Source organism: Danaus plexippus, chromosome 17, assembly GCF_018135715.1.
Source record: "Danaus plexippus chromosome 17, MEX_DaPlex, whole genome shotgun sequence".
Lineage (NCBI taxonomy): Eukaryota > Metazoa > Arthropoda > Insecta > Lepidoptera > Nymphalidae > Danaus > Danaus plexippus.
In genome coordinates, this window is record NC_083548.1 from 437,384 (window position 1) to 493,822 (window position 56,439).

The 56,439-nt window shown below is 40.4% G+C and overlaps 6 protein-coding genes across 12 annotated transcripts; 3 read left to right on the forward strand and 3 right to left on the reverse strand.

Moving 5' to 3' along the window:
* Positions 1–276: 276 nt before the first annotated feature.
* On the reverse strand, positions 277–13,059 carry LOC116771087 (protein transport protein Sec31A). Of its 4 annotated transcripts, none has more exons than XM_061523091.1 (26): positions 12,936–13,059; positions 12,519–12,748; positions 12,081–12,217; positions 10,463–10,632; positions 9,148–9,230; positions 8,949–9,065; positions 8,373–8,517; positions 8,136–8,288; positions 7,568–7,726; positions 6,929–7,003; positions 6,747–6,847; positions 6,159–6,271; positions 5,805–5,893; positions 5,520–5,576; positions 5,229–5,313; positions 4,930–5,040; positions 4,556–4,753; positions 3,882–4,246; positions 3,408–3,549; positions 3,229–3,291; positions 2,786–3,144; positions 2,073–2,153; positions 1,587–1,862; positions 1,269–1,406; positions 1,116–1,187; positions 277–1,036 (listed from the first exon to the last, which is right to left on the reverse strand). In XM_061523091.1, the coding sequence occupies exons 2-26, from the start codon at positions 12,719–12,721 to the stop codon at positions 860–862; spliced, it is 3,669 nt and encodes a 1,222-aa protein (XP_061379075.1). In that variant the 5' UTR covers positions 12,722–12,748; positions 12,936–13,059; the 3' UTR covers positions 277–859. The 4 variants fall into 4 exon arrangements, with proteins under 4 accessions (XP_061379075.1, XP_061379074.1, XP_061379076.1 ...); XM_061523090.1 differs by having other exon boundaries at positions 1,269–1,418; XM_061523092.1 differs by lacking the exon at positions 5,520–5,576 and having other exon boundaries at positions 1,269–1,418.
* Positions 13,060–13,088: 29 nt separating this feature from the next.
* Positions 13,089–18,056, forward strand: LOC116771468 (trichohyalin-like). Its single transcript, XM_061523093.1, has 13 exons — positions 13,089–13,339; positions 13,776–13,936; positions 14,527–14,702; positions 14,779–14,982; positions 15,149–15,269; positions 15,412–15,582; positions 15,676–15,797; positions 15,871–16,014; positions 16,092–16,191; positions 16,252–16,428; positions 16,599–16,769; positions 17,266–17,367; positions 17,536–18,056. Exons 2-13 carry the CDS (start codon positions 13,781–13,783, stop codon positions 17,563–17,565), a joined length of 1,674 nt encoding a protein of 557 aa, XP_061379077.1. The 5' UTR covers positions 13,089–13,339; positions 13,776–13,780; the 3' UTR covers positions 17,566–18,056.
* On the reverse strand, positions 17,604–50,723 carry LOC116771093 (pericentrin-like). Of its 4 annotated transcripts, none has more exons than XM_061523089.1 (36): positions 50,565–50,723; positions 49,323–50,330; positions 47,996–48,648; positions 47,645–47,780; positions 47,195–47,338; positions 46,836–46,928; positions 46,288–46,332; positions 41,836–41,922; positions 35,115–35,224; positions 34,730–34,867; positions 34,262–34,512; positions 34,096–34,190; positions 33,871–34,004; positions 33,684–33,786; positions 33,212–33,379; positions 32,790–32,840; positions 32,163–32,513; positions 31,801–32,079; positions 26,271–26,435; positions 26,083–26,197; positions 25,713–25,892; positions 23,859–25,540; positions 23,496–23,680; positions 23,313–23,423; positions 23,099–23,207; positions 22,969–23,030; positions 22,750–22,890; positions 22,388–22,676; positions 22,124–22,308; positions 21,921–22,041; positions 21,670–21,849; positions 20,107–20,255; positions 19,869–19,961; positions 19,552–19,649; positions 19,134–19,200; positions 17,604–19,033 (listed from the first exon to the last, which is right to left on the reverse strand). In XM_061523089.1, the coding sequence occupies exons 1-36, from the start codon at positions 50,607–50,609 to the stop codon at positions 18,943–18,945; spliced, it is 7,914 nt and encodes a 2,637-aa protein (XP_061379073.1). In that variant the 5' UTR covers positions 50,610–50,723; the 3' UTR covers positions 17,604–18,942. The 4 variants fall into 4 exon arrangements, with proteins under 4 accessions (XP_061379073.1, XP_061379070.1, XP_061379071.1 ...); XM_061523086.1 differs by having other exon boundaries at positions 47,996–48,717; XM_061523087.1 differs by lacking the exon at positions 46,288–46,332 and having other exon boundaries at positions 47,996–48,717.
* LOC116771094 (uncharacterized) lies at positions 20,362–21,636 on the forward strand. Its single transcript, XM_032662797.2, has 5 exons — positions 20,362–20,546; positions 20,639–20,759; positions 20,828–20,909; positions 20,989–21,109; positions 21,187–21,636. Exons 1-5 carry the CDS (start codon positions 20,494–20,496, stop codon positions 21,455–21,457), a joined length of 648 nt encoding a protein of 215 aa, XP_032518688.2. The 5' UTR covers positions 20,362–20,493; the 3' UTR covers positions 21,458–21,636.
* Positions 50,724–51,371: 648 nt separating the features above from the next.
* LOC116771095 (protein phosphatase inhibitor 2-like) lies at positions 51,372–54,479 on the reverse strand. Its single transcript, XM_032662799.2, has 3 exons — positions 53,951–54,479; positions 53,500–53,616; positions 51,372–53,224 (listed from the first exon to the last, which is right to left on the reverse strand). The coding sequence occupies exons 1-2, from the start codon at positions 54,347–54,349 to the stop codon at positions 53,539–53,541; spliced, it is 477 nt and encodes a 158-aa protein (XP_032518690.1). The 5' UTR covers positions 54,350–54,479; the 3' UTR covers positions 51,372–53,224; positions 53,500–53,538.
* Positions 54,480–54,734: 255 nt separating this feature from the next.
* Positions 54,735–55,684, forward strand: LOC116771096 (protein aveugle). Its single transcript, XM_032662800.2, has 3 exons — positions 54,735–54,912; positions 55,066–55,179; positions 55,271–55,684. The coding sequence occupies exons 1-3, from the start codon at positions 54,874–54,876 to the stop codon at positions 55,451–55,453; spliced, it is 336 nt and encodes a 111-aa protein (XP_032518691.2). The 5' UTR covers positions 54,735–54,873; the 3' UTR covers positions 55,454–55,684.
* The last annotated feature ends 755 nt before the right edge of the window (positions 55,685–56,439 follow it).

A 56,439-nucleotide genomic window follows, 5' to 3' on the forward strand; every position in this document is an offset into this window, starting at 1 on the left:
AAGACTGTCCACCACTATAAACTGAGCCATATCAATTCCGTTTCATCGCCAATTCATTCGAGCCTGTCTCTCTGCTACTGTGAGATAACTTTGAAACTTGTCGTCGCATGTTTCATTATTTAACCGAGTTACTTTCAGGTATTGTATTTTTTTTCTCAGGAATCTTTCATTTTTCTATTCCGACACATTATTAATGTTGCCAGTGTAAACTATTCATGAATACAACTAGCAACCCTGAAACGAAATCGACGAGGAGACAACGGTAAATAAAAAACATTGTATAAGTACGTTTCGTATATTTGTTTATTCATATAAATGTTAATAAAACTCTAATTATTCTAAATAACTCGATAGTATTATAATATAATACAAGTATGAGGAATATTGTTATTCATATTATATAAAGAGAAATAATATTACTGAAACTTACAGCGTCTACAATAAAAACATTTATATATTAATTTAAATAAAATTTAACGAACGGCCTCGCTGTGTAATTTTATATAAAATATTGATTGTCGAGAAATAGTTAATAGATCACACATGAAGCATGTACACGAGCGTACGAACACAATGAAATAAAGTCATTAAAGATTAAAATTAATAAAGATAACGATCAGTAAATGTAAAGAATTTGATCCGCCGCTACGGCGAGGAACTCAGAGATACGCAACGGTATGCGTCGGCCGAGGCTTTGGAGTCTACTGGACACGGGCACGGCCGACAAACGTGAGGAATACAGTCGGAAAGATACTCATGAGAAAATCATCTGTTGCAGCGATCATATGCTACTTTATATAACATATAATACACTGACTGACGGGTGACGGATGGTTCAGCGGGGTGGGCTGGAGTGTGACTACCGCAGCTGGTCCGCCAGGAGGAACAACATCTTCAGTCCGGGGAGGAAGGACGCGGCCGCGGCGAAGTCACTGCCGGCCGCCAGCTCCGAGCACGCCTGCAGCGCGCTGGACGCCTCCCCGCGACCGGCCAGCGCTGCGCTCGTGTGAAGCGCCGACAGCGCTGACGGGGACAGCTGTCGGGAATGAGAACCATGGGTTAAATAGTGTTCGGGCTGTAGTCGACCTTGACTCCTGGATAGTTAGCACGCGTACCTTGTTCTCGCGTAATATATCGTAGAGCGTCTCCAGCCGCCGCTGCACGTCCTCCAGCTTCCTCTTGATTTGCTGAAAATAATATTCATATAAATGTGAGACGAGGGCTGGCTGTGGCAGAGATTATTATACGAAGGGTGAGTCACTACTCACTGTGTTGTGTGCTCGCTCGAGACACACGCGGTGGAGTTCGTCGAAGGCGGTCTGTATGGGGGCGAGGTCGGCCGACAGCGGGGGCTTGGGCACCGGGGCTGGGGGCGCCGGGGGACCCGAGGCCGGGGGGGCGGCGGCCTGAGGAGGCAGCTGCAGATAAGTGGACTTTACATATACGGTTATACGAGACATTGAACTGTATGGACAAGACATTGAACAATGATCCAGTGACATGAAAGCTCAGAAATATATTTTTTTTTCAACTATGATGGTACAATCCTGATCTTCATATTTTATAGACTTCGAGTACACACGCACCTGCTGCACGTAGTTCTGTTGATATCCGCCAGGGTACTGCGGCTGGTACTGGTCAGGAGGTTGTTGTCCCGAGAACTGGTCCTGCTGTCCCGGGAAGTGAGCCGGTTGCCCTTGATACTGTCCTTGGAACTGTCCGGGGTACTGGGCCGGAGGGAACTGGTTCTGTGGCTGGTAATGATTCTGTCCCGGGGCCGGCACCAGAGGCACGTGCTGCGGAGGCTCCACTCCGAACAACGGATGTGTTATGGGCGCCTGCTGCTGAACTTCTTGCTTTGGCTGGAGGAATATGACATGCCGATTAGATTATGCCATGGAAGCCATCTCGTACTTTAGATGTGGAACAAAATCACAAAAAACCGTTATTAGTACAAATTCCCCACACTCATCACGTTTTGTTTGTATGTCATTAGAATGACACGTCACACACACACTCTATGTATAATGTAGCATGCACGATGACGTCACCACCCTCCCCCTCCCCTATACCTCATCCGACCGTCTACTCTGTAGGAGCTGTGTCCAGTGCCTGGTGCCGGCGTGGGAGGCCGACATGTCGCCGACATCGAACTAACAACCAATCATTATAATGCTGTACTCTTATATAACAACACGTTCTAGGGTCAACGAGTCGATTTAACTCTAATGTACAACTGCCAGTGTTTTGTAGTTCATGCACTATGTCGATCACCTCCTGGGGCATATGAACGGCGAGACGAGAGAGGACATGAATAGTTTTAGTGCCCTGACGCACATGAGATATTTGAGAACAAATAAATCTCCAGATGACTACATGTGGTGGATAAATCATGAGACATTATAATATATATTTTTCAGGCTAATCGAATATAAATATATATATTTATATACAGTATTAAACTAAAATTTCTAACACTATTTATTAATTTATTTTTACTGTTCTTGTCGCCTTTTCATCTGTTTAAAAATACATGTATTATACATTAAAAAAAAATATTTTACGTGTCAGTGTCGGAGCCATCTTAGGATATTTATATCGTGTACATTAAGGACAATTGAACCGGAACCACTGAATCGTATAACCGTGGCGGTGGTCGACGGCAAATTGCATTGTACAGAGCCATGTTCGCCTCGCTCAGCTGGTCGGTCACACACCTCAGGAGGCGACACTCGTCAGGTGAGGACTGCAGCTGAATGATAGGAACTTATAATGAATGAGTTACCTTATGCGTGTTGGTGACCATCGGGGGGTCGTTCCAGCCGGGGGCGGCGGGCCGGGGGGGAGCGTACTGAGACATGGACATGGGCTCAGGCTGAGGCTGGCTGAGCGGGGCTGGGTTTAGTGGGGCTGGGTTTAGTGGAGCTGGGTTTAGTGGAGCCGGGTTTAACGGGACCGGGTTAGGTCTGTTGATGGGAGCGAAGTTATTGACGGGCGCGGCGGACCCGTACTGTTCCGGCAGAGGACTGTTATAGCCGTATGACGGCTGCGGGGGAGCGGGGTTGTTGAAGCTATACTGGTTGTAGAGAGGAGCCGCCTGCACTGACGGATCCACTTTGTATTTAGATCTCCCGGATATTCCACCTGCAGTTGGTGACACGTTTAGAGTTAATAAAAGTACACGGAGACGGCAAAAAACTTGCAAATTAATTAATGACAAAATCTTACCAGGCTGTGGAGTGGCACTGAGTGGTCGAGGCGGAGCAGACCATGAGGGCGGCTCGGCCGGATCTGCGGGACGGGGAGGGGGGGAGGTCAGTTATAAATTAATTCCGTTTACATTATTGTATATAAGTACATGATGGTATTATGAATAGTTGCATAAAAACTACGACGTGTCATCTTACGTTGGTTGTAGGCGTGGCTGTCGTTGTGTGTGTATGTGTGTGTGTACTGTCCGCGCGGCTGTGTGTGCGTGTGTCCGCTGACGGTCCGGGAGCGAGGGCCGGTCTGCTGGGAGCCGGACGGCTGCTGACGATTGTGATATTGCTGAGGAAAATTAACTTCGCTTTAATAAATACCATCTATTAATATAGAGGAGGAATTAGAAATTCATCATTTAATTCTAACACAACAGTCAATCTGTATAAACCCGTACCCGTCCCCGTCTGCTCGTAATCTGTCTGTAAAACGCACCAGTTCTTTTGAACGAGTCGTTGAGTTGGAAGTCAATAAAAATAATCTCTAAAATGACAGACATGAGACAGACAGACAGACATAGTAGGTAAATTAATTAATTCTCTGTTTCTTAGGTTACTATTTATGTACAGATGTACATTTCTATATTAATATGTAAGTTTTCGGTGTGGTCAGAATCTCACATTCTTCATCCTTAGAGCCACCTCCAGTCTATCATTGAGCGTAGTGTTGGCTCCCTGCAGTGCGGCCAGGGCGCTCCTCAGGCAGCCCTGAGCCGCGAGCCTCGCTGCGTACTCCTCCAGCAACACGTCCACGGCGGAGGACCCCCCGGGCACCGCGGACCCGCCGGCCGCGGAACCGTTGACCGCGGCTGCCCGACGCAACAACAGCGCTCGCTCCGCGGCGGCCGCCAGGTCTGCGGGGCTCCGGCTGGATCGTAGCGCTCGTCTACACAGCGGCTCCCCGCACGCACAACACGTGTAACACAGTACGGCCGCCTCCCGAAGACTCGCCTCGGATGACGATGATAGCTTGTCACCCAACATCTCTGAAGAGAGAAATATCGGTTAATTAGATGTGGTCAACGAGAAAAAATTATTGTAAATAAAGACATTTCTCCTTTGGACAACGTTCCAGACGAATTAAATAACTTTTTTGGTTCAATATAAAACTTCATCACCAGTTTGAATATCAAAAGGAATATTTTCACTTCTGCTATCAAACAGGTCTCGGCTCGTTTGATAGATTGGTTAATTTTCTTCAAATGTATTTATCATAAATGTATCACACACCATCACCCGAGACACAGTCATCTGCCATTTAATATGTTATGGTAGTGAGGGTAGCGTCGGCTCACCGCAGTAGTGTTGCAAGCTCTCTCCGTGGCAGTGTGTGAGGAGGGCGGCCAGCACGTCCCTCCAGGACGAGGGAGAGGCGCCCGCCACCAGCGCCGCCCACCGCCCGCCTAGCAGACCGCCCGCCACCAGCGACACGGGCGAGTTACACGTGCGATACAGATGGTACCGCTGGACCTTGTACAACAACTCCTGGCTTCCTGAGAAACGAAACACGTAACATTCTTCACGCAGTTATTAAACAATATATAATATAGTTCCCCGGTGAGGTCACGGCTCGTCTTTCGTTAAATCCGTCATATTTCTAAGCCGATATATTTTATGTCTCCAAGGCACCCTGAGGACATCGATCCCCGTCGGTGGTCGTGTTCCGTACCGAGCGAGGCGATGACGAGTGCGTCGGCGACCCGCTCGTCCTCCAGACACAGCTCCACCGCCTCCTCCAGCTGACCCATCACCAGCGAGCGACAGATCTCACTCGTGAGGTCTGGAACAAGGCACGGGAGCTCATTGGTATAGACGTCATTGACATTCTCAGTTCTAGTGGATTTCTTATATTTCTAATAATCATATAAGTATCATTGTGTTATGTCGGTATCGCGCGCCGTCACTGTGTGGACGTCGTGATTCTTAACAGTCATTGTACAAGTAGTGATGGTCATGTTACATTCTCACCGTCTCCGTTGGGGATGACCACGTCCCGCACGCTCGGCTCCAGCTCCACACTAGACAGCTTCCTCTCTATCAAGGTCTGCGCGTCCTGGACATTACAAGAGTTATTATGGCCATCGTGCGCTCGCTACTCCGAATATTATGAAGCAAAATATTGAACCAAAATAAGTTAGATATCTATGTTGATATTAGAGGAGCGGCGGAGACGCTAGGAAGTTAAGCTTTATGTATCAAACGAGTACAACACGCATGCGTCCACATTGTCTGGGTGTGTGTGTGTTTGTGTCTACTCACGGACAGGTCTGTGCTGGTGTCGGTGGACAGCTCCGCCTCAGTCTCCGTGCTGCCCGTCTGTGGGGGAGGGGGAGGCGAAGGGAGGAGTATTGAGAGTTACAGTAGTAGTAGTAGTAGTAGTAGTAGTAGTAGTAGTAGTAGTAGTAGTAGTAGTAGTAGTAGTAGAAGTGTTACACGATGCCAGCAATATTATTGTATTAAAGATAACAGGTCATCAGTTTAACATGTTAGCGAGTTAGCGGACTGCCTTCAAGATAAACATCGCCATATATATTCTCTACTCACCCTGCTGAGTCCCTGGGCGTCCGCTGCTCGGCCCTCGTTGTTAACGGCTAGGCCTTTGAACCTCGACGATATCTCGTCCTGTTTGAACCCTGTCAACATGAACATATACTATTATATTCAACTCATTTTGTCCGATTTCACCTGCATGTTGGTTCTTATTTGACGAGAAAGTCTCGTCCTTTGATGTTACATAGATTTTTATTAATATAAGAACCCACCATAAGAACGTTAACTATAGTAAAAAAAGAAAAACACGTTTCTCTGCAGAGTTATTTAAAATAAAATATATCTGTCCTTGTGATCTCAGGAATAACTTTTATGTTGTTGATAATAAGTTCTATAATAGCTTGTCACCTAACAGATTCAGCAGTTCCGTCCGGTACGATGGCAGGAAGTTCGCTCGTAGGAAGAACCACTCGTAGCGCTCGCTCTGCTCCACGGCCGCGTCTCCCTTCTCACGGCAATATCTATAAGTAATGATTTGTTAGAATTTAAGAGATTAAAATTGAATTATGTGGAACGAAATAATGTTTAAAATGTATGGAGACGTCATAAAACTGTATATTTTTGGCCAATACATCTAGTAGGTCACCAGCAAGCGACGCTCCCAACAGTCTCAGTATGTCTGAACATTGTTGTAACTTTTTAATCTGTGTTAATATCAACGTCTCTAACCATGACTAGTAACCCTCATGGTACATGTACATGAGATACAGTAATTTTTTTCCGCTACTTCATCGACGCGGACTTTTTATTTAGACAAATTAAATAAAGCGAGGAACTACACGGTATTTCGGGATAAGTCGTAGCCTCTATATTATGCTTTAATGCGAGCTATAACATAGTAAAGTTTCAGCAAAATCCCTTCAGTAGTTTTAGCGTGAAAGACAAACAAACAGCATCATGAAAGCGAGTGTGTATGAGTAGCGTGGGGGTCCGCACTCGGCCAGCCGGTGTGTCGCGTCGGGTTCCTGGCTGAGCGTGAGGCCGATGACCTTGTCCAGCTCCATCGCCTTCTCCACGATCTCCGGCTCGCTCACCACCTGCACGAGACACGCGATACACACACCAACTACACGAGATACTGATAGTGTCGTCCGGTCAGGGTGGGCGTCATATCGAACCTGACTGATGTAGACCGTCTCCTGCGCGCCCGCCTCGCGCCGACAACGCTCGAACGACACCAACTTACCACCGAACTGCAACAACATAGCGACATCAAACAAAGCTCTCGAGACTACTTCGTCTCATTATCTACAGATATAAAAATGAATCCTTATTTCTCTTCGTCGAGCCGTCACGAGTGAGCGGCTGAACTGATTTCCTCTATATTTTTTGTTGTGCTTGTTATTGTCAGGAGAGGGATCGTATGACAGAAAGATATTGAAAATTGTGCGGAAGATCTGAAAATTTAAGAATTTACAATCACTTTTATTACAAACTTTATTAATATACGTTTTGCTAAACATACTTTAGATAAGCAACTGACAGTTGTCTTTTAGTTGTTCATATAGATCCCACACCTTCATATCGTTTCCGAAACTCTCGTAATTCTAAAGTAACGTATAAAATTGTATTATGTTTTGCTTTGATTAGTCTTACATTAGTCGGTAACAAGGACTCTCTATTGAAATCTTGGTTTTCATAACGAACTATATTTCAAACTCAGCTCGCTGGTCTGAAGCATATGGCCGCGGCCTGTCAAGTCGACTAGTTTTAAAAAATAAATATAAAGCATATATGAGAGTAGCGGTTATATTTACCGCGAACCTGGCCCGGACGGGTCGCTTCAACCATCTGGGTGGTCTGTGAGCCTGCGGGGCGGGGGCGGGCGGCGGGGCGGACGGACTCACCACCGGCAGGGACAGGAACGACTCCGCCCCACCGAAAGAATCCATTATGTCGCTCTGACCCTGAGCGCTCTGAAATGGACCAGGAAAATTGGAGTGTTCGTTGATTGAACTACTATTATTTGGAAAGTCGACCCGGTGATGGAATTACTCATGACTTACTTTCCTTTTACAAACCTTTTATTTTAAAATATGCCAATTACATCAATGGTTCCGGGTTGACGTAACACTGTGACGGGATAGACTCTAGTTTAAGTCAGTAGGAATGTATTGCACTGATGTATACACACATAACACTTGTAGAACATAATCCTTTCAGTACTCTCTGAGGTTGTTATAATGTAGGCAGGTCGCTGTTTGTGTAATACGTGATAAACTCTACTGTTCCTAATACACTACGTGTTTGTGTGTGCGTGTGTGTGTGTGTGTGTTTGTGTGTGTGTTCGTGCGTGTGTCTGTGTGTGTGTGTGAGTCTACTAACGATCGCGGCGGGTTGTGCCACGTGATGCATGGTGTGCAATGACAGGGTCTGGTCGAAGGAGGCGGCGGCGAGGAGGCCGGGCGTCCGCGGCGACCACGACACGTCCAGCACCCAGCCCGACTGACGGCACACCTCCAGCACCATCTCCCCTCCCTACACACACAGACGTACAATCACTAACTATATGAGAAACGAGGAGCATTCACGTCAGCATATAATTTGTGTGTGTGTGTGGACCGGCTTGGTGTTGGCAGGGTTCCAGACGCGCACGCTCCCGTCCTTGCCGGCGGACAGCAGCAGGTCCTCGTCGTGTTTGCTCCAGCTCAAGGACAGCACGCCCTTCTCGTGGCCCTCCATCGTCACCAGCGGAGACGCCGCCAACCTGCACGTTGAATCGACTCACTCTACATATACATGTATAGTATTTATATTTACTTTATCAACAATTAATAAGTCCGTCTGAACAGCTCTTTACCACCACCACACATATTCATCGCCCATCTATTTGAACTCGAGCTCGGCGATAGTTGTAGCCAATGGCATATCTTTCAGGACTCACCGCTGCCTCATTCACCTCTGTCTTCTGATAGTAACATTCTAATAGCTTAATTTAAATCGACTTATACCAAATCTCTCATCTACTCGTGTTACAATGAAGTGCAGCAGTGGATTTTTTTAACATAGCATATACACATACATGTGTGACATCGCTATACTCAAAAAATAGGTTTTATTCTATTACAACTATACAACAAATCAAAAAGCGGTCCTGGTCCTATACGAGACTACATTTGACAAATTGATATAATGTACCTGAGATCCCACAGCTGTAAGACAGGCGCGTGGTCGTGGTCGGACGCCACGCACAGCTGAGTGGCGACCTGAGGGTGCCAGGCCAGGGCGCGCCAACGACTACCGGACTGGGAGTCGCTGATCATAGAACATGATATCGTTATGATATGATATGATAACGTTGAAATAACTGTAGCTGGTCATCATAAACACATTATACCTGAGTTTCATTATCGGTTCATTCTTCCTCAAATCCCAAACGAGACATCGTGTTGCGAAAGTCGAACCCAGAATGTGCTGGACCTGCGAGGACAGTTACGAAAATATAGAAACCAGGAGAGAAACGACGAACTAGGGTAAAGGAAAATAAAATAACAAGAATAAGTATAGCAACCCAGAATGTTTTCTACCTTCACCCTCTGACAGGTCAAGGCAGACTACGAGAAAGTATAAAAAAATCGATATATTGTTAATATTCTTTTGGACGATATATCTATAGTTCGATATTGAAATATGAACATCGACGGTGGATATTTTTTAAATAAGTTTTCATTTTTCATTTTTTCTCACCAATTATTGAAATTATAACAACATATATAAACTTAATCTACTGTACTTTATTTGGACCATATTATGTCTTTCCTCTCTTAGTTTATTTATTTGCATGTTATCTTAAAACGAATTGTTATTTTGTTTCAAAAAAAACTATAATCTAAAACGTATTATTTACTTTACTCACTGTTTTTACTTATCACCTTACTTAACCTGTCAGCGTTAATAGCTTTAGCATGATACGAGACGGAACTTTGAACCGGCGTACAATTGTCGGCAACATTTTAAATTACTTTTGTTAGTAAGTGAATAATGATAACATTAGGACGTAACAAGGCCAACTAACCACAAACGCAGAGCTTTCAACTAAAAATAAACAACAGTGAATTAATTAATTATTACAAAAACAATAATGTTTAAAAATTAAATTACACTCTTTCAAGACTATGGTCACTGTTTGTTCCTTAGTGATGTTGCAATATAACAAGGCAATTAAGCTTATATCTGTATAAACTTATTGTATTAAATTTATATATATTTTTTTAACATCGTGTTAGATATATAGCTCCCATCAAAATAAAGTATACATTGAATTGATTAAATATGCATACAGTTATTACGTTACTATATAGTGATAATGTTGTTGAGTGTACATCACTATTCGCGACGAATTGACAGTTGTCAGAAACGCAAACTCTGAGCGGCCGGACTGTAACCGTCACATCTGGACAGAGCCGACATCTGTTACATTTATTTAAGAAATATTGTAACGATGTCACCACAGATATTAAAATACATTGTTAAGATTAATCCTTCCGTTTAAATAAGCACATTGTGCGTAAATTATCATTGTCTAAATATTAATTTGAAGGCAATTTGATTTATTCAGAATACTTATGAAATGTTGCCATACAATCGTCCCAACACGAGTTAAGAGTAAAATTACGAAGTAGTTTATTATTGACAGCAATGTGATTGTATACCTGTTGGTTCCACGCTACACCCTGAACATGATCGTGTGGCGCGCTCCTCGCGCCCGGCGCCATGGGCTGGCTGGTGTTGTTGAGGTCCCAGATGAAGATCTCACTGTCAGAGGCTCCGGAAGCCAACAGGTTCTTCTGGTAGGGGTTAATATCCAGCGCCGACACTTGGCCTTAGAACAAGGCATTGAAAGCAAAGTAATAAAACTATATTACAGCTATTGATAAGGAAATTACTACGATATCTCGCGGCCAAAAAATAATGTACCATCAGTTTTAGTCAGAGGAGGAAGTGAGGACTTACAGAAGTTGCATCGACCGCTTTCTCTATGGACCAGAAGGCCTTTATACCGGAAGGTTGAGTGTGGAGTGCAACGCCATCATAATACGAACGATACAAGCCTCCTTTGATGCCCTTTGACAGGACTTGGTACCTTATACCTTCCTTTTTTGGAAATTACATCCGCAGTTTTGCGGGTTGGTGTTTTTCGACCTAACCACATTTTTCGGGGAATCATGGACAAGCTATGCCCAATAGGAACTATGTTGGAGAAAACGAAGTATTTAATATCCCACAACGTATTACACTAGTAATGGCGTCCGCGCATCACGACGGATCTCCAGTAGTTCAGCAAACCTGCCGTCAGGGATAAGATGCGAAAAATGTCGCAACTCATCCCAATCTGCTGTCTGGTACCGCCACATTCCCGTTACATTGTGAAACTCGTGATTGAGCGGAAGATATGTCGGAACAAACTTAACTAGATAGTGTTCAGAGGTTTTCAACGAGGACGAGACCTTCGACGGAGTATCTGTCTTGAGCTGTTGTAAGCAGAATATCCAGATAATCAGCTGTGTGGTGCATCCCTTACCAGGTGGGAAAGACTATATAAAGTGAAATTAAAATCTACACCTGAAGCTCCCAACATTGAATGGAAACAGCCAGTCTTGATGGTGAGAAATAAAGCTTCTTAAAAGACAAGTTCTGCTCCAGTGTATTAAAGTAAAGGAATCAGCAGCCTCACTGAGATATTCAAATAAGGTGTTGTTTTCTGGTCACCGCTGTGTGCTAGGTGGGCACCGGTATAAACTATTTTGTCCATACCTGTGTTCACAAAGGGTCAACAGAGGGTAGAAAATTGAGGGTCCTTATGTGGCAGAGATCATGACATCAAATATCATTGAGGATATACTCACATACCCCAGCATGCTGGAGAAAGTTATATTTAATGGTATAACCTTGGTATGCAACTTAGGAAGACTGAAGGACAAAGAATCTTTGTCTACATTACAAAACACAAGTGCAGTTTGCTCGTCTCTTGGTGGTAGCGGACTGGCAGACATTACAGCGGAGACCGCTAATGTTAGTTACACTTTCAACGACAAAGTGTATCTAGCTTGTATGAACTTTTATTTTTAGTTTCTTAACTTTAACTTTTTGCTAGAGTAAATAGTATATATGGAGGATGAAAGTTGAATGAGACCTCTCATCAAGTCGTAACTTTTAAATGTACAAATATTTACATAAACAATCTTGAATTATTACTTATACAGCTTAGAATGTAGAGACACATTAAAATCAAACTTACTTATTTTCATAATACTAACATTGTTCACTTACCTGTATGTTTAGTACTGCTACCAACAAAGGCTTCTGAGGAGTTCTTGAGAAGTTTCTCCGCATTATAAAACTCCAACAGTCCACCATCACATCCACCAACAATCACTCCAGCGCCCGACCACACTAATTTCTGAAATCTATATATAATTTTATAGTAGACATCTAACTACTTGTTTAAGAAACCATTGTGACTATGCACTACTAATTAATGTAAAGAAGTTAAAAACTATATTTTATACAATTTTTTGCCAACAACTTTATCTACTGTGTAGCTGATCTGGAACTGTTTTAGCTTAAAATTGGGTACATAAATTACAATAAAGGTAGTTAATTTCATATAACTTTGTACTCTTTCGTTTCTATTTAATTATAAATTTTCAGTTCCACATAATTCAATCAGTTTATCCATGTCAACAAGATATTTAACTAGAAACTTACTTATGTTCTGTTTGCATACTAGATTTAAGTTCCAAATCATAGGTAGGGTCACCAAGATTAAGAGAATATAACTCTAAGCTAGCATTAGAGCTGAAGGAAGCGTCAACTTGCTGTGCCGCAGAGCCGGTAACCAACATAGAGGGATAGAGCTCCGCTGGCGACCAGCTCATGTTCACCGTCCGTTTTAACTCTTTGATCTTCATTTTGGTGCACTGAACTCACTAAAACAACTGATAAACGCCTTAAAACACAGTACCGATAGGAATAACAAAATTATGTCACGGGTTTATTGTCGCCAGAAATGAATGTTGTAAATGTATCTTAAAGAAATAATGGTTTTATGTTATTCAGATTCTTATCAAAATTTCTTCTTAATTTAAAAACTGAGGGAGAACACTTAATTACTATTTTATTTACCATAAAAACACCGTGTTGGCACTTCCAACGTGGCTGACGTAAATATTCCTGATTTGACAATATTATGTACCACAAATGACATAAGTGTAAAGTGACATCCGATTGTAGAAAGAATTTTCAGACAAATGACGTACTGACACAAACATTTCCACTTTTATTTCTACATCGGCAATTTTTAACATATTTTTATTTAATCCAGATTCTTATCTTTCATTAAATCTCTTTGACACTAATTCTTCCATTTTTATTATTTATGTAAAGGAAATTAGCGAGAGCAGAAGAAAGTTCTTTTGAATTGAGAATTTAAAGGTCTACTGTCATTTTTGATAGAAGAAAAATATTAAATCTTTGATAGCTACTTTATATTTTAATAATAAGAAAGCAAAAGCTTTTCCCATTTTAAAGTAAGTAAGGAAACCTTCCATAATAGAAAAAAATATTCAATATAAAAATGTTTAAAATGAAACCTTTTAGTACTTTAATAAATATCCTATTTTCATCTTTGTTTCATTCTTATTTGTATTCTGTTATTCTTTCACTTTTTATCGGTCGTCATCGTGACGACAATTTAAATAGTTGTTTATTGTTTCATAAAATTCTTTGTATGGCACAATAGTTTTTTCACTACAGGTATTATAAGACATAACAAAAGTATTCCTATTTATGTCTCTCACTGATTTTGATCTCTTTCAGAAATATGTCTTTAACTCGACAGTTAAGTTTAACTTCAGGTGTCACACCATTTATTAAATCGATAAATTCATAATAGATCGAAGTAACTAGATTGCATGATACATTAGAGCCCTCAGGGGATATATAGATCAATTATTTGAATTGCAGTAACAATGCCGATAGCAATGACAAAAGAGGAGTGGTCGCGCATCAAGCGCTGGACGGACCTGGGCAGAGAAGACCCGGAGACAGTGAGGCGGCGGGAGTATCTGCAGTACCAGAACGAGACTAGCCGCGAGATGACGAAGCAATGGCCGAATTCCTTAGAGGTATAAGGACACTAGTATATGTATGGACTAATAGGTATTCAACAAGGAAATTGTTAGTAGTGCATATGGAAGTAAAGTAAATATAGTTTTTGTTTATTTTTAGGCCTGGTTAATTTTTTTGCAAACAACTGTAGTAATTTTGTCAAAAAAGTTACTTCAAATATATTATAAAATTAATATTTGCATCTGCTTTGGTATAATCTTCAACACTTCGCATTTTATGAATATCTAAAAATACCCAATATTGTAATCAGATATATAAAAGAATACTTTCTTAAAAAACAAAAGCAAAGGTCCTCTGTTGCTGTAAATTTGAATATTATGAATTTTTGATTCAGCTTATTTAGCAATAAATGTTTAAACCAAGTATCTAATTTTCTTTGTTTGTTCAAAAGTTTCCCATTGGTTCGTGATAAATTTTGGACAAATGGTACTTAAGCTGCTTCCAAATTTTAAGTATCATAGTATATTGAAGAGCATTTACAGTTTTTTTTTTAAACTGTTCCCTTTATAAATTTTTGCTTAGGAAGTATAAACTTCGGTGAGATTTAAGAGAGTTGTTAGGTAAAGTGTAAAAAACAATATTATAGAATGTAAACAAGAGGAACGAAGAGTTGCGTCGCGCTCGAGTGGAGGCCGCGGAGAAGGCCAACACTCGTTTCTACCAGCGATATGTGAAACGGAAAAGGGAGGAGCAGCAGAGGCTCATGTACAGCGCCAGAGACACGGTCTTCAAGAACAAGGACGCTCCCAAACTACTGCTCAGGTAAAACATCTAAAATCAAATATTAGAGATATTTTAAAAATATAAGACCATGTTAAACATATGTTAATGTTATTAGCGCGGTGATAGAGACGGCTATTCAGAAGGAGCGCGAAGAACAGCTCAAGTTCAAGGAGAAACTGAAACAGGAGGCGGACGAACGGAAGAAACAAGACGATGATGACGTCATCCGTAAAGCGCAGGAGTGGAACGAGCTTGTGGAAACCAAGAAGAAGAGGAGGTTCCAGGCTAACAAGCAACACCAGAAGGATATATTGGAACAGTTAGTTCAGATTCTTACTAATTAAGCAAATTCATCTATTAATTGTCGTTCAATATTAATCTTTCCTTTTACTCAAGTGATATAAGCTTAATTTTCAAGGTTCACCAATATTATATACCTATAAGCTATAAATCGTACAAAAGTATTTCACTCGAAAAACTTGCAGAGCTCACGAGGTCTCGGAGCGCAATCGCAAAGAATACGAGATGGAGTTGAATTTACAAAAGATCGACAATATTAAAGCCAGGGAACAAATGGAGGCTATCAAGAAGTTTGAGGAAGAATTTGTAAGATATGAGATTACTAAGCGTAAAAACATTACAGCGATAAAATAAAACGTGTCGTTATGACGCAGTTGAATTTCTAGAAAGACAAATGAATTTGAATGTCCTATGCGATACTGAATAATATTTGTTTGGAATGTTTCAGTGTGCTGCTGAAAAGTCTCGCATTTTAAGCGATCTGGAACAGGCCCGCTACGAGGCAGCGACGCGGCGCGAGGAAGTGCGAGCCCGAGACCAGCTGGATGACAAGCTCATAAAGCTGCTACAGAAAACACAGGCCAGGGTAGAGAAGAGGAGGAGGGACACAGAGAAACAGGTTGAGCAGGCAACGCTTTGACGTCACAAAGACGGCTAACATTAGACGCCGTCATACAACAATTTATTAAAATATATATCAATGCTATTTAAGATCCAAGCGGAAAAGCTGCAGGTGCTGGAGAAAATAAGTCAGAAGCTGGAATCCGGAGACGCGGCGAGAGAAGAGAAAGAACAGAAGATACTAGATAAAGCAATCAAGGAGAAGGAAGAAATGTAAGTATAATCTTTTTGTTTACAGAACATTTAAAATAACAAATATAAAAGTAACTGGCAATCTTTTGCACAGTGCGGAGGCCCGGCGTCAGGCAGACGCCCGTAAGAGGGAGCAGTTCAGAGCGCAGCGCACGGCGGCCAGGGAACAGTTCCTAAAGCAACAACAACAGACACTGCACGAGTTCAACACCATGAGACAGTGGGAGGTCATGAACAGGTCGGGACGGCGGCTACATGAGGATGTGTATTCTTAACATTTAAGAAAAAAATTATATATAATCAATTATGACGCAGATTTAAGAATGCAGAAATATACGAAGACTTCAGAGCTCGCCTTCGAGATGAAAAGGAAACGAAAATAAAGCAGTATCGTGAGGATATCATAAAGCAGTGGGTGAGTTCCGTAGGCGAGTAATGCATTGAAATCAGCATCCTCTCATGCCAAGTATTCCAGCACGAGCGGGCCGACCGTGAGGCGCGCGAGCTGGCGGAGACTCGGTACTTCTACGGCGAGCTGGCGGAGAGCAAACTGCGGGACGCCGACAACAAGCTGCTCACACACGGACACGCGCTGCTGCAGGAGGCGCGCGACCACCAGCGACCAACATACGCGCTCACACACGCCTTGCGGGTACGGACACAGAACTACCATCGATATCACTGATTGAGTCGCTTTGCTTTTCAAACGTCAATACGGGTTGAGATGGATTAATTTTTCCAAGCCTACGAACTTTGTCTTCGTCCTGGTGTCGGACACAGGGAGTGTGATTTTTAACATGAGTGAGCCGTTCTGTTCTGTAGCGCTACTGTAAGCTGTACCGCTTGTACCCGATGCCGGAGCTGCCGTCGTCCCAGCAGGAGCACTTCCCTCGTTACGGTCCCAAGGACCTGTCGCTCCCCGACCCACACTACCGCTACCCCGAGCCTCCCGTCTTCGATGACGATAAGAGAGACGGATTGAACGATCCCAAGGTATTTACTGAGACGAAACAAAATAAATTGGCACCCAGCAATAACACTACTGTAAATATTCTATCACAACTTTAACAATCTATAGAATGAAGGTGGCAACAGGTAATTTCTCCCTTCTCTTTTTTCCATTCGCCCAATATCCGTTAATAACCCAATCCATCTCGAAATAAAGAAAATTAATTGATATAATAAACAGAAAGATAGCAACAAACCTCCTTCACGATATCTATTTCGAGGCCACAGTTAAATAAACCTTGGCTTGAGCAAAGCAAGCAGGTTATACTCACAATGCAAATTTTCATTGTATATTTAATAACGCCATTTTCAAGGACTTTCATTTTGAAGTAGTCGCCGACACTCCTTACTGTCCGTTTGTTTATGAAAGGGAAACGGTCAAATTATTGGTGTTAAGGGAAGTGGTTGGAACGTGTTACGCAGCTAGCTGCTTATTTAAGTATACATAGCTTTCCTACATCACTCGGCAAATATAATTTAGTCGCAGAAGGCCGGTCCGTCCGCGCCCAGCGAGCGGCCGCCTCCCGAACAAGACTACAAGAGAGCCGCGCCCGCCAACGGACTACAGAGGAAGCCGTCGAAGGTTTCAGAAACTAATTATTATGATATTATGACAAACATACCATTGAAATTACAATCGCGAGAGAAATGATAGGAAAAAATAAATTCTTCTTTTGTCTTTTCTTTGATAAGGAATAAAGATATGGGTTTAATCGTAACAATATAAATATTTAAAATCTCTTAATTCCAGAGCGAGCTGAAGCTGCCGTCCGCGGAGTAGCGGCCGGCGCTGCGAGTGTGGCGAGTGAAACAACAACATATCCAAAATAATCATTTATTATTTATATTAACTTTATAATGTCTGTAGATCAGAGAGCGTATGGCGCCGGCGTGCCGCCTGTGACTAGAGTCGTGTCAGGACAAATTTCTAGTAATTATACAATAGCGTTCGTTGGGATGCGAGTCTCTCCTAAAGTGACTCACTAGTGGTTTGGAAGTAGCCTATAGAATACAAGATCTTTGGTCGCATTGAGTGTAGATCGTCGAGAGGTGAACTGAGATTCTAAGGTCAGAATGAATACGTCGGCGCTCAACACATGAAATATCTTAACACAGCAACTCGCGGTTCCCTTTGGCTTACAACATTGTCTGCGGATTATGATTAATGATAGAGCACTGGACTAAATAAAATGTCATAAAATACTATTTAGTTTCACTCGACCAAAGTAAACCTAGTCTGCAGTAACATATAATAAATAAAAGAAGTAAACGTCATGTGTATAAAATGTATGGATATAATAAAGCAGTAAACTTCGCTATAAACAACAAGTTTCGCAGTCGGACTTCATAATACTAAAGTAAGTCTTCGTCACTCGTTCGGTCGTCGTCAGCAATCGTCGGCAATCGTCGGCAATCGCCGGCAGTGGTCGGTCACCCTCGTCAGTATCTTATCCTAATTGTACTTTCTCGTCTAACATAGAAGACTTCGTCCGTTACACTGCAAGTCTAACGGCCTCCGTCCCTTAATCTAATATATTACAATGATATGGCAAGGTTTGCGCTTACGATTACTAGAGGAGGTATCGAACTACACATTATAACATTAAGACGTTGCGAATTGCAGTTCGTGTGTATATATAACTCTGAGGTAAATTTCAACCTAATAAACATTTAATTTTTATAATGTTTCAAAACTTAAAGCGATCGTAGTTCGCGCTGCTCGAGAATATTCTAAAAATAACGGTATATAAAGCAAATATAAATGTACGAACATCTCTCATAACCCACTCATTACAGTCATATAGGCGGAGTGGTAACAACTTACAAACGAAATTAAAAACTAAATATAAAAATAAATTAAGTAACACAATAATTAAAACATTCTTCGATTTGGCACTAAACTAACTTAACCTAAGAGACGGTGCTCGCGTCTGACGACCGGCACGCCTTCAATAAATATCTGTCACGCGTCCAGTCGTCCCGTCTCTGTATTAATATTTGGTAATCGTGGTGGTCTGGTACTACATCACATCCCGCTTGGGAATCTTAAGCTATCAACGAAGGCACCAAAGAGAGTTTCTTAACTATAATAATGACACCGTCCGAGATCACGTTCTGTGAGTGTCGGGTGTGTGACGCACTAGGCGGCGGCGGCTGGTCAGTTGTCTCTGTGCTGGAGCGCGGCCAGGCGGCGGCTCACGGAGTCCAGTCTGTGGGTGTAGGAGGAGGCCGCCTCTCCGCGAGGACACCTGACACAACACGCTTGTTATATAATAACTGATTACAATACACACACACACACACACACACACACGCACACACAGCTCCAAACATGGAAGACCGCCTCACCTGGTCAAGCCTCGCTCCTCGCGCGGAGAACTCGCCACGAGCGGAGACCGCGGCAACACGTCGCCCACTGGACACAAACACTCACATTACACACAGAATATCTCTTGAATAAAAAAAATGTAACTGAATACAATAACATTGGAAGCCTATCTAGGATTCTCCGATGTTACCTGAAAAGCGACTATACAGTGATGATGTCTACTGAGCGGTCACTCGGTTACCCTCCCAAAAGTATTATTTTTAAAATTAGTCGCTTTAGAAAACCTTGCTTTAATGAATGTACGAGCTTACGAGTGTGGAACTAATAAAGTACATCGAAATTAATTTGAAGTAGTCCGTTGAAGAAATAGCAGCCATGCGCTTAGGCATGAAAATCTATCCAGCAGACTCGGAGTTGGCCACGTTTGACCACGTTTACCTGTGGGGGAGAGCGGCAGGCACAGCTTCATGTCCTGCTGCAGGAGGCGATGAGCCAGCGGCGGGGGGCGGGCGAGCGGAGTACACGGAGCGAACGACCTGCAGGAGGAGAGACATAGGACTCACTGACTGACAGGGTGAACGAACTCCGGATCGAATGTCTCTAGTGCTCCTTTGGAAATGTTGCTTTTTAAAATTGGCCTTAATTTAAAAGGAACTGTGAATCAAAATTGTAATAAGAAATTTACAGAGATACATTCATATTTGAAACCCTCGATTTGTGTGTGTGTGTGTGTGTATGAGTGTGTGAGTACTGACTGTGCGAGCGCGGAGGCGGCGTTCCGGGCGGCGTTCCGACGCCTCACCAGGAACGACATGCGGAGGACGGCCACACACGACCACGCCACGCTCCTGACGACAACAACACAAGGCGTGACGTGACAAACAACATAATATATTAATGATATGTATCTATTTGAACACCTATAAGGCTTGTACACGTGATGACAAACAAAGATTAATGTACAAGTATTATTTTGTCGCATGTCAGACTAACTTGAATGTCGTCCTGGCCTTCTCGTTCACCCCCAGCTTCCTCTCCAGGTCCCCGTAGCCCGCAACCATCCTCTGCAGGTACCTCTTCTGCCACACCAGCGCCTTGCGACAACTCTCCAGCCGGACCCAGCGACTGTGGAGGTAGCGGATCTGAAACGAAGATCAACATCACACAAACGATCCTCCGCGCACGAAGAAGGATTACTGTAAAGGTCATAGAAACAAATATTTAAAAAAAGAAGTACTTTGACGTCCGTCAATCACAACACCCGAACGTCCGTCACGGAGAAACATGAACGAGTGACTTTTCTATATGTATATTTTTACTTTTTGTATTAATACTGATACGTTAACGATGAGAACTTAACGGAGTATAGGGAGCAGGAATATGGAAACCATCGACACGGGGAGAAGAGACGCGCCCATGATACCGGATATGGTGTATGTAGACCCGCCCTACTCACGGTCACCTCGCGATAACCCGACCCGGCGTGAACCGTCGGAGACATGCTTAATAATTATTATGATCGTAGCATGTGCGGCGACCATCCGTCCGTCCACAAGGCGGAGCTCACCGACGACACCAAAGTGACGGAGAGAGACGCGGAGCGGGACAAGAAGCCGCCGGTCGCGCAGGATAAAGTTTTACCAACGGTACGTTTCTGGCAGTCGTTAACGTAGTGAGTGACGTCACGGAAACCTGTTAACGATCTGTTTCTCAGTCGTCACAGATAGACAAGCCGGTGTCGGAGCACGGCCTGCGAGTGACGCGGCACCGCGCGGGCGGGAGGGATCTGGTGCATGGTGAGCATTCCTGCTCGTCTAGTTAGTGAGTATGAGTGAGTGCGTGTGCCTCTGTCGGTAACGGTGCCTCCTTCCTCAGCGGCTCTGAGCAGTTTCCGCTGGCCGCCGTACCTGCTGGGCGTGTGGGTGTGCGTGGTTCTGCTGACGCACGCCCTGCACTGCGCCGCCGCTCTCCTGGAGCGATCCCTGCCCGTCGTGCGGTGAGACTGTTTCGTCCTCGCTCTCGTGTCGGCGGTCATCGTTTGCTTTCCTCTTCACGTTGTATATGTCAGTGCAGTAACGCGTGTCAGTACTCGAAGTCGTGGACGGAGAGCAGCTGGAGCGGTGTGGGGCGCGGCGAGCGCGGGCTGCGAGTCCGCCCGCTGTTGCTGGCGCTGTGTACGGCGGTGATGTACGTCGTGTACGGCTGCCTGTTGGCCGCGCACGCCCTTCTACTGTGGGCCATCGAGCCTCTGTACGGGGAGGGCGAGGCGCCCGGGGACGACCTGCCGATACTCACCGACTACCTCGACGACGGCAGTCACATCAATGTTGCACACAAGCAGTAGGCCGAAGATTACCTCTTATTCTTTCTCGATAAATTTTATTTATAAACCATTTGATATATCACATAAAAAAATATATAATGTAGCCATATTAACATTAGCATGGGTGCCATGAGTTCAGCCAGCGGTCCGCTGTGTCCATAACCGCATCCTTCTCTATAATAAACACGTCAATAACACAAGCTACTAGTTTCATTGTCCGCCTACATACTAACCGCCTGTTCCTTGTCGTCGTTCCTCGCCTCCAGCTGTCCTCTTAGATCCCTGATGGTGTCTCTCAGTTGTTGTCTCTCTTCCAGCAGCTGCTGCAGCTGTGCCTGGGGTGCGTCCGTCAGACACCGTCGGAGGGTTGCCATTTCACGAGCCAGATCTGTTTTTTCGTTTTCGATGCCCGTCTGTAAAAAGGAAACATAAAGTAGTCCCTAAAATCGAAACCTGTATAAGAGTCTGTCCGGTGTAAACTCACGATAGTATCATTGTGTTTACTCCTGGCGGAATACTTCTTCTCGAGCTGTGCGATGGTGTCGCTCTGCGTGTGCAGCAGCTCCTTGGTCCTCACCAGCTCCACGCCGGATTCGTGTTTCAATCTAGTAATATTTAAACGTTATTTAGTTGTACCAAGTGTTTTCCGAGCCTATGAATGACGCTCATTGTGTTCGGTGAGGGTACCTCCTGAGTTCTGCCAGTTCCCCCCTGAGGGCGGCTGCCGTGGCGGCCGCTTCGTCCAGGTCTCTTCTGTGTTTGTTCCTCTCGTGGTCGAGCATCGCGTGCAGTTCTCCAGCACGCCGCCGCTCGGCCTCCAGCTGGAGCCGTGCCGCGCTCAGCGAGCTCTGCAGTCGAGCCCGGTCCTCCGCCTGAGAATATCAACAAACAAGTATAAATAATTCTGTCCAGTTCCTTAAAATACTATGAGACGAGCGTCGCGACGGTCACCTCCTGTTTGAGTTGGTCCGTGGGGGAGGTCGCTGCCGGCAGCGTTCGGTCCAGTTGTTGCAGCCGTTGCAGCAGGTCCCTCTCCCGCTGCTGCGCCTCCATCTCGGACTTCATGGCGGTCTCGAGTCGTCTCTTGAGCATGTCGATCATGCTGGAGTCCTGGTCGTGTAGCGAGCTGGCCGTGTCCTTGTGCGAGTCCAGCAGCAGGGCCAGACGCGCCGAGCGGTCGCGCTCCGCCTCCAGCCTCAGCCGCCCCGACTGACACTCACTGGACAGCTTGTCTCGTACTCTAAGGAACGAGACACGGACGACATCATAAAACAAATCGACGACGTTGCAAACGTTCTAAAACTAATAATTACCTGTTGAGTTCAGAAATGAGCGCGTCCTTATCCTTTAATCTACACTCCAGGTGTTCCAACTTCAGCTGCAGCTTCTCGTTGTCGTTCCGCAGCCGCTGCATGCGCTCCGACGATGTCGATTTCATCGAGCTCGTAGACTGACTATGTACATTGTGAATCATATAACGGATCACTCTTTGTCGAGGTATCAATCAATCAAAGTCGAGGTATAACACTCACTTGGATGAATTGAGAACGAGTCTCGGAATATCCTCTCGTTCGTCGCTGCTAGCAGACAAAATCTAGGGAAAAGGAGATTATTAGAATTTGTCCAAATAATATTATTGTATGTGACGTTCGGCTCAGGCACCTGGTCCATGATGTCGTCGTCCAAGGCGTGTGAGTAGTCTAGCTGGTCGCGTACCGCCCGCTCCAGCTCCGCCGTGGGTGAACGCGCACGGCTTGGCGACGGACGGGGTCTGCAAAGACGACACGTCAGTAACATTAGTAACATTCTAGTCTAGATCGTTACCGTGTCGTGACGTCCCCGTGCTATATCGTTCCTTCGTAGTGCCGCGACCCACCTGTCAGTCGTCTCTCGAAGTCGCCTCAGTTCCCGCTCCAGTTGACCACATCGTTCACTTTCAGCGCACAGCTTGTGCCTCAACTCGCCTACGTCGGTCTCCTCCCGCAGTCTGTCCAAAAAAAAACATGAGTCACATAGTACATAGATATTAAAACAACATAATCGGTACTCTCAACTCCACCTGGCTAGAACGGTCTCCAGCTGTCGCTCCAGCTGTTCCTTTTCTTGAGCTAGTTTTTCCAGCTGCTGCTGCTGCTCGCTCCAGGCCATCTGTAGCTGCTCGCTGTCAGATATTTGCTTACTCATCTGACTTATATTATTCCGAGCTTCCGTCAAGTCCAGTTTAGCCTTAGCTAATTCGAATGCCTATCCATGAAGATTATAAAAAACACGTTATCCTTAGGTGGAAGTACACTTCAACTACTTAAAATTTATTTTGAATACTAGCGTGAAATTGTAGGCAAGCGTCGAAAGGAACGGTTTTCAACTAATATGCGGTAATTTTTAATAGCAAATTAATACAAAATGGCTTAGAGTGACCCACCTTATCATTGAGTTCCTTTTTCTGGAAGTCAAGCTCGTGTTGCAACAGAGATATTTGTTTTTTGATTTTCACCAACTGCTTCCTATCATTAGTGGCCTGCCTGTCCACAGTATTGCCGGCTTCAGTGTTTTTGTTCCTGGGCGACGGGCTCCGCGACACCATCTTCAGCTGTTCTCTCAACGCCGCTATCTCGTTATGGTACAGGTTGATGTCTTCGTGTAATATCTCTATCTCCGTCTCTTTATCCGCCAGTGTGTCGTGTAATACCTTCAGCTCCTCTATTCTCGCCGCGAGGTCGCTGTTTTGTGAGTTGACCCTGTTGAGTTCCGTCTCATTGTTCTGAAGCCTAATCGTGGCGTTTTCTTGCTCTTTCTCTAGTTTTGTCAGTTTTAACTTCAGTTCTTTATTTTGTTGGCTGAGCTGATCGTTCTCTTCTATAACTTTAGCGATGTCAGTGTTTAATGTGTTGACCGAGTCTCTCACCTGGAACAGTTCCTTTGTTTTCATATTCAAAGCCTGTTTCAGTCCCTCCATCTCTTCAGTTTTGTCATTCAAACATCTCTGTAGGTCGTCTAATCTATCTAGATGTTGATTTAAACTGTCAATCTGTTGATTTTTTTCTGATAACAACTGTTCCAGTCTCTGTAGCTCAGCTAGCTTTTCTTTGAGCTGCTTATTTTCTGCTTCGTATTTTACTAGAGCCATGTTCTTGCTATTTAAGTCGTCTATTTTGATTTCTAAATCAGAAATCTTATTTGCTAAGTTCATTTTCTCCTTCGCCAATTCTAATATCATGGTTTCTCTTCGTAGAATATCTTCCTTGAGCAGATTCAGGTCTTTTGACTTCTCATGAACTTCTTGTGTTAATTCTTTAAGTCTTTGTTCGAGCAGTTTCTTGTTTGAAGCAAAGGTATCCAATTGATTTTCGTAAAACTTCTTGTCGTTCTCCATGGTAGCCATCGTGTTCTCTAAGAGCCCTTTCAGTTCCTCCACTTCCTCTTTTAAAGCTGGAAACTCACACAGCTGTTCCTCGGCATTCTTGAGTTCTGCCTTATACAGTTCTACCTCACTTCTAGATTTCTTTATTTCACGTTTGAGGTGTGTCAGTATGTCTGGGAAGTTTTCTTGTTTCACGTCTAATGTTATTCCCAGATCTTTTAAGGAAGCGAACTCCTCGTCGTGAGTTCTGTTGTCAGATGGTTCCATTGAGAAGTTTATCTTTTTCGGTTCAACACTTAGGTTTTTACTTTCCGAGACATCTCTGTTGGGATACATTGAGCAATTATCGGGTATATTTTGAGCAGTAGAATGTTTGATCCCTTCACCAAATATTGTCGTTTCGTTTGCACTCCTTTTATAAACCTCCTTATTTTGAGTAGATGTTAGATGTATAGGTAGTGAGTCGGCACGGGGTGTAAAGTTTGTGCCATCGAAATGGTCTGCGTAGTCCAAGTTCAATGAACTCATATTAGGTTTTTGTACATCGGGGGGTAGAGTCTTGTTTAAATTGGTTTTGTCTTTGTGGTCTGTGTTTGTAATGCTAGCGTTCTGTCCCTTCAGCTCCGCCCGACGCATTATTAAATCCTGTTCGTCGAACTCTGATATGGAGACGATATCGCTGAGTGTCCGGGCGGACGTCTTGGCCTGAATGACTTCGCTTTGGTCCTCCACCAGATTAAGAGCTGTCAATTAATCAAACAACAGTTTGGTTAACCTAGATATAATACACAAACTTGGAAATAATCCAATTAAATTATATAGACGTACTAAATACATTAATAAAATGCTCGATTTCTGCGCTAGCGAACGCAAATGAGAGGTTATATAATATATATATTTCTTATCCCAACTCACCCATAATCTCATTCAACTGTTCCTCCTTCTCGGCGAGTGTCCTCTGTTGTTCTCTGACAGTTGATTGAAGTTTTTCCTTATCAGTTTCGAGACTTCGTACTAAACTTTCAAGTTGTTCTATCTTGGATTTAGCGTTTGAAAATTCCCGTTCTAACATTGCCGCCCTGTCTTTAGGGTTACCTGCAAACACAAATATATTGAGATGATTATCCAAATACCACCCTGGGCATAGAGTAGGTACATAATGAAAGTCAATGCACGACTGTTTTCATTTGTATATAATAACCCAGAAGTGGTTAGTAAATAATATGGCTTTATCAGATCAATGGATCAAACTCGACTCCTCGCTATATATAAGGAGCACACATACATGAATTCCCGAAGACCGGTTGTGTTTCTCCATACTTGTCTCTCTCCTCGTGGCTCTGCTTCAATCTCGCCAGCTGTTTATCTTTGGTACTCAACTCCTCCGTCAATCTTTGAACCTGTAATGTTAATTTTCTATTTAAAGAGGCTGCCATCATGTATATGTGCATATGTGTATGTGTTTGTGGTCACCTCAGCCTGTGCGTCGTGTAGTCTGACGGAGAGCTGTGCCGCGGCGTCATGAGCCAGCGCATCAGCGTCACATCGCTGTTGCGCGAGACGCGCACTCAGTGATGATATGCGCAGCGCCTGCTCTGACATACGTGCCTGGAGCACGTCACGCTCGGCGCGGACCTCCTGGATACACGAGATCATATGTGGTACAACTGATAATTAATTAGGTTACAAGTATCTAGTAAAGCAACAAATCATTAGAAAGATATATTTAGGAATAATGATACATTTAAGAACACAGCATACGATTCTTTGGTAACAAAAACACTTGGAGCAACGGGTACAATAATAAATGTATAAATAACTTTTATAATCTTCTTAAACTTAAAAGGTATAATAACATTTAACAGAGTCCAGAAATTGGGACAAACATTAATGCAGCACTAAAATGTGACACAGAAATATAATTTACGAAATACAAAATAAATAATTCGGGGGTTAAAAAATATTTCCTGATGATACTACAGGCTGTGCTTGTAGGTAAATTCGATAAAAACATAGCTTTCTATTCAGTAACAGGCTTCGTAAAGGCTACCTGTGTGTAAAAGAATCGGCAAGCGGAGTTAAATTTACCTCCGCGGCCTGGTTCAGTTACACTTGTCAACTAGATCAGCGGATCAATGTTTTAACCTTTGTATTATCTATTAAGACTTTTATTATATTGGCCGTTAAAATTATTATCAAACATAGCATCTTATTTCGCAGTTAGATAAATGAAGGAGCATTATATTTTAAGTAACATTAGCAAGACAAAGGACAAGTTTCATGTCTTGTTATTTAGATTAATTTATTTTTTATACTCCTAAACTTCGTTAAGTCTTACATTACAGGTGGAAACTTAAAATCATGTAGTATCTACTTATATTTTTAATAACGGAAAATGTTCTTGGATAAATAAATCCTCTTAATTAAATACATTCAGGAACAAATATAATTCGCTAAAGATAACTTCATACCGGTATTTACTTCGCTATCTTCAGATGATCTACACAAATTCTGTCGAATGGTTGATATCTTTTATAGCAGTAACGGAAGCGGTCCACTGAGACGATGTAGACAATGTACACATTGCCACGTGTTATTCTAGCGAGGCTTCCAACAACAACAAACAGCAAATATAACATTACTCAGTGTCTCTAAAACTATTACAATATTTCGAGATCGGCGATGTGATCATTGATCTTTGCCAACAGACGTTTGCGTCGTCTTTTCTTTAAAACAATATTTTGCACAGTATTCAGTGTACCTTATACGTTATAGCGTTTTTAATTTTATATTGACTAGCAATTCTACTGAAATTATAAAACTAAAAGGACGACTGCAAAAATATTTATTGCCCATTAAGAACTAAACTAGGACTACCAGAATAACATATAGAATACAAATAACCTAAAAATTTTGGTTTGTTCCCGCAGGATCGAGGCATAACTATTGGATTTCTAAGAAGTCACATGATACAGACCGGAGATGACAATATTTATATTTAATTCGGCTCTACAAATTCGTTTAGTTAGTATAAGCGCGTTGTACATGATATGTGTCAAATTGTACCCTTGATGTGTTCATAGCTTTCACTTTTTAAATGTTTATATGATAATGCCACAACAAACTAGAATTGTTGGTCCATTAGGTTGTGAAAAAATAAACATTAAGAATCTTAATTATAAGGACAAGAGTTCACTGAACTTCAACAACACGTCTTGTGCTGGATTCAAAATATAATGAATAGTAGTTACAAAACAAACAAAAACATACATCGACATGAACATAATTGGGAGCTAAGACTTCAAAGATAAAGCATTCCAGGCGCTTTATTAGCTTTGGATTGAGTGTGATTTATTGGAGTTATAACTTGCACTTTAAATGAAGCGAAATCTCGACCAATAAAAATCGCCATTACAGTAAGAGTGACTTCAATAGAGGCACAATAGAGAGAGCAGCACTTGACCACACTTGACTCTGTTATGATCAAATGCAAAGACCCATTGACGAGAGGTTGTCAATAAAGACGAGGTCGGACAAGGTTAGCGAGGACACGGCTAACGACGACACTACTTATAAATATTGGATGTTGTCGCTTAATTACGACACGCAGTATAGAAAGACTGTTTTATATTTAAAATTATTTGAATTGAACAAAAAAAAAACAGAATAAACTTTTTGGTCAATGGCTCTTCAGGGAAATAAAAAATATATTTCAGATTACTACTACGGTGTTTAAATTCTTAAAAACATATATTTTTTTTACAAACAACAGTTAACATAACAAATATATAAACAATTAATTATTAAAGATTTCAAGAAACATCATTAGTATACAAATGTACAATATATTATATTAGAGAATTAACCAAAATATGAAAATTTGGCAGCGAGTGTGATGGTTGTAGTAAACAACTTTAAGCACCCACAAATAAAGAACAAACAGCGGACACGAGAAAAATATAAAAAACCACATGAAAAATAAAGTCTCAAATACCAAAAAAGAAAAAATATGTCATTGATACGAACTCACCGTCAAATCTGGCAGGCCCATAGCGAAATACTTCCTAATATGAGTCCACAAGAACATCACCCCAAAGACCTGACACCCACACACCCACACCCACACACACGCACACACGCACACACGCACACAATAATAACACACAATTAGAGAAATTGTTACATTGCAGTCAGTTGGTCATGTCGAGGAATGGTATTAACATTGTATGAATGTTTTGTTGAATATACTGTGAACAACCTTCGTGCAGCAGAACACGCTCGGGAACATCGGAACGACTGAAACCCAGCTTACAGCTGACACGGCCCCGGAGCCGAGAGACCGCGAGACGTGGACGCGGCTGGTGGGCACTGGACGTGGTATAAATAACGATGCACCACACTAGATGCACTCACTAGTACATCTCACAATACTATTAAAATAAATTAAACGTACATGAAAACAATCCACTTCTCGATTGGAAACGAGTCTGTCTAAACATCATGAAATCGATATTTGTTGGTTCTACGAATATTATGATTAAAGAAAATCTTGCCTTCTCCGTAAATCGTAGCTCCGAACAAACGTATTATATTTAGCTCCCGCTCTGTATGTGTGCGTATGTGCGTGACGTCATCAGGGCTGACTGCCGCTCCGGCGCCGGCGCAGTTAGTCTTCCAGTTTTTGTTATAGGATATTTAAATAGGTTACAACTTTTTAACGACGCGGTAACTACAGCCCTCGGGTTTAACAATAACAAGTACAAATATAGATATTTTATTAAAAAGTTACAATTGTTTTACCGCTCTCACTTTTTGAACATGGCATACAAAGGCATAATACATTATATAACGTCTTTGCGAACGGTCGATTTTATAGAAAACAGATAATATATATTTATTTTAGAATAATAGATTATTGTCTATAATCTTAAAATAAATTAATTTCTCTCGTAGTGTCACAACATTATATATAGGTAGGTGTTTATTACTTTCGTTCGTCATATCTAAGGCTTTAAATATATTATGATACTGATCATTCAAGACTAGTAGAAAACAGAAATAGACGTAGAAAAGATAAATAGAAAAGACGAACACATCCTCAGCCCTGGGAGTGCGTATTGACTAATGAGGTACAATGAGAGTCGCGGTGAGAGTTCATATATTAAGGTTAGTTAAGTCCGCAGACCGCAGGCGTTTTGTTTTTTAGTATCACCTTATAGAACATTTATGTGTGTAACTTGTTCCTTGTTACTGAAACACATTTTTCTAAGAAAGGTTGCATCATAGGAAGCTATAAATAAACATCACAGCCCATGAGTTATATGACGATGTTAAACGACTTAGAATATTCTGAATATTTTGTTTTATGCATAATCTGGAAATGAAAGCGGAAGTACGTCATTACATGTGTTTTATGTGTCCGCGGAGAGCTGGAGAGACTTAGCAAGACGTATGCTGTGATTACAGAGATACCACACTGTTTATAGTATACAGAACACACTTGTATTAGTGTCGAGGGTAGTCAGTTAAAACGTGAAAGACGTCACCATTGCGATGTTATTCTTGAATATGGAATTTAAAACCAACAATTAATCAAAGCAATGATTATACAATTTTACGGATGTCTGTTTGTTTGTTTCCGTTTAAAAGTATTTTCGTCAGGTCCTAAAACTTTATTTAAAGCGTTGACGCCAGTGCAGTAGCTTCGTGTAACTCACACTATCTATCGCGACCGCGTCTAGTTTCAGCAGACGAGCGCTGAATGAAAATTAAAATAGCTGTTATATCATGTAGCGCCGAGCTTCAGAACCGGTTGTATTTAAATTTGTTGTTAATATTTGTTCCGTATGTAAAATCTGTCTTTAATGTCTATTCGCTCGTCGTATTTTTAAATCGGCCACAACATTTGGCAGCGGTCGCACGACGCGCCATCCACGCTCGGTACGAATACTCCCAGTATAAAAGACTTCAAAGCAAATTAGCAAAAACAGAGCATCAGGAAACAACATCGCACAAGCAGCGGCGACGAGACACGACCAATATATTTATATTACTGTGAAAACATGTCGGAATGAAGAGCGCCTGATAGTGATACGAACAAATCAATTTACAATGAGAGTAACACTGACAGTGTTCATAAATAGATGTATGGTGTAGTTAACAGTAGCGTGACGTCACACGCGGATCAACAAGCGAACGCTTCCCCACCTCATCACCGTCAGTGCTGTTAATGTCGAAGTCGTCATCTGTCATTTGTTAACATTTTATTCGACTTGTGTATTTCTCTTAGCATCATCGGCTTTGACAGCCCCGCCGAGTGGGACGGAGTTTCCTCTTTGACATGCTTTGAAATACAGGCTGAAGGATGCGGGGTGTGCCGGCCCCGAGGGTGCCTCTAAGAGACCGGACCTCGGCTTTGGAGATCGATGAAGAAAATTTGGCTTCGGATAATGTGACAACATGCTCTCAACCGACGCCAGCTCGCGCGCCCGACGTGTTGAAAGGACCTTGTCTTTGCCAGTCAAAGCGATATGTGTGTAGTTTTAGTGTGTTGATGCGGAATGCATGTCTGTGTGGTCAGTCGTTATTTGACTATCGGAGAGTTCGGCAACGGAGAGCAGTCGGCCCTCTTGATTGATATGTTTCCGTGGACTCCTAACATACGGAGTTAGTAATGTCGTGCATTTAATTTGAAAAACTTGAAGTTGGTAAGGGATGAAGGACGAGCGTGTTAGAAGCACGCTCTCTTACGTTATAAATGAAAGTATTTAGGTCTTATAAAGTGTGACCTTTTTTCTAAAGGACATTTCCCTTTTACACCACATCGAGAGGTACCGAACATCAGATTAGGAATTAATACTATCACTTCTAGAACAACTAGTCCAATAATTCTACAAACAAGGAATAAAAGGTCTTATCTTGTTTTCACTCACACCCCTAGCAACAAAATTTAGAATCATCACTTTAAAAGTGTAATGTGACGTCATATAAATGTCCCCCTCACCTGCGCCACGTCCTTGAGTCTCTGTCGCTGCATGTGAAGGTCATCTATCCTCTTGAGGGCGGCGTCCCCGGCCCGCTCTAGCGCCTTCAGCTGGTCCCACACCCCGCTGAGTTCCTCTAGAGCAGGTCCCCGCGCCCCTCCTCCACCCCGCTCCCCGCCCGCCCTCGCCCCCGTTACTGATACGTCTTCGGTGCGCTCGGACAGTGATCCGGAGGCTCGCTCGTAGGCTCCCTCCAGCCGCACGACGCTGCTGTGTATCTGCTCCTCGAGAAGCTTGGCCTGCGAATAACATTATGTTTATATATATGTATACATATATAAACAGTAAAGTATATTTTGGCCACCAGCGGCGTCGTACTTACATCATCTCTGAGTGTCCCCAGCAGCTCGTCACCGCCCCCCTCCTCTCCCTGCTGGGTGGCCGCCTCTCTCTCCGCGTCGCGACCCCTTGAACGCTCGAGCTCCGCCAGCAGCTCCCTCATCCTCCGGTCCCTGTCGTCTATGGTGCTCCTCATGTCCCCCAGCTCCCGCAGCACGTCCTCTTCTCGGGCAGTCTTCTCCTCCAGCTGAGTCTCCAGGTTGTTAATGATGTCTCTCAGCAGGGACACTTGTTCCTCTGCAGCTTTGAGTTCCTCGTCCGCGGCGCCCTTCCGCCCCTCCAGGTCCGCTATTATCTGATTCATCTCCCGAGTCTGACTTTCGAGTTGTTCGACCTTCACCGAATATTGAAATTATAATGTAAAACAACGAGTATGATACGCCAAGACATACTACAAAGATATTAGTAACATGAATATTACATTGAAACTACAAGAAACTAACACACACAGGTAAGATTAGTTAAGCAAATAATACATTATATAGTAATATATACACTACATTGGAAATACTTATATAGTTCTAGATGCAATGGAAACGATATACTATAGATAGCTAAGGCGTTATTCAACTAATGAGTGTTTAGGGTCAGAGGCGGCGTGAGGACTTACATGGCGGTCGTGTTCTCGGCAGTTACACCGAGCGAGACGCAAGCAGCTCATCTAAACACACCCGCACCCTACTTAATACTCCCACCTTCACTATTGTTAGGTTAGTGTATATAGTGAAGATTGATTAGGACAAGAGACAAGATCGTACACATTGAATTTAATGTAATAATAAAGAATATCAGTAAATTGAGACGACGACCGAAGATAAGCAGATGAGATATAAAAAATACACATCAATATAGACGGATCGACTCAAAGTTTGCCGACCCCGAGTTAGTGCTCGATAGAGAAGTTAAAGAATTGCGTGCACAACGTTAAAAAAAAATTTGAAAGAAAAAATATATAAGAAGTAAAAGTGTCAAGTGCAAATAAAGCGATGTGGAGACTGCAGTACACGCAGCTAGTTGTATCCCCCTGGTCACCTCGTTCACTATCCTGGCGTTGGTCTGCAGGCGAGCGGCCAGCCTGCTGTTCTCGTCCCTGAGCTCGGCGAGTCTGTCGGCGAACTCGTCCCTCTCCGCCTCCCGCTCGGCCGCCTGCTCCTCCACGAACTGGCGAGTGGAACGAAGCTGACGGTTGGCCGCCTCCAGCTGACGGAAGGACGGCGGTCAGTACTTTAACTCATAACATGACGGTCATATTTTTATGGATGAAGTCAATATTCAAGATACTACGTCTTTGTTACAAACACATTCACAAATACAAGCAGATGCCATGAAAACTTTCTCGTTAATTCACCAAGCACAGTGAGGTCGTGTACCTTTTGGCAGCAAATGCCGTGAACCGGTGGTGTCCTTAGCAGCTGTGCGGCGTGCAATAATATTATAAAACATATAGTTGGTTGTGTGTGTTGTGTGTTGCATATATACATGTGCACTTGTGTGTGTGTGTCACCTGTTGCTTCAGGTCGTCCCTCTCCCTTAGCGCGTGTTCGAGGTCCGCAGCGAGCTGGGCCCGCGGTGTCAGGCCGTCCAGGGAGCGCCCGCCCGTGCCGTACCTGCGCCATATTATCATTACACATATATATCATTTCAAAGTGAACACTGCATCTACTCTCCAGCTCCATCTGCCATCCACTCACCCCTCCACGACGTCGTCGGAGTGCGTTCTGTCCGGAGGTCCCATGAGGTGAGCAATCTTCATCATGGCGCCGTCGAGGTCGCTCCGCAGCAGATTCTCACGTTGGAGACATTCGGACATGGCCTCCTCCACGTTCTATACAAACAAGAATGTTAATATTCACCTCTGTCAACAGTGACTGTATGATTCAATCCACGTTCTCTCTCATAACGTTTTAAACACTAACTTTTCTCTGCATCATACAGTTGATACATTCTCGTTCATCTTCCTCCTTTGCCTCCCGAGTGCTGTTCTCTAACATCCTAGTCTCCTGTCGAGCCTCTGTGTGAACAGACACATATATGATTGATCGCAAGTGTGATGATCATGTGTTAGTGAGGTGTGTAACTAACTGTTGCTGGCTAGACGCGCGGACAGCTGCAGTAGGTCCTTTGCCTCGTGCCTAAGCCTCTTGAGCGAGGCGTCCAGCTCTCTCTTGATGTCGTCTCCGAGGTCCCTCTGCTGCTGCAGGAAGCCCCTGACGCCGGCCTCGTCCAGCGACACCAATATGGAGTGCAGGTCTGGCGCCAGGTGGACGTGCGTCTCTCCTACCACACTCAGCTCAGCGACCGGAGTGGACGGCCGGGAGTCCAGCTCCACAATACTAGAAACAGATGTACCGGTCATCGCTAGTCATAGTTCATAGATATCTGCCGGCTTGTATATCTGGGTGTGAATTCTAAGACCGGCGCTCCTTTTCGTTTATAGTATTCTAATTTAATAACCGCCGTCCCTGGCGCTCCGCCAAGTCCTATGCGCCTTGTACTTGCGATGTATTTCCTAGAAGGCTGGCGCCGTTCTCTCCCCCTGTGTCTACTCACGTGTCGTCGTCGGCGGCCAGGTGTCCCAACAGTTTGTTCAGTACGGTCCTGTTCAGTTCGTCCTCGGCGCTGGCGCAGTAGGCGACCAGTGACGAAACAGCACGCTGCAGCACTCCCGCCACACGACGGAGACCATCCCTGGAGATACAAAGTACATAGCGGTGAATCGGAGCGCTGTGTGTGGTCGTCTCAATCCACACCTTTTTAATATCAACGGCAGTAATATTTACAATTTATTGTAGTGAGATGGAATTTAAACCGCACTGAAAGGCGTTTTTATAGAAAGTGTACCAGGTAAACGGCTTATAACATATCTAGCTGATATTTGTCAAGTCATATAACATGCAATATGTCAGTATTTAACCGTATATGTAATGACACCCACCTCTCCCTGGTGACCTCCTCCAGCTGACGGTTCTGGTCAAAGCTGTTATTCCTCCTTTGTCGCCATTTGTCTCCCTCGCCGCTGGACAGCTCGTCCCGGACACTCGATAACTGTGACAGGGTCAACATCACTATCTAACAAACGATATCGATGTAACACACCACTTCATGCAGAAGCTTTTGAGGTACTCGACCAATGGCTTACGTTTGTTCAAATCATCACAACCAGTTTCCAGAACGTATACAGCCATTTTTTTTTCTGCCAATGTAATAAAAACAATCTATTTTTTTTTTACAATACTATTTATTGTATCAATTTGGATAAAAGGAAACCATTGTTTTACACGACGCATACTTCTTTAGAATTAGAAAATTTTAAATCCCTTTTTTTTTAGGTAATAAAATGTTAAAAAAAACTTGTGTCTTGTATTTTTTCTTCTTATATTATTATGTAATACAGCTTAGAACTGGACCTTGTCTCATACGAACATATAAAAATAATAATACATTGAAGATTAATACTTTTTTCGCTAATCGTTCGCCATTTAAACGAAGGTGAAACTTTACAAGTACTTTGGTAAACGTTAAAACGTTTACATTTAAAATGCGATAGTATATATTAACGTACAGACATACATACATCATGAGATACGTACCAGAAACCTTCTCAGCATAACCATGTTGAACTTTACATCTTGAATTATATTATACTATTTAAGAACTCTTTTCTATTGTCTTATTTAATAGTTTATATGGTATTCGTAAAACACATTGCTAAAGTACTTCACTGCTAATCAACGATCGAACGAAAACGACTATATTATCTAATATTTGAACCGAATATCTTATTCGGTTCAAATATTTTAGCAAACGTATTGTTAGAACTAATTTCGTACGCTAAACGTAGCGGAATTCTCTGTTAGCTACAGTATGTCACTTGCGGTTAAACCGACTGTATAAATAGCTACGAAACAAATTTTCCTCTTACTTATTGAACACTAATACTCCTGTATATAGAGCGTCTGTTATAAACTAATCATAATTAAACGATACACCGGCAATGGTATGAAAAATCATTCGTGTACATTTGACGACATTGAAACAAATATTCTGTTAGATATAATTTTCTTTAGCTTGTTAATAAAAGTAGTAAGTGGCTTATAATTTCGACGTACAGGAAAGTTAAACTCAAGCACCGTGTAGAAAAATAAGCGAGAAACCAAATAGTTTCAAATGACTAATATTTCCTCACCATTCCTTCTTGTCATTATGTGAAAAATTCATATTTTACAAGTGAATATGATGAAAAATTTATGAAAAACCTTCAATAAGATACTAGCAATAAGTGAGTTTCATTGAAACATTATAATATATATATACATAACAAAAGTATTATGAAAATTAATATTACTAACAAAACAAACATCCACACTGATTCTCTCGCAGAATACGTTTGAGATTCAATATTTATTTATCAATATGCAATCAGTACTCACGTGGCTAGCTAAATGTGATTCGCTAATGCAGCTAACTTGTTATAACAAATATTATATATCACAATTCACATATAAAAACCGAACTTTCCTTAACGACTATACAAGCTGCCTCATTAGTGAGTGTCATTTACAACTACCCTCACGTACGATCTGTATGAGTACAAACTTAAATAAACTTAAATCGAATAAATGTGAAGAGTGTAGCGGGACGTTCGTAAACAAACAAACAACACAGACACAGCTGTTAACTGAAATAGTTGAAACACGTCAACACGTGGCGCGTCTCGACTCACGTTCACATACGACGATATTGATACAGCCTATTATAACGTCTACTGTCAAAGGCATAAGACACATTATTGATGTGTCGGACGGCTGTATGTCACGAACTGTCCCACTTATGTTACTATATGACAGTTTAATATGAACAGGGATACGAGATTCGTCTCAGACTGACATACTAAATAAAATTTGTTATACTGTCGGTGCCGTCTACAAGGAATCTTTGTCAGCGACACATTTAATGCATCTCAATGAAAACACGCGCAGAACACACTGAACCGCTTCTAAATATGTAGCAAATGTATTGTATTATAAATAATGTCAAAAGATAGTTGGGAGCGACGATGTTTATATGGCCGTACTGTAAACACACGCACGGTTATAATATTGAAGCTGCACGAGTTGCCGCTGGGACGACGGAGCGTTATACTTTAGTATTACACATATGTAAATGTAAATTATAATGATCACGTGTGTGTGTTTACTACGGTGATAGTACGAGCCATTCATCGGAGGGAAGAGAACGGGGGATCGATACCACGGAGCGGGAGGGCTCGGGACGCTACGCTCGTCGTTAAACAGTTTACTAACAAATTTTAAGTAAAAACAATATATATGAACGTATCCTAACACTACGTTTGCTATATAAGGGTATGTATACTGTACAGTTTAGCCATATTCATTACTTTATAAACAATTTATAATGATCAGTGTCACGACCATAATTGAACCCGCTCAGTACGAGTCATCGTCTGCGGTCACTCATATTATTGGACATCAGTCTAGCACCAACACCACCATATCTCACTCCTCCTTCTATACGTTCACTGTGAGTCTGTATGACGTACTATATGTTTGTAACAGACGCGTGTTAGTAGTGGAGACGCGTGACGTCGCACGGAGCACGTGCGTCTCTCCCGCCGGTCCGCGGTACACTGAGGGGATGCTGGATGCTGGGGCCGGTGTTTGTTCCTATGTATCCGTTGTAAGTTACACTTGTTTTAACTTTTTCTAAACAGTTCTATTTCCGTCCGTCGAGACGCGACTATCACTGTACGTGTTCGATGTATTGTTTGTTGCAAGTCCATGTCTATTTTGTATATAATATAAAATTTAATAAAATACACATACTACATTTATAGATATCCCGATTTATATGAAAGAGTCCCTTGACAGCGTGGAGTTAGTGTTCCGGCGCGTGCTTATTGCGTTATTATATGAAATAGACAATACATACGGTGTCTATGGTACACTCAGTTACTTGATAAGACTAGCCCGAGACGTTTTCAATGAATGTATGTCGTGTACTAGGAACACGAGCCTGTCTTAATAAGGATACAAGTTAAACCATAACGGTAACTCTGTCTTCATGTACCTACACACGCCACACATACCTATATTATAGCGTTTACATATTATCGTGACCGTGATAACACATCTATGGGAACTGTTATCAGTGGGTGTGATAACGGTCGATGACCTCCTGTGTATATTGAAGTGACATCTGCTAGAGTCATATTAATTAATGTCTCTTATAATTACATGTATATTAAGGTCATGCCTTGTGGTAATTTCCGACCCTTCGCCCTTATTATTATATTAGTAGCGCGTGTCTGTATCCTTACTATTGTTTTTATTTCATTTCATTGATCATTCACATACACTATACAGCAGGTAAGCTTATAGTATGACATGTGAAGACTTATGAATGAAAAACTGAAAACTCTTTGTATGTAGTTAGTGATAGGATCTCGTAGTAAGGTCAGCGTTCTCGCTAGTCTCTAGTCTCACTGCTTCCTGTCAGATTATTTTGTACAATCTTTTGTTACAATACTCTACCTCATCTAATATATCTGTCTGTGTGATGAAAGAATTTTTAACAAGAATTCACTTGAAACGATATTTTTAAGAAAAAAATGTTAGTTCCTGCAGCGTTATTCTTGTCCAGTGATGTATGGTTTTCGTTTGAAGCAAAATACTATCTACGATGCATGTTGTCAGGGTATTATTTTACATACAGTTGTGTATGAGAAGTAATTATATTGTAATGATTAAATGTAAGTACATATAATGAAGCCCCAATTCTAGATAGTTAATATAATCCCATAAGAAGAATCTGTTTATAATCACAGCTTTAAGTTTAAAGCTTTCACTCTTTACACAAGTAAATAAAGGGAACCTACACGTGCGATAGATTGAAGCGACATTGTCCGTTACAGTTTAAACCGCACTATTAAAGTCCTTTGTTATAATCAAGTGTGGAGTGAGTTCATTAAATTCTATGCAGTGAAGTCCCCCTCAGCGGTGTGTGTGTGATGTGGGGTTACTCTAGTATTGTTCATGACAGAATCACGTGGCTGGTGGAGGAGCACGTGCTTGTAGGATGAGGGTTACATACTACACTTACATGACGACGCTCTAAGTATATGACGCATTTCTGGTCATACCGATTATGATAGTTCCCTCTGTGTCGTCACAGTAATCAAATCTCTTTTGTAGACATCGATAAACATTTTTAAAACGCTAACGAGCCGGTACGGTTGATTTCCATGAAGCGTGTGAACGTCGAGGCGAGCGTTTTATTCGCTCGGATATGTTTATTCTCGTACAGGATGTAAGTGTCGTCAGTATAAAGATCACATTAGACGGTAGAAATAACATTGCTGACTCGTTATGAATATTTTTATAGTTTTACGAACATCTAATCTAAATTCACACAAATAGAAAGGGTTCTTTTATCCGTCTATGACGTTAGTTGTGCTCTATTATTGAAGTAACTCTCGTTTCTTAAGTGAGTCAGCGTCACGTGTCGTACCTAAGTCTGTTCTAGATGAAGGCCAGTGTTTCACAACATGTTGGCAACGCTGACCGTTCCTCGTACGCCACGGCGCGGCGGTAAAAGCATTCGTTATCAGAGTACTAACATCAAAATGCACTGCGATTAGTAGATCGTGTGCACGTTATAGAAACTAGGAAGTACACTCGAGTACGTAATAATAATAAAGACAAATTGTAATAATCGATACTGACTATAAGAATAATGATTTAGATTTAAAATTGTACGTGACGTTAACTATAGAAAGACAGTCGAAACTTCTAAGCATTCAATGGATTCACCGTGCGGGTGCGGGTCCATCGCGTTGCAGGGAGAGGAGCTTCAACAGTGCCTGGGACATGCGACCCAGGTGTAGCTTTAAGGGCCCCTATCTAAAGGATGTTAAACGCTCACCTCCATCGTCCAAGCTCCTCGCTCTACCTAACCAAATTCGAAACGAACCTACTAGGGCTGCCTTATACGTTCCAAGAATGAACTGCTGTTAGTTCCAGACAGGCCCAAGACTTACAGTAGGTCGTAGAGAGATTTAGCTATTATACCTCTCGCTCCCACTTCTATTCCCAGTGAGTGAGTCAGTGAGCTATCTATTAAGATAATGATATAAGTATGAATTATTTTTCATATAAAGTAAATGTTTGTTAAACACGTTCATATAACTTGCAAAGGCATAAATAAATGAAAAATTTGTACGTGTGTTGTATAAAAGTTATTGTTTTATAATATAAGTACATATAAAATAAGATTTTAATCGGTTATTTTCTGAAATTCCGGAGGTCAGAGATTCGAACCCTGATCGTGTCTATACAACGTAATATAAATGACAACGCAATATAAGCTGATTATTATAAAAGGTGACGCGCCCGACTGTACCCACGAAACTAATTTAATTTGAATGAACCTTCTCAAGTGTTATAATGTTTCGCGGTTCATGTGTCGGAGCCATGTGGTCCAGGGCTGAGGGCGGAGGGCTCCTACCTGGCACTTATTATAATGTGCATGCTAATAATATCACACATTAATGTATAATGACTAACCGCTATAAACCAAAGCTAATATTTACTTTACCTATCTGTATGAATACTATTTCTGATATTGGAAAGTGTTCAATGGAAACGCGCAAAATTATTTTGGATTAATAGTAGCATCTCGTCTATCGTTAACCCCCAACACTATGGACACCTCGATTGAATTAATTTAAAATTCCTTACTCATGTATAACACTATAATTGAATGTTTCTGAGGCGACATTTGATAGCTATTTGCTAGTAAATACGTGTATAATTAGAGTGTAGTTCATTGACCCCGGACCTGGTACATTTCATTTGTTCCTTCATTATAAAATTCAAGATCTCACGCGATTTAGGTGGTTTTATGTTTATTGTCCGTTCCTGTATACAAGACATTATCGCAGCTGAAGATAAATGATACTTAATATTTTCCATATTATAGAAAATGTAGAAAGTATATTTTCACCCACTTTGGCACTGGCGCGATAGCTTGGTGGTCAAGTGATTGTTCCGCAGGTCGAAGATTCAAATCTTACTCGTGTAGATTAAATTCTCATTCTATATTTTTTTATTTACATTTAATTAAACTATTTTCCCGACATTAACTCGTAAATAACAGTTCCCAACTACTGTTTCCACGAAACATTCCGTTTAACTGAACTGTAATTAAAGTCAACAATAAAACAATATAAAGACATCACTGACAAAAATAAACATCGACCAATATAAAAAGACATAGACTCCACAAGACGATTCACTCATTTGAGGAGAATGCGAGGGTCCTATATATATTGGCGTGTTCTATATTCGGCTCGTCCGTCTGTCCATGTTAGTTATCTAATGACACCGTTTGATTGAATCTCGAGACTAATATTTTATCGCGTCCTCGTTTATAAAGCGACTCGTAAATATTTTAATTCGTTAAACAACTTGTAAACGTCTGTATGGCTGTATTTAGTGTCAAACATTGAAAGTTCAAGAGATTGATGTTAAGAGATATTGAACACGATTGTTGCTATAAACCGAGTTAGCGCAACCCATACAATAAAGTAATCTACTGGAATATGTACGTGCGTGTATGTGTCTGTGCGTATCTCTCACCTCCCTGTCGTGATGGATCCTGTCCCTGAGCGCCACCAGCTCCAGCGGCCAGCTGGACAGCTCCGCGTCAGGGTCGGACAACAACACCTGCACCATCATCACCACTAGTTATAAGACACGTACATTACAGAACAGTAATAACATTAACCGGACTAGCGAACGTCTGTGTATGTTTGTGTGTAAAAGTGTGTGTAACCAACCATCACTCACACACCAACAATGTGTACTAGGTGTGACGCACACAGATAACACTTTAATGCTACTCCAACACTTTATAAGCTGTATCATGATATATTAAAAGTTGCAATTATAACATCAGTTAACATCGACATCGACGCACTACACACAGACATGTCGGTTTTTCATTCACTACGTCGGTACTACGGGTCAAAAAGTCTATGTACGGGATACTGTTAAAGCTCCGTATGTAGTGTGACGATGAGAACTTGGATTAAGCACGCTAACGACAATGGATTCAAAATGTTGTAACGTAATCAAATAATCAATCAAATCAAAGAATATTATCAATAACTTACTACAAGTTCCTGCATTATGTATTAAACGTCACACTCCACATAGTAGTAGCTGTCCGCGGTTCAACTTAGACTGATACAATATATTTCTGTATATAAAGTGATGTTTTGACCCCACCCTTATCTCCGCTATTATTGCATGTCTTATTATATTTTTATACATCATTCTGAACCTTATTGCGTGCGAGTTAAGACCGTGTATTATTGTTTACGTAGCAGCTTCAACTGATTAAGGTCTCGCTTATATAAAGCATTGTCTTTGAATTTTTCACTAATGTGTTTATTTACATACATAACGTTTAGTGATTACCTAATGATTTATATCGAATGAATAAGGACAAATAAACATGAATAATACAAATCATTAATAAACAAATATATACACTTATATACAGTTTAATAAAAATTTAAATCATATGTTTTTTTTTTTCATTTTTGACAAACATTCGAAGAACACTAATAATGACAGTGAAATATTTTAAATATATGATTGTTCGATCTGTACCATTACCACCAGTTCGCACCGCCACACTCCATACGAAGCGTTTCCAGTATTTCATTCATAAATCATCGCACATAATATCATCAACTTATGTCTATAAAGTAAAAACATGAAAAGCTTCGTTTTCTGTATGTTACTCGAGTGGTTACCAATACACACTTGTAGTAAGGAACCTACTTTAAGACGGTAAATAAACTTACTCCATCTACCACAGTAGTTACTTTAAGTTTCAAAAACACACAAATGTAAAGTAACGATTGTCATGTCAGTCAGTTAAAGTTTTTCATCAAGGTCGAGTCTTTCAAATTGGGCAATTTATTTGTAATGAACCAAAGTATCCGAGTCGTTTCAGACGGCGTGGTCTGTAAGCAGTAAGCGGGTCAGCCGCGCGAAAAATGTCACGACATTTTGGCGACGAGCCAATTCCAAAATATAGAACATTTGATGATGAGTACATTCACACTAACACTCCATAGACAATAGATAAATAGACAGACAGATAGATAGATGGATAGATAGATAGATAGAGGTAATGTTTGCACGAAAGTTCTGAGAAATTAAATATAGTGATAATAACAATACCAATGACGATATCATGTATTATATTAACGGTGTAACTCACTCGTGTCTGCCGTACGTGGGAGAGGTTGCGCTCCTTCATGCCTCATCACCATATACTATAAAAGTCCATATACAACACTATGACACAACTGAATGCTGCTCTATCTTCAATAATATCAACAGAATCAGACGTTCAAGACTTCAGTATCCGTCAGGTGAATACTGGAAGTATAGGTAAGTATCAAGCGTGTGAACGACTGACACACGCTTCGCTCTGTACAACGTGGGTACGTGGAGTCAGTGGACGCTACAGCAGTGTCATTACTGACGCCTCTCCGTGCTGGCGAGCGTCCAAACGTGTGGCTCCGACACTAAGGACACTTCACGATTCCACAAAACATAGTCCCAAAGGTTCAGTTGATGTTCATCATCAAACTCATCGTCGATGTTCCTACTGACACTGAGACTGATTCCAGACTAAATAGGAAGTAACTAAACAACAAACAAATTTATATTGAAGGAATGTATTTGGTCTACTGTATGAGGTAAATATATCAAAGTATCAGAGACTTTCGTAAGGGCACATTAAAATAATATTATGATTTGTAGATTTACAGGACCATTAATTATATTATTTTTTTTAGAGTAAAATAAATCACGTACAGGTATATCAAGTTTTGATAAGGAAATATATTAGTGGGGACTTGTGACCTGGATACAGTTGGCAGCAGGGATGGTTTCCGGGTGACGGGGTGATGAACGTACTGTCACACGTACAGAAACCTTACCACGAGACTGCGCCATTAAACTAAATACGTACCGTTTTGCTCCATATAAAATATGACAAGATAGTAATAACGTAAATTCATGAATGAAAAACTTAAAGCTCTCATACTTAGTTACACGACAGGAACTTGTGCTAAAAACAGTTCATGCAAGTCGATATTGTGTGACCAGACCTGTACGAAACGTTTGATGACCTGTTTTTCATACATCAAAAATACGATTCACCTTCAATATAATCACATAATCAAAATGCCATCACTTCAACTATTTCAATAAGAACTATTTCCTGAGCCGAGCCAACTATACCGATCCTCTCGTCCAGCTCGAGCTGCGATACAAATATAATCCAATTCAATAACGTTACTAATTTCGCGACGCCTATTTAAAAACTATTTCTTTTCATAAAGTACAAGGTCACGACCCCGATTCAGCCGAAATAAGGTCAGACGCTTCCTCGGTTCTATCAAAACAAATCATAAAATATATATCGTTTATGAATATTGAATATTACCAACATATAATAATAATAATGTTTACAATGAAAATCGGTTCGACTGAGATTTATGACTGTGGTTTTTAAATAAAGACGAGCTTCTGTCCGCGTTTTCGATATTGGTTTGCGAGTGAACTGTATGATGTGGGCTAAAAAAATACAATAGAAAACCGATAATGTGGCGATAATATTATGTATGCAGGAAGATATGAAATCCATTCATATTTAATGTATACTGAGTCTGGCCAAAACACTGTTAGAGAGAAAAAGTAAAGGAAACATTACTTTTGAATTTGGAATTCGTCACTCTCAAAAGATTGTACGTTGCGTCTTCTTATGTTCGCGCCAATAAATTGTAAAATGTAAAGTTATAACGAAAACCGAACAGCGATGACTACATTACATAAAGTTAACCACAAATAAAGTTAGCTATAGGCCACATACACGTGGTACCAGTAAATTTGTTCTTTACATGGCTATTGAAAAGCACAATGAAACGTCCTCTGCTTGTGATATAAAACGATCTGATCATCTACGTAGTATTTGTATTGAAAAGGCGATCAAAAAAGCAATGGAATCCTCTATGAAAACAAACGATTTTGTCTCCGGATATAAGGGTCACGTCTAAAAGCATAACGTGTATAATAAAAGATGAATGGACCTGCGGCTTATAGGAGACGGACTAGTCATTTACCGAGTGATAACTTAAGGAAGAACCAACAGGTATACTGAAAAGACGAAAATCTTTTTATAATTAAATGACTGTATTGATGCTGGAAGACCAAATGATTTTTGTATTAAGTTAATACAGTCAACGTGAGCACAGCCAGCCGCGAAGGAGTGACCGAGACAGTTTGGCGAAAACGATATCAAAATAATTATCATAAGAATATCAGCACACTATTCTTCAGAACATGGTTAAGTTCTGGGCGTTATTAGAGTCGCAGACCGATTGTCGCCTAGTCCTGATCTTAACCCACTGGATAAACATTTATGATCAGCTTCAGAGTACGGCTGGCTCTAAGCTCGTTAAAAATTGGAGTAACGATATTCGATATGGAGTGAAGAATTTTCCCATACAGAGGGAGTGCTGCTGACTCGAGAACTGTATTGAGCCAATCCAGAACACTTGGAATAAACTTCATTTATTTGTGATATTTTTATATTAATAGATACAATTGACACCATTTTCTTCATGTATTATAATATATTACAGCTAATGCGGTGAAATAACAAGAGACCCCTTTCCCTGCTGGCCGTGTTAACTGTTACTTATGTACAGTACCGCTATACAACCACCATGCTAGCCATGTGTGTGTGAGGGCTGGTGTGTACGTATATACAATGTACGTGTGTGTGTCATGTGCTCTGTTCTATAACACGGGTCTTTTAGGATCAGCCGAGGTAGTAACATCAGGCGGGGCTGGTGTGTACATCGTATGTATTATGCATATATGTTTGAAGTGTCTTGTGGATGTGCCTGGGGAGTAACGTGTTGTATCTTGTAAGTTGTGCGGTGTGTTTCGTTGGTCGAGTCGTGTCGTGAGATGTGGTGTGTTATGGACCGTGTGACGCACCTGCAGCTGTTGGTGCATGTCGTGCAGCACGCGGTCGCGCGCACGCTGAGGTAGGCCGGTTAGTGAGCGAGCGACACAGGACATGCGGCCGTTAGAGAGGGCGGGAGACACACCGGTTTAGTAAGGAGACATCATACCATGGATAGAAGTTTAGAGTTTTTATATAACATAAGATAAACTAAGCAAAGGGAAAACATACACTGCTCGCGAGGGAGATTTCATTTATTTGAGTTGTACTTTTTCATGTAATTTACGTCCAAACACACAAACATAGAATAACGAAATAAAATCAAATGCTTGAGAAAATATTACTTTATACTTCCAGAGTCCTACTACTGGTAAAACATTAAATATTAAAAGTTTTAGTCAATCAACTGCGTGAGATCTTGCGCACGGTCGAAGTAGTTCTCGTCCACAGGATGACAGTTAACAAATATTATATAAAAACTCGCACAAGAAGGGTCATATGTAACAGACAGCGACCAGCGTATGGATGCATGTAAAGGGTCCAGCACACTTATCAACGCATACTCGGATGTGACACTGACCTTCTCCAGCTCTAGGTCTATATCCTGTTGGTACACAGAAACGTTGGCCTCTGTGTTTTCAGTAGCCTGTATGTGTGCTTTTAGTTGTGCTATCTGAGAACAAAAAACAGTCTTATTCTACTTAAAACATTAAAAAACATCTCTACACGAATGTTTCGGATAATTTCTGAGCAATCACGTTGGAAACAACATGATTTTTTCGGATACATTTTAAGAGTTATTGATCAGGAAGGAAGTAGTTAAGTTGGAAAAATTACTCTACAGTATTGTAAACACAAATTTTAGTGAACGAAACAAAGCTCTGTAGACGACTTCAAGCATATGACACGTTAAGTCATGTCAGTGGTAGTGTCGTATACCCGTTGCTCGAGGTCCGCCACAGTTTGCTGGTGCGCGTGTGCGAGGTCGCGGACGTGCGCCAGGTGGGCCGTCCTCGTCTCCAGCAGCTGCTGCTCCAGCTTCTTGTTGATCTGTCTCAGGGTGCCCTCTAGCGGCGTCGATGTCTGACGGATCACAAATAATAGTTTTCGTTTTTAATGTTGATCTTTTTACTATAGACTTGCTAGCAGCCGATCCAGCTGTGCAGCTGATGCGTTAGAAGAATTAAATATTTTTTCTTTGTATATCATTAATAACGTAACATAAAATATTATATAAAAATAAAATATTATAATTAATATTCGGCATTTCTCGATCTAGTTGTTTCCGACATAACTTAATGTATATTTCTTGACATGAAAACTGTTTTTTTTTTCTTTAAACTGTTATTTTATTATCTATATATTGAAAGAATCATAATGAAATTCAACCTCCATAAGAAGTGAGGGTAGGTCGGCGGAGCGCGTCCTCCTGCGAGCGTCGCCCGCCCCCGCTTCCGCCTCCGCATCCGCTCCCTCCGACACTGGGGACACACACGCCCGACCACGCATCACCTCCTCGGAGTAACTGACAGAGGTGGACATTTAGACAGAATAAACACACTATAATATTCTTAATGACCGATTTTCTAATTGCTGGACAACGTACTAAAAGTCACACCATACTCTACATAATATTATTCTGTCCTCACCTTATCAGCCTGAGAAGCAGAACAACAGAAATGTACATGTTAGTACAATGATAACTTATATAAAATATCTCAACGAGCGTGAGTCAGTCACCTGCGTTCTATGTCTAAGCACATCTTTTCGAAGTACGTCCTCAGATTCTCCATCTCCTTCTTGTGCTTGGCGTCTAGTTCTTCTCTGAGCTGGTCGACATCCGCACTGCCAGCCTTCACTTCGGCCAGCAGGTCCCTGAGCCTCCTCACGTCTCCGGTCCGCGCGTGTTTTTCCTGCGCCAGCTGCGCCTCCAGCTCTCTGACGTCAGTGTCGCAGTCTATCCGTAGTCGAGCGACCTCATCACACATTACTTGTATCAGAGTTCCCCTGAGCTCGTTCCTCGTCTCCTCTTCTATCCGCGCGTCGTACCTGTCGAGGACCGCCATCAGTTTGCCGTGGAGCCCCTCCTGGCAGTCCCCGGAGGAGGCGGAGGAGCGTAGGTCGGACCTGGAGTAGTTGACGGTGATCTCTTCTTTATCGTTGTCCTTCTCGCCGTTGGAGCTCTGCCGCGAGCTCGTGCCGCTCATGAGTGCGGAGTAGAACTTGGTGGAGTCGTCTCTCAGCATGCTCTGATACTTCATGAAGTCGGACAGCTGGGCCTTGACAGTGTCGTCCGAGTGGGACCTGTCTGCGGCCAGGCGTTGCAGGTGTTTCACTTCGGCCAGCAGGTGTTCGTTGTCGTGTCGCAGGTCGTCTCTCTCGCGCACGGAGCGCTGCAACGAGACCGTTAGTTCCTCTATTAGTTGGTCGCGCCTCGACACCGCCTCCTCCAAGTGCACAAGCTGAAAGCACATCAAGCGTCATCAAAAATCTATACAGCGAGCGTTCGTTATTCATGTACCGAGGAAACTTGCATCATATATCGCAAACATTGGACACTCGAATATTGACGCGAACGAAGCACAATTATTTTAAGTTTCTACAATTCTTGTATCCTAGGATACTTTTATATTTTATTTATAAACATTCCCATTAAAGTGACAGGTTATTTTTTTTTATATAAGCATGAGTTCAATGATATCAAGAGAAAAAATTACATATACAATAAGGAACTGTTTGCTCATATATTAAAAAAAAAATCAATAATTACAAATTGAGTAACATGAATATTCCATGCAATAAAATATAAAAACACAAAACATAATAATCTTTACAAAATCTTTGATTAAAACCTTTTTTTTAATTATTTATGAATATCATTTAATATTTGTTTTGCATTTTAAATATCAGATCAGTATTTTCAGAACTCATTACAATAAGACCTCAAATATTATAATATGATATTTTTTTTTTATTTGATGCTTATGTTAATAGAAAAACAAAGGAAGTGCACACAAAATATACAAATATGAGAACATCAAATAACTTAACAAAGAATGGTAACAACCTTGAAGTGATATTCCTCACACAGGGTTTTGTACTCGGTGCTCATAGTGTTTAGAGAAGCTTCATCTGGGTTTACGGACTTTGACGGAGACACATTGTCTGGGCCCACTTCCTTCTGGTCATGTTCCACTAGAATTTCTTCTACCAGGACATCCTGTTCCTTGTCACTGCAGCTGACCGTGAGTGACTGTGACTTCTCTGGAGTATCTTTGCCCTCAAATACTTCTTCGATGGTGAGTCCGTCACTCGGTCCGATGAGACACGGAGACATTAATGTCTGAAACACTGGTATTGACTCTAGATGTGGACTCATCATAGTACTTCCATCAGGTGGCGGTCCAAATATAATTTTTGTTGATTGAACTGGAAATTTTGGAGCAGCTTGGCCTCTTATATCTAACTTTATCATCTCCTCTGAACCAGAACTGCACTGTCCGAGAGATTCTGCATCTTTTTCAGACGAGAAAGTTGTTTTTGCATCAATACTACCGTCATTGTTATTTGATTTGTGACTTTTGGTATCATTAAGTGAATCAAGATATTCGCTATTTGATGATTGTTCGGGAGTTTTTTCACGATCACCTTCATGTTCCTTGCTTTTTAAAACTTCCTTAGATGTATCAGATGATAGAGCAAGTATAACCGGACTTTCTTCACTAATATGCATATCTGATCGGTTAACATCAATGTTCCAGGAGCTGTGCGGGCTCGCATCTTGAGGAACATTTAAAGAACTATTTTTTGAAACTATTTCATTATTACTGGTAACTCTAAGTAAGTCTCCTGCATTGGGCTCTATATGTTCTGATTCTGAGATAGAATAATCAATATTGAAAGGTATATTTTCAGATATGGATTCTATTCCACTATTTTCCTCAGTTTCTTTCTCAAGATGTTGAATTTTCTCATGTGTGTGGTGACTCGTATCCGGTGTGGAACTTGTAACATCGTCTCCTACCGCGTCTCGTGTAGTTAGCTGTTGTGAATTCACAACATCCGGAAGAACGTTCTAAAAATATACAAAATTCAAAAATAAATGACGTTTTCAGATATACTTCAAGTGAAAGTGATTAGAAGTTAATTATTAATGATCACTCATTCATTTATTCAAAGATTTGGCCTGGGCTGATTATGTAATTTTAAATATTTTCTTTTGCAATACACTAGCCTACCTCCCAGTTTAAAAATATCTTTACTGAAATTTATAAACGTATCTGGGACTATACGTACTACACGATCATACCTTTATTTCCGCTGGTTCTGACAGTCCTTTGGAATTTTCATCCATTATTTGAGAAATTCATATTATTTTCGAGAGTGTAATTCATACAAATTCAAAAGTCAGTAATCCTGTCGTCAAGACGACGTTTTTTCAAACATAATACAACAGATCAACACAAGCGCCACCGCCATTTAGAAAACAAGACGTTCCGTTCTAACCGATATTCTTTTTACTTTACTGAGAGTGAATTCAACGTTTCTGATATATATATATTTTTTTATTTAATCGCTAAACTATTAAGGATCGAATTCAATTTACATACACAGGTTAAGTAATTTCATTATGCTACATGTTATACTAAGCTAAATAATTCAAGTAGGTGTTATCACTTAGCGTGAAACGAGAACGACTTGAAAAGAAAGTGAAAAGCTGCGGGAGATAATTTCGCGCCTAATTATTACCTTTTAAACAATACTTAAACAAATCTTCACTTTGTGATTTATTTACTTATACTTTTTGATTGACTGCTAAATTTAACTTTGTTTTTAGTTATCGTGAAAAGAACTTCGTGGAGTTGGTTTATAAATTTTGCAAACATCTCAATTTGGTAATATCGTTTATGTAATGTTAAGTTTTTTACGTAAATACAGTCGATCACCAAGACACTTTACAGTAATATTAAATTAAGCACGGAATGAAAATTAAAAATTAGTAAGTACATATTCATATACCATAGGATTTGGTAAATTAATTAATATATTCAGACCTACTAGGAGATAAACTGATTTATTTAAAAATTACATAATAATGACTAAATAAGCAAAACAATTGTTTATTTGAAATTTTATTGCTACATATAGGTATTTACAAATGTGGATCATTTGCAAAAGCAATTTTATTATATTTCTATTAAAATTATACCACAGAAATTAAAATAAATACGTAAATAACATACAAGGTGTATTTGTTGTTAATGTATACCAGCTATGGTAAGATAAAACTGCCGTGCCCGTTCACACAAAATATTATTAAAATGGTTTATCTGCCATTGTGAAACTAAACAGTCAGCCCGTGTAAGTTAGTATGAAAAACGAAAATGAATCACTCTAATAATTTTACGACGTGAATGAGCACTTAAAGAAATTACATAGCATGATATCAACACTTTATTGTGCGTTATTCACCAGATGACTAATTGACCTTTTTGTTTAAAAATTTTGTGACCTGAAATCAATCCATGCTTATAAACTATTACTGTGTAGAATGAATGACTATAAATGTCAAGCTTTTATTGATTTCCATATTTAACTTCTTGGGTTACTTATAGTAATTTAGGTCTCTCATCGCCTTAAAGGACCTACAACACTTCGTATCAAAAATAATTAATACCTATAGCAATATAAATTAAGAATTACAAATAATTTAGGACTAGTTACAAAGTACACTTTCAAATTGTTTATCACTACTTATCGTAAAAATATGGAAGATAATGTTTTCTATAACACACAATTAGATAGCATCCATTAGTGGGTAAGATATTGATACTGTATGAGACACTTGTACATTATAACATATTAAGCATGGCCGTATATTCAATACAATCTTTAATGTAAAAATATTTATAATGAAAGGGAACAAACATTATGAGTACCACAATATTAAAAATTCTCTGAACAATAACTATAATATAATCTCAACTGACTTTTATATCTTCAAGAGGATATAAATTTTATGTTATAATAAGTATTATTTATGTAAGCAAATCGTTAAGCTCAATCACAAAAAGCAAGGTTGATTACTTTTCACTGTAATAAAATTGTAATCCTAGTATATTATTGCCCTATATCAACATGTTATCTATATACATTAACAAAAGTATGATTTAGATCTTACACATTTTGTTTAAAAGCACAATTAAACCAGCATATGGTATTGCGTCACAGCTGAAAGCAGTTGATACATGACTCATTAAAACATTAATCGTCTCAGACAAGAACACAGACGTTTTACATTAATTTTAATGTATTATATCCAATACTTTTGTGACGTTACAAATGACATATGCAGTTTAATTGTGAAAATAAAATTATTTCATCAATATTTCGTCTGTTTTAAGGTAAAACACGCAATAATACATCATTTAAATTGGTTACCTGTTTTTCGTCCAAGCTGACATTTTTAAACATGTAATCGGTTTTACAATAATATTATAATAAAGTCATGACAAAGAAATCATTTAGTTAGTTTGTAAAGGTTGTGGGTGAGAGACAATGGTATTCATCTCACATTTAGCCACTACCCTCACAGTTAAATAATAAAATATCACATCATACGTTGACAAAAATATACTTGTGTACATTTATAATGCTAATCTTATTAGCACAGAAAATCAAAAGTCAGCTCAAAATTAAAATAGATTTGGCTCATGTGTAAGTAACAAGAGATTTCATCCTTCAATGTAAGTTTGATAAGTATAATCACTTTAATTTAATGTAACTGTTACCATTTTCCTGATTTCTTATGTTTACGAATGATTATTCTAATAAATTTTAAGGCTTCGTAAATGTGTATAAACGATGCAAGCACTTTTGATTTAACAGCCATACAGGAACACATCGTATGGCATGAATTAAGAGCTCGTTCCAACATATTGTCTGCTAAGCTGGCACTTGATAAGAGCCCTGGAAATTAATACAAACAAGCAATTTTAGCATGTTTTAAGTGGGATGTGTTACTTATAGTGGGTAGTATTTAAAATTAATAAGTTGATTCATAGAAAACAGTCCAAATATAATTCTACCCACCAACATTGGAACAGTTGACAGGAAATATGAAAATTAGAACTAATTAAAAATGGAAACCCACATGATGATGGCTAGTCATTATTTTTATTTATTTGTTTGGTTTAAAGGATAGAAAGGTGTACACTTTTCTTTTCACCCTGAACACTACATACCAGCTGGAACATTTAGCAAATAATATGTAATGTTGTGAGTCAGGTGTTTGAAGCTTGGGTCTTGTCATCCTCATCCTCTTCCTCCTGAGCCATAAGTTGCCGCGCCAGTTGGAGAGCCTGGAACATCAATGTGAAGGGTTATGGTATTCATCAAAAAATGTGTTTAATAAAAGTGTACAATTTTAAAAATAAATAATCCTAAAGTTATATAGCATGCTTTAACAGAAGAGTAATCTGTATTGTATTTTAATTAATTTTATCTCTACTCCTATTGAGTTATATGTCTAGTTTTTTACAGTTAAGTGTTCAATAATGATAACACTAAAGCATTCCATGACAACATGATAAATTATATGTTTTTCTTATCTACAAATAATGCCATTTGATAATGGAAATATATTTCTACTGAAACGATGATTTATAAACTATCCAATCGAAAAAAATGCCAAACCTGAAATTCGTTGTAATGCATTTTTCTCTTCTTTTCAAACTCGAGTCTCTTTTGACGTGCATCTTCAGTCTCTTCCTCATCTTCACTTCCACAGCTTTCGACACATTTGGGTGGTTTATTCATACTTGCAGCTAATTTCGCTGCCAGAATATTCGCGTCCAGTTCGTCGTTTGTCTCTAAGTCACTATCGATGGCTTCCGAATAAGGCGTTTTTGGTTCATCGACTTTCATATGCCCATAATCCTTATTAGGAGGGTGAAAGGTTTCCATTATATTCATTTCATCAAACCTCTGTTCTTTCTGTCGCTTACTGGTCGAAGGCGCCCCATCTTGGTTATCAACACTGCGAGACGACTTTAAGATTCCCTTAGAGGGCTTCTTTTGTAAATTTTGGGCCATTTTATAATTTGATTATAACATTTTACAACTTGGCACAGAAACAAAAAAAAACACTAAAATTCTCTTTTAAATACAATCCAATGACAAACCAATACGGTCCCAACAGAATCACTCGGTTAAGATTACAGTCATATGTCAATTGTCAATTTTAGCAACAGTTTGTAAGTAGTTAAAATAATGCAATAATACAATAACAAAATTTTTAGTTTTAAGAACTTGATATTAGTGTTTATTGTCATTTAATTAAATTAATAATAATTATTTTTTGTTAATGTATGAATTGAATGAAAAAAGACAACAAGTGCAACAGTTGTATCTTTGATATCTGTTTTGAGATGACAAAAGAGCCTTATATTACCTATTTTTCATACTTGACAACTATTTTTGACAGTTGACACTGATTATGAGTAGTAAAACTTCTAAATATTGTTTTTATTTTTTAGTTTTTTTTTAAATACTACATAATTTATAAATTATTTAAGCCTTGTCAAAATCAAGACGATATCCACAATATTACATTTAAAATGGTTGAGGAGTCCAATTCAAATTTAAACAAGTCCAAGGCAGGTTATTATTATTTTGTTAGAACGTTTTAAACGCCACATAATCCAAAAGAAAATGAATACAAATAATATGATTGATAATATTTTACCTTTACATTGTAATGTTAAGGTTGTCATTGTGCCTTTTCTATAGTTAATTATAAACTTTTTTAGACCAAAACAACACGTCCAAAAGCCGTATACTTGTGGTCAGAAGCAGATGTTCAGAAATGGTTACGACGACATTGCAGTGACTATTACAATATGTACTGGGAGAGATTTCATGAGGTAAGTATATCAATATTGGCATTTCCTTATACTTTTATTGTGTTGTGAAAAATAATAGTACTTTTATTCACATCCCATCTTTATATTGTAGCACGACATCACAGGCAGGGCTTTAGTTCGGATAAATGATAACACATTACTAAGAATGGGAATCATAAATAAGGAGCATCGGGAGGCTATCTGGCGAGAAATATTAAAGTTGAGGCTTAAGACTGATATTGTAGAAATAAGGGATTTGGAACGGAGACATTACTATTTCAACTATGATTTGTGACAAAAGGATTCATAAGTCTTCGGACTTTGAAAGACCTTATTGTGGTCTCAAAATGGGCTTATGATCAATAATTGTGATATTACATTAGTCTAGAAGATAATTTTAAAATGTATTTTAATCCATGATGTTTAAGATGATGGCTTGTTGTTTATTTATCTAAGTGTAGCTTTCTTTAGACTTATTACTTTATAATACCATTTATTTAATACTTAATAAAATTATAAAACTTTTTTATTTTATTTTTACATATACTTGCTGACCTGGCAAACACTGTTTGGCCATACAAATTATTTATAGGGAATTTATAGTCTAGAAAAAGAAATTATAAGTGTATAAGGATGTGATAAAGAGGCACAGAGCTCTGTGATCATATTAAAGTAACAAAACACCAAACATACATATTTTAAATGTCTAATAACTTATGCCTCAAAATTATAAATACATCATTAATTAATAACAACAGTAACACCAACAAACAGCGTGAACAATATCCATCCATCCACCTTCAGCTAACACAAACAAACTGGTTTGTCCAGTTGAGAGCATACCACATATAATTGTCTGTGTGGAAAAACATGGTATGCTCAAAACCTAAGGAAAAATCTAGAAATTGAGCTTTAAGAAGTGAAAAAAAAAAAGTGACCAGAAGCATTTACATAAAAAAGACGACTGTTTTAATTTGCTCTTTTTCTGAGATAACTTATCAAGTGATTCATAATATAAATATATATTTATATGTAAGTGACCAAGTGATCTATATATATAAGTGAAGTGAAAAATGAGCAGATATCGTGCAGGTTGAACATTGATTACTTGCTAAAATGACTTTATAAAGTAGGGATTGGTGAGAGAAGAATGAACATTCAGGTTTGTATGTATTTTTTTTATGCCTCATTGTATTAAAATATAACAAAATGTATAGTTCAAAAAACTAAATATAATTAAATATAATTAATGTTTGGGGTGAACCTGTTCAATTAAACTTA

What these genes read in the sequence shown, in the direction of transcription:
- LOC116771468 (XM_061523093.1), top strand. Translation starts at nt 13,781, where the DNA reads ATGCCGATAGCAATGACAAAAGAGGAGTGGTCGCGCATCAAGCGCTGG. An exon ending in CAGTGGGAGGTCATGAACAG is followed by an intron (nt 16,015 to 16,091) that starts GTCGGGACGGCG and finishes ATTATGACGCAG; the next exon opens with ATTTAAGAATGCAGAAATAT. An exon ending in TACAGAGGAAGCCGTCGAAG is followed by an intron (nt 17,368 to 17,535) that starts GTTTCAGAAACT and finishes TCTTAATTCCAG; the next exon opens with AGCGAGCTGAAGCTGCCGTC.
- LOC116771096 (XM_032662800.2), top strand. Translation starts at nt 54,874, where the DNA reads ATGGTTGAGGAGTCCAATTCAAATTTAAACAAGTCCAAG. An exon ending in CAAATTTAAACAAGTCCAAG is followed by an intron (nt 54,913 to 55,065) that starts GCAGGTTATTAT and finishes AAACTTTTTTAG; the next exon opens with ACCAAAACAACACGTCCAAA. An exon ending in ACTGGGAGAGATTTCATGAG is followed by an intron (nt 55,180 to 55,270) that starts GTAAGTATATCA and finishes TTTATATTGTAG; the next exon opens with CACGACATCACAGGCAGGGC.
- LOC116771094 (XM_032662797.2), top strand. Translation starts at nt 20,494, where the DNA reads ATGGAAACCATCGACACGGGGAGAAGAGACGCGCCCATGATACCGGAT. An exon ending in CGGGAGGGATCTGGTGCATG is followed by an intron (nt 20,910 to 20,988) that starts GTGAGCATTCCT and finishes CTCCTTCCTCAG; the next exon opens with CGGCTCTGAGCAGTTTCCGC. An exon ending in CGATCCCTGCCCGTCGTGCG is followed by an intron (nt 21,110 to 21,186) that starts GTGAGACTGTTT and finishes ATGTCAGTGCAG; the next exon opens with TAACGCGTGTCAGTACTCGA.
- LOC116771095 (XM_032662799.2), bottom strand. Translation starts at nt 54,349, where the DNA reads ATGGCCCAAAATTTACAAAAGAAGCCCTCTAAGGGAATCTTAAAGTCG. An exon ending in TGCATTACAACGAATTTCAG is followed by an intron (nt 53,617 to 53,950) that starts GTTTGGCATTTT and finishes TTGATGTTCCAG; the next exon opens with GCTCTCCAACTGGCGCGGCA.
- LOC116771087 (XM_061523090.1), bottom strand. Translation starts at nt 12,721, where the DNA reads ATGAAGATCAAAGAGTTAAAACGGACGGTGAACATGAGCTGGTCGCCA. An exon ending in GGTCATCCCCAACGGAGACG is followed by an intron (nt 5,041 to 5,228) that starts GTGAGAATGTAA and finishes GCCTTGTTCCAG; the next exon opens with ACCTCACGAGTGAGATCTGT. An exon ending in TCGAGCGAGCACACAACACA is followed by an intron (nt 1,188 to 1,268) that starts GTGAGTAGTGAC and finishes TATTATTTTCAG; the next exon opens with CAAATCAAGAGGAAGCTGGA.
- LOC116771093 (XM_061523086.1), bottom strand. Translation starts at nt 50,609, where the DNA reads ATGGATGAAAATTCCAAAGGACTGTCAGAACCAGCGGAAATAAAG. An exon ending in CTGGCCGCCGACGACGACAC is followed by an intron (nt 34,513 to 34,729) that starts GTGAGTAGACAC and finishes ATCTGTTTCTAG; the next exon opens with TATTGTGGAGCTGGACTCCC. An exon ending in ACCGGTCTTCGGGAATTCAT is followed by an intron (nt 25,893 to 26,082) that starts GTATGTGTGCTC and finishes TTGTGTTTGCAG; the next exon opens with GTAACCCTAAAGACAGGGCG.